The 72089-nt window shown below is 39.4% G+C and overlaps 2 protein-coding genes across 2 annotated transcripts; one reads left to right on the forward strand and one right to left on the reverse strand.

Moving 5' to 3' along the window:
* The first annotated feature begins 7738 nt into the window (after positions 1–7738).
* FAM3C (FAM3 metabolism regulating signaling molecule C) lies at positions 7739–53165 on the forward strand. Its single transcript, XM_031455264.2, has 10 exons — positions 7739–7906; positions 20323–20377; positions 23851–23955; positions 30589–30618; positions 31281–31404; positions 38941–38999; positions 40141–40191; positions 41852–41936; positions 49658–49784; positions 50433–53165. The coding sequence occupies exons 2-10, from the start codon at positions 20365–20367 to the stop codon at positions 50520–50522; spliced, it is 684 nt and encodes a 227-aa protein (XP_031311124.1). The 5' UTR covers positions 7739–7906; positions 20323–20364; the 3' UTR covers positions 50523–53165.
* A 6932-nt stretch (positions 53166–60097) lies between these two features.
* On the reverse strand, positions 60098–71675 carry WNT16 (Wnt family member 16). The gene is made up of 4 exons (XM_010975596.3): positions 71255–71675; positions 70823–71064; positions 68534–68820; positions 60098–61869 (listed from the first exon to the last, which is right to left on the reverse strand). Exons 1-4 carry the CDS (start codon positions 71347–71349, stop codon positions 61405–61407), a joined length of 1089 nt encoding a protein of 362 aa, XP_010973898.2. The 5' UTR covers positions 71350–71675; the 3' UTR covers positions 60098–61404.
* Positions 71676–72089: the final 414 nt, after the last annotated feature.

The raw sequence follows: 72089 nt of genomic DNA on the forward strand, positions 1-72089 counted from the left end.
AAATAAGGATCAGTTGGGGTCTGAGATGGCAGGGTAGTTGCAAAGGGAGACCTTGAGACCATAGGGTTACAGCTGGCACCTGCAAGCAGATATTATTTTGAGAATAGCTGGTGGTGTCCTTGAGTTTGATACAGTTCAGAAGATCCAAGTTCTCAGTAATGTAGGAAAATGTCTGAAACTACACCCACGTGGGCACCTAGCTCCATTTCAAATGCCTAAATTGCAGTTACTCCATTTTGATTTTTAAATGCATTCTTTCCTTTAATGGTTAAAGCAGATGTACAATACATGTTTCACAGACCGTAAGACAGTCTGTTCTAGTTAGCATAAAGTTCAAGCCAAATCATGTGTAAACCAGAATGACTTCCCCATACCTTCATATGTGAAAATTTCTTCCATCAAAACAAAAAATAGAAAAGGATAGGATTGATGGAGAGATACAATGGTGATTCCATAAGAAATAAGTTAAAGTTCTGTCTCCAATAAGGAGCTGTGAGAAACTGTGAAAGAATTTGGCACATGAGTTAAGGATTTGAGAAAGTAAGCAGTTTAGGTTAAAACACAGGTATAGACAGTTAATTAAAAGCCATGGGGTCTCTGGATTCCTGGAAGAGGGTAAATGGACCAGTGGCAAGCCTGATCACCTAGCAGGTCTGCTGTTGGTGATGCAGAGATGACAGCTTTGCTGGGCTGGTGATAGCAAGGGGACGAGGAGCCATGAGATGTCAGCTCCTATGAATCAGACCATGCTGTCTGCCGAAGTGTAGTACAGAATAGCAGAACATGAGAGCCCTAGAAAGATGATTCCTAGGGTTTCAGAGAGAACCAGAGTAAGGGCATGCAAAGTTCCAGGACAACCAGTAGCCTGAACTGGTAAGCAGATATCTCACCAAAGTTTTATGTGCAGATCAGGGGAACAGTGGGTAAAGGCACTGAAAAATTCTCTGAGACCATGTATGGCAAATGAGTTTCATCTCTTTTGCTAAAAACTATACTAAATGTTTTCCATTACTAAAGAAAATAATCCCCCAAACTTTGTCAGGGAATTGTTATTGTTTTCATTTATGGGTGGAAACTGGCTTGAACAGAGGAAGCAACTTGCCTGAAGTCACTCAGCAGCTAGTAATAGATAGAGCCAGGATCTAAATTCACCTGTCTGACTCCAAATCCAACCCAACTGTCCCATCTCAGGCCTCTCAATGTGTTAAACAATGATGGGTTCAGGGAAGGGTGTCCCAGAGTCACAGAAGAGAAGGGGAATTTGGGAAGGTGACACTGTTTTGGAAAATATAGAAACTGAAGGTTAAATTTCCTACTCCTGGCTTTTTAAAGTGAAGTGAGCAATTTCCCTAACTTTTGCTTCATGAATAGAGATGGAAAATTTGACTATTGGATAGAACTCTACAAAATACCAGATGCTATATTTGAGCAGAACTTCTCTGGGTAAATAAATTACACTTAAAAATATGTACCAAACCTCAGTGAGGCCACAGCAGTCCTACAAGAAACATTTCGAAATAAAAGTGCAAAAAAAAAAAAAAATGGCTTAGGGACTCATAAATATCCTTTCATACTTAATCAGGACACAAGTTCAGAATAGCTCAGATGTGGTACCGTTAGGGGGTAGGGAGTGAAGAAACTACAATAGAAATTGATGTAAAGTTAAATGCAAAATGCAGTTAATGAAACAAATTTGGGTATGTAAGCTGATTCCAGTTCCCCATCTAGGTCACAAGTATATCAAGGAAAGGCATTTTGCACATTCAGCTTTGCACAAATCATGCCTGTGGATGTGAAAGTCATCTGGGATTCCAATATTTCCATCTAATTCTTTGGACAGGCGATACTGAAATTAGTAACATTAGGAAAAAGGTTCAACAAATCTAAGAGAATATATAAAACTACAAGAAAAGAACACTCCAAGAGGGCAACAATGCATGGAGTAGGTGTTGTTTGGCTTTGTTGTTTGTTTGTTTTGCCACTTGTGTATTTCTTAGACCTGCTGTAATCATACAGGATTTTGGCCTCCTGGAGTGTTGCTGAATTATCTTTAGTGACCGCTAAATCCGCTAGAGAACAGGTCTTAATGCAATACTAACCAGTGGATGATATTTTGTTACCCATATTCCTGTGGCTTTGCTTTTCAAAGCAAACAGTGCATTTCAATTTAATGTAACTAGAGATCTTAATGTTTAATAAAAAATACCACCGTCACAGTGAATCCTTTTGTGCTTAGTCTAAAAGGTTCCCATATTCAGTTCTGAACCAAAGACTGAAGTTACAGACTGAAGCAATTATGTTTTAGAAAAACACAAAAGTTTGTTCAGTTGCTTCTTCTCAGAGGATTTTCTTGTGGACTTTTTTTTTTTTTAATGAGATGTGGAAAGAAGTGTTTTTAGATGACTTAATGTGAGGCTTATTCATCCATTTACTTAGAATTATATGAATGTCAGGGGTGTAGTCACATCTTGCCACTTGCTCTGCAGCAGTAAAAAAACATGTTTTCTCCTAAGGACTGATAAATATACATTTAAAAATATCTCATAGATTATATGTGTATTATATATATATGCAAGATGTGCATGTGCGTGTGTGCGTGTGTGTCTGTGCATTTAAGCTGATCTCTGGCTTCTGTATCCTTGCTTGGCCTTACAAATAGGTCCCATTGCCATTCAAGACTTCAGAAAAGTATTTTTTTAGATTGTGATGCTGAATCAGAAATTTTTCTAGCCAGTAATAGTTTATAAGACAGAATAATAAAACTATTCTTCTGAAAAAACCACTAGTTATCTTAATAATTGTTTATAATACATACTTGTACACACTTTCAGGGAAAGGGAAGTTAATTTTCAGTCTTGATTCCAATACATATTTTAGATGTGGGTTACCATATTCAGTACGTTATTTAATATGACTTACAACCAACACGAAAGTGCCAAATTTTCCCACACTGAAAGATCTATTAAAAGATCTAATCCAAAGCAGAATTTCCTAGGGAGTAGAATAAGAAAGACATCACTTAAAATTCCGAATTTTTATAATATCTATAATTTTCATGTATGTTGCTAGAAAAGTAGCAATAGATGGAAAACTAGAGTCCTTATTTATGCAGAAATACATTTGTTATAATATGATTTCATTGTAGCTTATGTATGTTTCATAATAAATAAACACTTATTTTGTACAGACTGTGTTACCTATGTATCACATACGGTGTCATGAAATCTGTGGGCATGCTGTTTTTAAACAATATTAATTTGCATATATGAGGTAGCTAAGGTAGTCACCCTCATAGAAACAGAATGTAGAATGGGTGTTGCAATGAACTGGAGGGACAGGAGAATGAGGAGTTACTGTTTTTTGCTTGTTTCTGTTGAAGTATAGTCAGTTTACAATGTTGCATCAGTTTCTGGTGTACAGCATAGTGTTTTAGTCATACATATACATACATATTCCTTTTCATGTTCTTTTTCATTATAGGTTACTACAAGATATGGAATATAGTTCCCTGTGCTATACATAAGAAACGTTGTTTATTTATTTTATATATAGCAGTTAGTATCTGCAAATCTCAAAGTCCCAATTTATCTCTTCCCATTCCCTTTCCCCCAGGAGTTATCATTTAATGGGTACAGTCTCAGTTTTTCCAAGATAAATTCCCCCCAGGAGTTATCATTTAATGGGTACAGTCTCAGTTTTTCCAAGATAAAAAAGGGTTCCACAGGTGAAAGTTAGTGCTGATTGCACAACAATGTGAATGTACTTAATAACACCGGACTGGACACTTTAAACAGTTAAAATGGCAAAATTTATGCTAAAATGGTAAATTTATCAAAGGAAAGGAAAGGAGAGGAATTCAGGGTGAGGCATTTAGGCAGAAGTCCACCTGGCTCAGGAGGCCAACACAGGCTGTGAAGAAGAGAAGCCGGGAAATTTGGAGCCTTTATAGAGACACCTAGGCTTACCCTTGGCCCAGCTGACCAGGCTGGCTTGGCAGAGGAGTTGGTGGGATGAGAGGCGTACTACTCGTGTCCCATGGCTTGTACCAACAGGCTGGAGGGAGTGTGAGAGCTCTGAATGCACATTTTTCTGAAAATTCTGAGCACCACTTTTTAAGCCATGCCCAAATGTGTTATCTAACCCAGTGTAGGTATTAACATTTGACAGTTTTACTCTTGTTTTTATTATTCTACTTCCATTTTTTTCCCTTCGATAGTCTTTAAAAGCTAGGAGAGTTTCTGGCTGTCTGTCTCCAAGTTTGACTGTATACTCCAATATAAGCATGCTTTCATATTTTAATGTAACTCTACTCCTGGGGCTGGTCGGCTTGCATTTATTTATGAATGAATGAATGAATGAGTTTGTTTGTTTATTTATTTTTTACAAACCTTTTCCTCCATGTTTCATTAAACTATTGCCACATAAAAAAACTACCACAAAACTTAGCAAGTGTAAACAGTAGCAAACAACGATTTCTCAAGATTCTGTGGGCTGGCTGGTCTGGACTGGGTGGTTCCCACATAGCATTGTCTGGGGTCACTGGTCTGGTACACTCAAGCAGAACTCAGCTGGGGCTGGAACACGCAGACGAACTCACTCACACGTCTACTGACTCAGCCCACAGAGCTGGATGGTTTGGGCCTAACTAGGCCTCTCTTTCTCTCTCCATGTTGTTTCTTTGCATTCAGTAGATTTGTCTGAGTTTCTTTAATGTGGTGACTAGATCCCAAGACAGTGAAAATGGAAGCTTCAAGGTCCAGAAGTTACACAACCTCCCTTCAGCTGCATTCTGTGCATCAAAACAAGCCCCAGGGTCAGCCTAGGTTCCAGAGTGAGGCGGGAAGCCCCATAAAAAGACCCGCAGGACCCCCAAACAGGGCCACTACTCTCCTGCCAGCACCATCCAGTTCCCTGGCCCAGAGGCTCTATCTCACTTTTTGCCTCTGAAACGGCTTGCTTACTCCTAAAATTCTATTGGTTCCCTGAGCTCACTTCTGATTGGTTATTTCCTTCACTCCTGATTGGTTATTACTCTCACTTCTGATTGGTCCACTTCCCTAACTTCTGATTGGTCCATTTGTAGTACTTCATTTGCATGGAGCTCACTCCTGATTGGTTATTTCTCTCATTCCTGATTGGTCTATTTCTACAAAGCTTGTTCCTGGTTGGTCAACTTCTGTTATACTTTATTTGCATATGATGTTGCAATGTGTAAAACTGGCAGCCTATCAAGGCCTGTGTAAACCTACAGACACTATCCAGAGCTTGGAGTGTTAACTCCTCTGGGCCTGGTGGCATAATAAACCTGAGTTCTCCAACTCTCCCAGTGCTGCTCGTTCTCTCGCTTGGATCCAGGTTGTTGTCACAACTGAGCTGTAACACCGAGCTGTGACACATTTTTCCGCAACAAGAGGAGGAACTATAGATTCTACTAATTGATGGTAAAGGTGACATGAATTTCCAGGAACAGGAGGAATTGATGGTGGCTGTATTTGCAGGTCCTACTCCATTTACAGATAACTGATGCCAAGTGAAATATTCTGCTTGAGAATGGGTCCAATTAATATTCTGAAGCTTTTCATCCAGTTTTACCTTTACCAATATTATGTAATCCTTATGTGGGAAATAGTATAGTATAAGTTATAGTTTTATGTAAAACCCTACACCCACTGAAGAGAGAATGAATTTTTGTTTCAACTATAGACAGGGGTGAGCTTTGAATTTGGGGCATGTGGTTTTGAACTTGGCTCTGCCATGTACTAGCAGAATCTTGGGCACCTTTCCTTTTCTGTCATGCAATTTTCTCCTCTGTATTTATAGGATTATTGTGAGGATTACATGAGTAAATATATGCAAAGCTCTTAGGAAAGAGCCTGGCACACAGCAAATATAAAATAAATATTGGCTTAAAAATGTAAATTATCATTATCTATTATTATGTAACATAGCAACATTAGTTTAGTTTAAGCCTATCCGAGCAGCAAAGTTTTCTGTAGTCTTTTTAAACTTAATCATTAATACTGACTACTTCTCCAGCCTCCCTACCTCTTGCCAAGTAAAAAAGTAGGTGAAAAAACTGGTTGATTAACAAATGTTCTAAAGAACTGATTTACCGACTTTTAAACGCTGCAATCCATATTAAGAAATATAATTTACGTGGTAGCCCAGAACACTGTGTTCCAGACGCTCAACCATACCTAATACTGTACAAATGTTTTATGAAACAACACTTATCCTTAGTTTGTGCTATGAACCCTGATGTTTTTGTTCTAATCTCTTTCAGTGAATCAACAGCAAAATGTTGGTTGTGACCCACTATTATCAATGTAATTACTTACTGAAGGATCCTAAGCTGTATATTATGGTCATTGGATACCAAACACACTTGCAGTTCAGAAATTGTTTCAAGTGTGGTGCTAAAAAAATATGGCACATGTCATTTCTGTACAGGCCAATTTGGTTATGGAGCAAAAAGCTTTTTCACAAATATGGCCTGACCTCCCTACTCTAGAGGCTTCTAAATTCTTTAGTGAGACATGGGGCAGTAGGGAAGGCATGGTGACAGGACATGTGCTTTAGGACCATAAGAAACAAAGTGCCGTGTGTGTTTGCAGCTAGATGGACTAGGCTGGAATTCCAACTTCACAACTTACTGCCTTTTTTTGAACAACTTATTTAAACTCAGCTTTGAAATCCTGGTTTTTTTGTTTTTGTTGTTTTGTTTTGTTTGTTTATTTGATTTGTTAAAGCAAAACCCAGATAATATCTACTGTGGTTGAGTTGTGAGCATTAAATAAGAACACATTCCCAAAGGCCCAGCAAGGCCCAAGCACGAAGGCTCTCAGAATGCATTTATTGTTTCTCCTATCACCATGGAACACAAACTCCCAAATTCATAGCTATTACTTAAGTTCTGGGTTTTATATTTTTGGAGGAAAGTTAAAACTCAGAATACTTACTATGGTCAATGCAATTTAGTTTCTCCAACCATGTATTTTTCCAATATTCTACCTAATATTTAATAATGAGAGTTATAGTTATTAATTATTCTGAAATACGGATCTGAATAACGAAACAATTTTGTGTTCTTAAGTTTTGTATAGTGGGACTCGGACTGACTTCCCAGTTACCAACACAATAGTGAAAAAAGTGTGTACAGGAGGAAAACGTTTCTAACTTCTGTATTCCTAAATAAATTGCATAAACGTGAGGTGCATAATCCAAGCTCTACTTTTCTCCTTGAGTCAAACATTTAAGGTCAACAACGTTCTAGTGCTCCGGATAGGTAGCATTTCACCATAGGTTAGCTAGCTTTTAAGAAGTCAAAAGGAAATTGCCTACGACCTTAGGTTGATATGACCATCTCCTCCTATGTCCCAGCTGGTAGATCTCTGGAACGGGAGTGATTATTTTACAATTTCTGCCTTAACGGTGGGAATTATGGAAGTGCGTGTTAGGCGGGGGAATGAGGGCAGGAGACCGTTGCCCCGTTGCCCCTCTCCAGGGGGGGCTGCTGGGCGCAGCCGCCGCTCTGCGGCTCCCACGTGGCAAGTCCAGGAGGCGCAGCGTGGCCGGGGGCGGGGCCGCAGACCCCTCCCTCCGTTCCCCGGCCCTTCCCTCCGGGCTGCCGGGCGCCGGCTCAGTCCTCCACCGCCAGGGGGCGGGCGCGGCTTCCCGGTGGCGGGGGCCCATTGGTCGCAGCGGGGAAGAGGGGGAGGAGGCCCAGCGGCGAGCTGGCTTCCTCCTGGCCACTCGTGGGGGTGAGGGGAAGCCAGAGGAACCAGGGAGGAAGCGGAGGAGCGAGCGGGAGGTGGCGGCGGCGGCGGCTCCCGTTGGCCTCCGGCAGGACTAACCGCAGGGAGGCCGGAAAGCGGGCACGCGCGGCAGAGAGGCGGGCGGGAGGCCGGTGAGACGGACGGGGATGCGGACGGAACCGTAGCCGAGGACGGGGAGGATGGAGGGAGGCTGCGTGGAGCCGGGCACCCACCTTCACCTTCACCCTCCGCTCTCCCCACGACCGCTGGCCTGGGGCGTGCCCGGTCGTGGCCGGTCGTCGTGGCCGGTCCCGCGGGGGGCAGGGCGCGGCAGGACTGGGGCATCAGAGCGCAGTTGGCCGCGGCTCCGGGCCGCCGCCCCCGCGCGGTCGTCCCTAGCCCGGCGACAGTCCCGGGGCTCCGCGGAGGGCGGGGCGGCGCCTGCACCTGGCGCTCCGGCTTGGGGCTGGTACCTGGGTTGCGGGTCCGGCGCGGGGGCTCCGGCTTGGATCGGAAATGGGGGCTGAGTGCTCTAAAGAGGCGGGGATGGAGTCGAATGTTGCGTTTGAACTCAGTGGAGGGCGGTCTTGGCTCACTTGTAAAGTTTTAGCGTCTCTTTAGCTGGAGGTACTTCTTTTTAAAACCTATCCAGCCCATTGGTGTTCCGTGTCATTGATGAATGTGCTTTTAGTTTAGGTTTTTTCCCTCCATTTGTATGCTGTTAACGTCACAGTCCCTACCATGTGTGACGATTTGTGATCCTAGATCTAAACAATGAGTGATGGACTGATGATTTGAGATTAAGATCTCCAGCTTTGATTTTTTTGTGTTTTCATCATCCTCGACTTTTTGCTTTTTTTTAAAAAAAAAAAAGTCGTATGATAGTAAACTACTGTCTAATTGACAGAACCGTTTCATTTCTTTTTATTTGATCAAAAAGAATATGGATACAATGATACTAGATAATATTAGATTGCTTACTAGGGCACTGTGTCAAGTGCTTTTCATACGCACATTTATTTCTTACAACCCGTAGAGTAGGTCTGTTTGTATATGTTTCCCAATTTTACAAAGAAAATACGAACTCCCCTAGAGGTTACCTAAAGGTTAATACTGACAGTAGATCCCAGATCCCTTGAAGTCTGGACCACCTTGCGGAACTAGTGGTATACGGTCGCATTTTACAAGTTTTGGGAGATTTTAATGTAATTCATACAGTGCATTATTGAGTACAGAGGGCTCTCTTGAAGTTCCTCTCCTTAGAAAATACAAGTTATCAGCTTATGCCATTCAACAGGAGATTGGCAGAATCAGCACCCTGTTTTAGTCCTATCATTAACTGTACCCCTTTCTAAAGGCTGCCAGTCTCTTGAGTTATCTGGCAGTTTACTAATTAAGTCACAGTTTTTTCCAATTTTATACAGGTGTGGGACACCTTGTTTCACTAATTCTGCCTAGTTTCCTCAGCTCATTAAAAACTAGCATTTCTTGATAGTAAGAAATAAAGAGTTTGATGCAGTGATTCTCAATCACCCACAAGTGGGGCTTTTTTAAAAGGACACAGACCAGTTTCCCCCAAACCCCCAATGTAGGGGGTGGGAGTGTCAGTAAGACTGAACACCACGGGTTAAAGTGACTTTTTAAATACACTTAATATATGTTACATTTTTAAAAAGCATTGCTAACTAATCTTTTCATAATTAAAGATGCATTAAAAAGGGAAAGGTAATTGGAGAGAGGGTCAGAGGACCAAGAGGGTGTTGAATGGTGAAAATTAGTCCCATTTTTTTGTGGAGGAACAGAAGAGTTTTTTTTTTAACCACAAATCTTAGGTCTTACATGGCCAGTCTCAGTATTCAAAAACTTATATATTCATTTAGACATATGAGAGGGTCTCCACATGCCAGGAGTTATAGGTATCATGGATGCTATGAATAAGACAGCCTGGGGCCTCACAGAGCTAATTTATCTTTGAGACAGTGAGTCCACTTTTATACCCATTTCTTAAAACTGAAAAATCCATGACCTAAGAAGTAAAAAAACTTGGTCTTAAGTCTCACAGAAATCCATCTAGCTGAGAGTTTGGTACAATAGCAAACATTTGTCTTGCATTTAGTTCAGAAGGATTCCTGAGTTTAGGATCAGAATATCTGATTTTAAGCAGTAGTTTTGCATTTAGTTCATAAATGACATTGACCAAATTACTTAATATCATATATTACCTAATTTCCTTACTCTGATTGGGAAGGTGGAGCATGGTTCCCAAGCTCTTTAAACTTTAAAAGATTTTCTGATTTTTATTCTCCTAAAATAGAGTCAACTGACTTTCTCTCACAGGAGGAAGTGTTCCACTACCTCTGAGTTCCCACAGTTTACCCCATCAGTATTCTTTCACTGTCATCTTCATTGGCCTGTACATTTGATTCAAGCTGTTTTATTACTTACGTCTCCCTTACTTCTAATTAATTTTCATCTGTTCATTATTTTTCTAGGTTCACTCTGGTGAGTTTTTCAATTTCCTTTAAAATTTAAATTTAATCCACATAACATAAAATTTACCATTTTTTAGTGTACAATTCATTGACATTGAATGCATTCATAGCATTGTGCAGTCATCACCTTTGTTTAGTTCTACAACATTTCATCACCCTGGAAGGAAACCTCATATTCCTTAAGCAGTTACTCCGCATTCCATCCCTCTCTCCAACCTCTGGCAACCACTAGTCTGCTCTCTCTCTCTACATATTTACCTATTCTGGGTATTCCATGAAAATGGAGTCATACAATATGTGATCTTTTGTGTGTTGCTTCTTTCACTTAGCATTATGTTTTAGAGTTTGCTTCATGTTATAGCCTGTATCGGTACTTCATTCCTTTTCATGGCTAAGTAATATTCCAATATTCCAAGATACTTAATGCATTTTGTTTAGTCATTCATCCATTGATGGGCCCTGGTTTTTGTGTGCTAGTGAGAAAAGATTATGTGGACATCTGTATCTATGAGTCTGAATTGATTTTCATCATAAATTCTGCAAAGCTTGTCTGGGTAGTATCTTGGTTATCTGGTGTACTACGATACCATTTAGCATATGCAGTTAAGTGATCATTAAATGCGTATGGAAGGACATGTGGTCAACAAAAATGAATTTTTTAATTGGTTCAGAAAATTTTACACTAGAAGCTTCTTCCTGTTCTTTGCAAATGGCTGCTAACTTGCATTCTTTTTGTGCGAGAAATGGTGTGCTCTCCAGGGTCCTTGGGCACATAGAGCCACTCTGCTCCTCCATTTCTTCACGTGAAAAGTTCGGCTGACAAATGACATCTGCCCTGGTGCAGTTAAGTTCTGCAGACTACTTAAAGACAGTAGAAATGGAGTGGATATGTAGGGAAATTCTAAAACATTCATTCAGAATAGAATTCTGTAACTGCTCATCTGATATAATGTAAAATGCTCTACTTACATGAGATGAAGATAGTTATACTGTATGTAAATTTGGGCCTCTCTAGTCTCTTTGTAGCAATTGTTGATCTGGACACTTCTTTATCCTACTTGTGTTCAACTTCTTATAGTTAAACTGTGTTTAGTTTTATTTTTGCCATTGTTAAGTAGTATCTGTTTCTTCCCCCCTTTCTTTCCATCTATCCACCCATCCATCTTTGTCCCCCTGGATGGTGTAGTTTAGAAGTAAGGTAGTTACATTACAGCTGTTTTATCAACAGTTGTGGCGCTCTGAGGGAGCAGGCAGAATGAAGTGTCATTTTGTCTTGTTTTGTGTTTTTGGTGTGTTTGTACTCTGTTACAGAAATCTGATCCCCATTTCATTTCTTCAACTGGATTCTGACTTTTAAAGCAAAATTCTGCTTTGGTAGAGGGGCAGACTGCAAGAAAACATTTGGACGATTTTAAGTTTTACACTCTGTTGTAACCACTGCAGACAGCTCTCTCGCTCTGTTGTTCAACACATTATTTCCAGATTTATTCACTGCCCACCTCTCCCTCTGCACCCCCACAGGAGACCTGGCCCAGAGTCAGGCTAATTTCCATTCACTGTGAAGGAAAGAATGAAGATTCTTGTCTTGCGAGGTTTACCTTTGGGCTTTTTTGGCCTAGATCTGACTCACTCCCTGCCCCTTACCCAAACTACTCTGTGTGTTTGGATCGGTGTACAGTTGAGCTGAAGTTCTGAGTCAGAATAAGGGTCGCCTGGTGAGCTTGTTAACCATGCAGGGGTTTTTATCCTTTCTGGGAGGAATTCTGGACTCAGGAATTTGCATTGTAAAAAACCCACCAGTAATTGTGCCCATGGTGTGGGTCATTTTATAGTCAGGGCTTCTAAGAACCAGATACGATGTTTCATTGAATCTAAGATATCTGCAAAGTACACCATGACTTTGTCACTACTAAGAGGGGGAAAATGTGGTTGTAAGGCACATCCTGATTTAAGATGTTAAAATAAGGGAAGTAGTGTGCACCTTAGACTCAATAAAATAGTGTTGGGTACCTGAGAAAGCACAAGCTCTCTTGTTATGGTAAAGAGTTATTATGAAGCTATGAGATGAAAGGCAACATTCCTTTAGACCTTTTACTTTGTAAAGTTTGTTGATGACAGAGTTTAACATAAGATGTCCACACTTGATACATGTCTGTAGTGAAGATTATACTGATGACTCTGTTTTAAAATGCAAAGTAGCTGTATCACAAGGTGTAACGCACTCCCGTTTGGCACCATAGTATTTTCATCCCACCCATTTCCAGTCTTTTATGTGTTGGTAGTCCAATTCAGGAGTCTTATTTTTCAGCTTCTTTGTACTTTGGTGATTTCCATTTTGTAATCACAGTCCATTAGAATATTGACTTAATGTCACATTGAGATTGGTGTGGCTTGATCATTTGATTTCTGTCTTTTTTTCCCCTTTTTTTTCTGTTAGAAAGTTCACAGCCCTTATTAATGCCAGCTCGCAGGTTACACGCATACACACCAGCCACCTTCTGTCCCCTGTTGAGTGGTTTTAGGATATTGCGGTGATCATCGGTGTCCACACCAAGTCTGGGTCAGAGTGAACCTGAACTTTGGCTGCCAGCTTAAAAAGAAACACCATGGTGACACATTGGGCCTTGAGTGAGAGAATATCTGCAGGTTAGAGTTCTCACCTCACCAGTGAGAGTTCAGCGAAGAGCATCTCCACCCGCTTATGGTGCTTCCTTCAGTGGTGTCATTTTAGCAAATAAAATATCTTTATCAGGAAAAAGCTGCTTAACTCTGTTGGATTTGAGAGGTGGGCGGGGAGCAGAATACCTGTCCCTTTCATTTCTAATCACCTGAAGTATTTACAGGAAACATGGTTAAATGCTTGTTGATCAGCGGAAGTATTTCAGAAATCTAACATCTCAAATTTGTGAAGAGGTAGGAACCAGAGGCCCCTCTAGCTAACTCACACTGGTGGAAGGAGTTGTCCTACGGAATTCTCAGTGTGGTGCGGACAGTGTTGAAATACTTTTGCTCTGACAGGGTGGTGTGCCTGTGGTCTGTCAGGCCCGGGGACTTCTCCCTCCCTGGTCACTGGGGCCAAGTCGGGACAGGCAGGATGCTTGCATGCTTAGCAGGGCTCCTTGCTAACCGGTTCTTAACTGGAGGGACAAGTGAGTATGACAGTTACAGTGTGTCACGTCTCATTCTTCTAAGAATTTTACACAGCTGCTGCAGATCAGATAGAAGTTTTCTCAAGTGTTTCTCCAAGCACAGCCAGGAGAACCAAATAAAAATAAAGGATAGCAACTTATGATGTGTTGACTATGGAGGAGAGCTCAGTGCACCCAGGACACATGGCGGGAGTGGGGGGCGCCTTCCGGTGCATTTGTGCTTTTGCATAGTATGCTTGTAATTCTGTTTCTGTGTCTGAGGCCCAGTTAGCTATTAGTCCTCTTTTTAATGTAATTTCAAGATGCTGCTAGTAAGAAAGTAAGTAAAGCCATGTGGTTCTAGTTCAGACAGCTTACAAACCCAGGATTAGGTCATCCGTATCCCTCTCAAGATTTTTAATAGAGCATTAAAAAAATTTTTTTTTATAAAAGACTTAACCTATTTCTTGATTCTTTTGAGCCATTGTTTAAAATTTTTGGTTTATTGCTTGCAGTCTCACCTTTTTGAAGGCCACTTTGCAGAAGAGTGGATATACTTACATTTTCCTCAGGGATCTTTGGAGAAAGTGAATATATTCTTGGCATTATAGAATTATACAGATCTCCCTCCCTCCCTTCCCAAATACTTTGTTTTCTGCTCCTTTTTTTTTTTTTTTTTCACCTTCTAGTCAAAATATAAGATTAGTTTGGTCATTTAAAACCTGGAATACTTTTCTAATTGTTGGGTAGACATCTAAAAAATTTCTCTTTAATCCTTATCAAGTCATATGCTTAAAAGGTATCTGCCACATGTGTGTGTTAAAATGGTAGATTTTTAAAAACCATTCTGTAGGATTCTATATCAGAATTTCCTACTAGAACTAAAATACTTTCAAGGTAGTAATTATAGTTTTTTTTCTGTTTAGCATTTAGTGTGAATAATACATTCTGTTAAATTCACAATATTTATAGCGCGGTGATAGCAGCTCCCATATCATACTGAGTGTCTGAATGTTAAGATCCTTTTAAATGAATGCAGCCTTCTCACCGTCTTCATTTTGTTATTTCAGAAGCATGTCGCTCCTGGTGAAGATGTATACATAGTGGCATCTGGGTGAAATGGGTACTTGATAGCAGTCTGCACCTACTATGACAGCTTTCTATTACAGCAAAGATTTTTTAAAACTAAATATTTGGAATTTTAAAAGTTGTTCAAATATCAGATGCACAGTTACCCATCCTCCCATGGCCTTTAAGCCCATCACAAAAATAATCACTTTTAAACACTTACAAAAAGAAAATAGTTATGTCATGATCTCCTCACCATCATATTACAGTTAATGAAATAGGAAGTAATAAGATTTTCCTCCATTTTTTAATGTCTCCTGGGATCACTTTGGAAGACATTCCAGAGTCTAGATGTGTTCCCATCTTTGCTGCAGGCGGACAGCTTCATCTGTAGGAAGGGAAGGACTCTTCCTTCCTGTTGAAGAGGATCCATTATGTTGGTTCTCCTGGAATACATGCTTCTTCCTTGGAGAGCAGTTGATTATGAAAACATATGATGAATACGTATGAACACAGGGTTTGGGGCTGTTTGAACTGTCCTACTTCTGTGCTGGGACTTCTGAGAGGATCAGTAGAAGCCTTGTAGAAATTGTATATCCTGCAAATAGCCCAGCAAGAAATGCCGGAATAGTAGAGCACATTCAGGAAAGATTTTTATTCGTCTATTTTAGAATTGTCTTAAATGTAAATTTCATTTTTTATTCCTTCACCTCGGGTTGGCTTATTATGACTTGTGGGTCCATATGGTTCATGAGCCAAGATTGGCTTTTATATATTTAAGTGGTTGGAAAGAAAAAAAAAATCAAAAGAAGAATGTTTTGTAGCATGAAATTTTTATGAAATTCTAATTTCAGTGTCCATAAGTAAAGCTTCATTATAACACAGCTGGGCCCATTTGTTCTCATATTGTTTGTGGCTGCTTTCCAGTTACAGCTGCAGAGCAGAGTGGTTGAGATAAACTGTGTGGGTCACAGAGCCAAAATCATCTACCATCCGGCCCTTGAAGGAAAGCTGGCAGCACTTGCTCTATTTTTACATAAATGCAGTTATTTTTTTGCAAATCGTTTTCTTTAAATACCATACTTTTGTTTGTAAATATTAGAATAACGTGTACTTGTGATTTTTTAGCTGCAGCATCCTTTTGATTACAGTATTATGTTATTTTCCTCTTTCTTTTAATGCTCTGGGACTGAAAATTTGGTCTCTTGCATTCTGATCCTGAGGGGGCCGTGTATTAGTCTGGGTTCTCCAGAGAAACTGAACCCATCGGAGATAAGTGTCTCAGTGAGATAAATGTCACAAAGCATTGGCTGCTGTGACCCTGGAGGATAAGTCCCAGGGTCTGCAGTCAGGAGCCCCAGGAGAGCCAATGGTCCAGTTCCAGTCCAAGTCTGCAGGCCTGAGAACCTGGTGAAGTCCATGGTGTACATTTCAGTCCAGGTCTGAAGGCAGGTGAAGACCGATGTCCCAGCTTAACAACAGTGGGCAGAAAGAGCCATTGCTGCCTGACTCAGCCTTTTTGTTCTGCTCAGGCCTCCCAACACAGTGGACAAGACATACTCACTTGGGGAGGGCAAACTGCTCTACTCAAATGTGACTCTCATCCAGAAAGACTCACAGACGCGCCCAGAATGTGTAACCAAGTCTCTGGGCACTCTGGCCCAGCAGAATTGACATGTATAAATTAACCATCACTGGGCCTAAATATACTTTAGATCCATTTGCTTGCACTTTGATCTTTTTTCCTTAGTCCTCTTGAAAAACCCCAGTTCACATGAATATTAGAATCATCTGTACTTCACTAAGTTGGTTCATTTAAAATTGCTGTCCGGGAGGAGGAAATTTTCCTCTGCCCTTCTGGGTTCTTCTGACTGGTCTAAAATTAAATTAACATGAAACAGATGAACAGAAAATCAAACAAAAGTTCAATAACATGTATACACGGGGGAGACCCAGGAAAACTGAGAAGCTTGCCAAAATGACCAAAACTTTCACCTTAAACGCTGTCTTGAGCTAAAGACAAAAGAGGGCGGATGTTGGGGTGGTGGTTTGGGACTTCAAAGGGGAGGAAAGCAATTCACATGGAGTTGGAAAAGCAGATGTTTGATAAATGTTTGCTGGGTCATGCAGTGACAATGGGACAGTAGGGGAATTCTAACTGCTAGATTCCTCCCTGTCTGCACACCTACTTTATACATAGTTGTCTACAGTGATAGCCCCTTCCTGTCATAGGCCTTTTGTCTAAATTCTGTAGGCAGCGAAGAGGGGAGGTCAGAGAGTCTTCTGGGCCTTGATCGTTACCAACTCGAAATAATCAACATGCCAAAGAGACATTTTGGGGTGGCATATTTTGTTCCCCTGCACCACGTTTTGCCAGCACTGAGTTAAAGCTGGATTGAATTGGTGATAGTTTCTTTATATTTGTGGAGTATAATTTGCAATGTTTAATTCAGCAATTGTTGTTTGTTAATATTAAATATATCAGTGAGTGTATCTGTACACTTCACTTTGCTGTATCGTTTCTGTCTCGGACGAGTGTTCTAGTACACATGCTTAGTCATTCTGACAAACCATCAGAGCCCTAGAGTGGCTAGTTGGCAGGAGAGATTAGCGATTTCCAGAGCAATTTGCAAAAGCCAAATTGATTGGCATGGAATTTTGTCAACAGACTTCTGGGAGCATGTCAGTGAGCTGCTGGGGTGAAAGGGAAGTGGATTTGTTTATAGTATCATCTTCTTACCCTTCATATGACCTTGGACAAATCCCTTGACCTCATCCATAATGTCATAGGGCTGTTGGGAAGATTACATAAAATAAGAATGTATGACTTGCTCTGCAGTTTGCATTATTACCTAGCTTTTATTGACTGACAAAACCTTTCCCTCCTGGTTGAAAAAAAATGTTTTTATAGCTTATTTTGTTGATACAGAATGGTGTTCTTGTAATTCACCTGAAATCACTCGGGTCCACTTCTGAAGGAAAGAATGAAAGTATCACTTGGCCAGTGTTTTTATCTGTTGTCCTGCAGGTGACTGATACTAGGACATGCCTGTTTGTTCAGGCCTGATTTTAGTAAAACTTCACTGAATTAGACCAAAGTAGACAGTTGGGCTAAAGGAAATGTTTAAATTACAAGAAAGTCACAGAAATCTGGTATGTCCATCTGAGAGCCTAACTTAGGCACTGTTCTTCAGGCCGGGTCACTGGCTTGGCATTCACCCAGAACGCTGTCTCACGGGGGTGTCAGGGTGGCCCTCCTTGCACTAGACTCTCAGGTGACTGTGCCCTTGACACATGAGCAACCTGATCTGCTTCAGTCATTTATCTAAAACACTGGGACTTGTTGTTTTGACCTATACTACATTTGGGGGGGGGGGCAGATGTATTTCGTAGATATACTGTCAGTTTATTTTATTTTTTAAATCTTTCATGGAAACACTCTCCTCCCACCACCTGAATTTTTGTTTTGGTAAATGGCTCTAGTTTCTGTGCGTCTACTTTTTAATGAACAAACATAAACTCTTTTCACCTGTTGCCTCTGGGCTAACGAGCTCTGAATCTCCAGTCGAGGCCCCTTTTCCTGCTTTCATTGTTGTGTTCGTTTTTTCTGGACCCGTTCTATCACAGCTTGATTGTCAGAGGTTCATTAAGGTTCATATCAGATGCCATTAAGGTTTATCCCCCGCCCACCCCCACCCCCCAGGATGATTCTGTCTAAAGATTTTTTTCTTTGTGTTTAGTCTCCTCCTAAGGAGACAAGTTTGGGAATGATTTGGAATTAGCACATAGTAAATAGATGCCCCCCCCCTTTAAATATATTTTTATTGAAGTATAGTCAGTTTACAATGTGTCAGTTTCTGGTGTTCAGTCATGTAGGAACATGCATATGTTCATTTTCATATTCTTTTAAACCATAAGTTACAAGGTATTGAATGCAGTTCCCTGTGCTATACAGTATGAACTTGTTCAGATGCTCCTTGATTTGCTCTCAAAATGTATTCAGTACTCTTTCCTTAAGCTGATTTACACTCTTGCATCATTCATTTGCTTCTTAAGCATAGTAATTAAAAGTGTGACGTGGCTGAGATTTTACTAAAATGTTATTCTCTGAGAAACTGAATGGAAAACCCGAATTCAGCTCGACCACTGTAGGTGCTTGTATGGGGGTCTCACGAGTGGTGGGTTTAGAAGCAGGCTTACTAAGCGGTCCAGACAGGGCCGCACGGTGAGGCAGTGTCTGTAACTGCACAGGCGTGGCCTCCTTGGCAGGTCGTGGAAACAGTGAACTAGAGCAGCAGGTGTCTGCCCAGCTGCCCCTCACACTTCCAAAGAAATCATCCTGGGAGATTAGCCGGGAGGAAAGGCGTGTGTGTGTGTTGTGAACGTAGTGTTCAGTCTTGCAGAAAGGCAAAAAAGTATTTATAACCAGCTGGGGTTTCATTAGAAAAGCTGAGGGATTTGCTTTGTTTTGTTTTGTTTGTTTGTTTGTTTATCTGTTTTTTCTGCTTTTATGTGGTGGCTTCAGTAACTCTTGTTTCCTTTTAGTGTTTTCCTAGCCTGTGGCTAAGTTGTTAGTTTAAATAGATACGTGGCATTGACTTTTCATATGGGAAAGTGTTCAGATAACTAACAAAGGAAAGGAAATCAATAATGCTCAGTTCAGTGTTAGTTTAAATGTTGGTATTTTCTTCAGGGTGGATTGGGCAGAAGGAAGGGAGTTTGCATAAGAGCATTGATTCTTCAGAGGCTCACCACCCCCACCCCTGCTAATTCCTTGTTGGTGAATAAGAAAACTGGACTTCTCATTTCTCTCAGTGTCCTTCAGAGGTGTGGCGTTGTTTTTATTTGAAGCATTCAATGAATCTAGCATACTAGATTAGACATCAGCATTGAAACGTCAGTATTAAAATGCAGTCTAAAAGAAATATATTTTTTGATTGATGTGATTCATTAATCAAAAATTTCTTTTGCATTCCTTTCTTGTACAATAGATTGAATAGACCATGGAAGCTGTCTGGCTAAACCTGAGCATGAATTTCCTACCTAACTCATACGGTTGCTTTTCCATTTTCTTTTTTAAAATTTCACCTATCTTGAGTTATTTCTTAGGGACGAAACACGCAAACATGTATACAGATTTTTTTTTCCAGCATCTATTTCTTGTTAGAATAATATCAAAATATGGTTTCTTGATTTGATGGATAGCATACACTGTCAATAATGATCATTGCTGGAATATTTAAAATTGCAGTTCTGTGCCTCTGAATATGTTCTTTCACAAACTTAAGTGGAAAACATGAAGAGGATGAAGACCCTGGTATTAAGATGAGATGCCTTTCCTGTGAGCGTTTATCACAGTGACCCCTGAATCCTAACCCGTGCTGAAGCCGCTGTGGCATCCAGACCCTGGAGTGAGCCCTGGAGGCGGCCGACTGAGGTGTCCGTCCCCGTCCCCCCCCAGGTTCCTACAAGTCATCTGTTCTCTGACTAGATAAGCGGCTTAACCTCTTTAGAGCCCCGCCGAAAACTGAAGGTTTGAAACTAAATACCAGAAGTCTCTTACGGATGCATAATCACCAGGAAGAGTTATCTTCTGTTCACATGCTTTGAGGGCAGGTTTTCCCTCGGTAGTTCCCTCACTTAGGGAGCTCGGGGACAGGGCAGGTTCAGACACACCCTCCTCTCAGGAGCTTTTGTGGTCCGGGCGAGGAGATGGGCCCGATGCTAAAGGCGGCTTCCTTAAATGTTAATATTGGTGGAATACTTAGAAACGTCATGACAGTTACTTAGTTAATGTAATATGTACTCTCCAAACCAGACTCAATCTAGGGAGGAGTGCTCATTCTAGACCTAATAAGTTTGCCTTTCTTTTCATTTTAGGAGCTTATTTAATGAAAAGTGCCACAGACTGAAAAACCAAACATGAGGGTAGCAGGTAAGATACTTAAGTCAGTAGAAATAATTTTGCTTTTTGTGTAACCTGTTTGTTTAGTAATGACTGAATGAGAGAATGAATAATCATTTTCTGTATTGAGCGTGAGCTGAATATGACAGAGTAAATCATTATTTAGTCTTTTTGCTTTTTAATGTAGTTGGACACAAATTGGACACTTAGTGAGTTTTGCATAGGTTTTTTTGGACACTTGTTGAAATTATTTATGCTAAATATTTTGAGTTATGGTTTTTAATGTTTATGTCCTTATACATAATTTATACATTAAGCTTGTTTGCCTAACAATAGATACGTCCATATAAAGAACAATTTGGACAATTTAGAGAGACTGATTTTTGTTTATGCTGAGTTCTAGCTTGTTGAGAAAAATAAGTTTTGAAGTTTAAAAGCCTAAATCTTTCCTATGTGTGCACTCAAATTAAAACTAGTGTATGTAAAGGATTCCGTAAAATGAGTTTTGCTTAAATGACTCTTGTATTTGCTAGTTCAAGTTCAGTTTGTACAAGTGAGGTTACACAAGGACATCTGTTCCTTAGGCAAAAGGCAGATCTTGATCAAAAGGCAGATCCATCAATAACCAGAGAGGCTGAGACCTCTTTCTGTCTATAGTGAAAATAAACGTGGGCCCTCCGTCCACCCCTCCTGCAGCATGGCCATGGCCTAAGAAGAAATGTACACTTTCATGTAGAAATTTCTACTAAGTGTTGTGTGTCTGTCATAGGAGATAACTTGTCATTGCTCAAAATCAAGATAGTCTTTTCTTTTAATTACCATGTTCTCACCAGCAAACAAAATATTCCTAGGGGAACATCTCTAAAAGTATGGTTCTAAAAGGTAAATTAATTAAGCGTGGTGATTTGAAATAATCAAAGCCAAGTTCTTCTTTCTACTACAATTCTACATTTATTCTAGTTGACATTAACTTTGTCATCTAGTCCATTTCTCTGATTCTGACAATTAATTTCAAGGTTAATTGATGGGTAATTATTCACTGAGTGAGCGCTTCTTTTGTATTTGGCACTTTCCTAGTATAGGTCTCAAGGGAACTGCATTTAGTGAAGAAACTGGGAAGACTGGCTATTAGTTTACTGCTTTTGGACTAATGAATCTCTTCTAATTAAAAAAAAAAAGATCCTGCTTGCTCTGGATATCCTTATAGCCATTATTCTCATGGTGAGACATCGGTATCTAGTGTTTGTGCTTATTGGTTTGTGAAAAATGGGGACATACTCAGATTAGTGCAGTCCATGGACGGAGTGGGAACTGTGGTGTGCCGTGGTCAGGCCCCTCCAGTCCGGAAGTGGATGGTGACGGTTCAGGGGAGCCCCTGAAACAGAACTTCCAGAACCCCACCTTATGGAGGCTCTGCCTGCCCCTCTCAGGGACCCTCTGCTTGTCCTGTTACCAATTACTTTCTCCACCTCTAACTTCTCTCTCTCTCTGAGCTTTTATTTCCTCCTCGTTTTGTTTTTGTTTTTGTTTTTGTTTTTGTTTTTTTGATGGTTTCCTAACATTGAATAGGTCTTGGTATAAGACTAAGTTCTGCCACTACCTAGTTTTGTGACCTTAGCCAAGTGATCCAAATTTTTGACTGTGTTCTCCTTATTTGTAAAATGAAAATAGTATCTTGAAAGGCTGGACAAATGAGATTATGCTTATGAAGCAGTTAGCTCCTTAGTAGGCACTGAGTAAACGGTGTGTGTGTGTTTTTATGTTTATGTATGTATTTGTATACATGGTGTATATAGATAGTGTAGTGTAGCCTGAGGTTTAGCTTGCTGTTGAATCTCGTCTACAACTGTCATGTATTATAAACTTGGCATTTTAATCATTTTAATATTTCAGTCTTGAACAACAAAGGTTTCATACGTCTGCTTTAAGGGACAGGGAAAGATGATCACTATTTGCACATGCCCATGATTGCTAGAAAATGAGATTTTTAAGACTATCATGTGATAAATAATCTTCCAACCCTTGATCTTAAATGATCAAGAAGGAATATGCCACCTGTTAACCATTCATCTGTTTAGCAAATACTTGTTAAGAGTATTACTATGTACAGGGCACCCTGCTGGATCCTGTAGGGGAAGAGTTCAAAGCCTAATGGAATTTTACTCTCATGCACTAAAAATGCAGATGACCTGTAGTCATTCTTGAAAACAGGAAGCAGTTTCTGGAGGGTGAGAAGGTAAGACACAGGAAGTGGGGGTGGGGACTGTTTAGTTCATTGTTCAGGCCTCCTCATTGCCATCCCATTTCTACATTCAGAGACTGTTTCTGAGTAGAAATGAGTAGCTGTCAGCATCCTCCACCTCTCTGAGCACCATCAGTTCATTCACTTCCCTCCCTGTAGGATGCAGTCCTGGTCTCTTTAGGTTTATGAATTAGGATGAACACAGTGCATTTTTTTTACTCTTTCTTACCGAGTAAGTTGAGTTTTGGCAGTTTCTTCAGAGACCGTGGTAATTTGGTGTTAGCGGAATACTGTGCAAAGCCTGGGCTGTGTCGGGAATGGCGGTCATCTAGACGAATATTAACAGTGTTCCTGAGTGAAAAGTGAGATGGCTCTGAAATTCTAAGAGTAGGAAGATGATGCTTCTTTCCTGCCGTTTTTCATTTCCTTTCCGATCTTGTATTTTTTTTCTTTCTTTGATTTCCTTAGCTGTAGAGAAAAAAGACACGTGGTGATAGATGTTATAATTTGTTACTAGCAGTGCTGTTTCTAAGGCCCTCAGAGACGGTTAAAGATATAACGTATGGAATGCTAAGAGTCTGTCTTCACAGAGCTTACCATGCAACCAGTTACAAGGCATACGTACGTGATGGATACCAGTTAAGTCCTCCAGGAGTGGAGAAGGCCTGTCTTAAACATAGGTATTAAGTATAAGGGGAGATTCTTTGTGGTTCACCACACCAGGAGCACCTCTGTGCTCCAAGAGATACGTTGATTGGTGAGGACAGTAAACCTGTTACATTGCGCTTGAGAATTCCTTGCTGAGTGGACATCCTGGTCTGTTGCCTTACTGTCTGCAGAAGGTCGAGTGTTTGTGTATCATCTCTGTGTCGTATTGCCCTTCATGTTTGAAAAGGATCGGGAACGCATTATCCCATACACTTGGTGGTGGTGTTCCATTAGCTTACACTCCTGTAGTCAGCCAGCAGTTGATAGCAAGTCCCTTTTTTTCAGATGTGATAACTATAGGCAGGTGATTCACGCACTCCTGTGTCTAGGTTGCTAGCCCATCTGATAATTCACTGATCAGGAAAATCCTTTATCTTGATGGATTGTTGATACAGTTTTTGTTGTAACACAAGTAAAATTAAGATCCCCTAAATAAGAAGTAGAAATTTATTAGTCTTAATAGTTTTTTAAATAAACTTACATTTTTCATGGAAGTGTATAGTTAAAGTTCTGTGGGCTCATAAGCTCATACTGAACTCTTTCTGCCCTTTAGGTGCTGCAAAGTTGGTGGTAGCTGTGGCAGTATTTTTACTGACATTCTATGTTATATCGCAAGTATTTGAAATAAAAATGGATGCAAGTTTAGGAAATCTATTTGGTAAGTTTCATTTTTTTTCCCTTTCTTAAATTTTATTTTTGGTGAGATGGTCTTTGAATTTTTAATAGTTATCAACATTGAGTCACGCTGTTTAGTCTATCTAGAAAAGAAAATTTAATTATATTGGTAAGTATGGCTCATTAGAATATTCTAAAATAAACAACAGAAAACCTTACAGTTAATTCATTATAAAGCATGAATCTTATATTCAGCATTGAGTATATTTAATGGTGCCTATTTTGTGCATGCGTAGGGACACTAATCATGGCATTCTAAATGCACATTGCAGAGGATGTCACACCCTATTTGAGTTGGCTGCTTGAACACTTGGAATCAAATCTAACTCTCAATTAGCAAGTGGTCAGGAGTTATGACAGTGCATTTTAAGTACCAGTCATAGAAATCCATCTTGCTTTCCTACCCTTATTTTCCTTCTGCAACTCTTTTTTTTCACCACTTTATTTAATGCTATGTTGTAAATATACCATTGTAAGCTGCCTTAACTCAGTTTTAAACAAAATTAAGTTTTTAAGTTAATAAAATAAGTCAATGTTTGAAATATTTGAATAGGCTTTGGCTGAGCATTGATTAAAGTACTAAAAAAATTACTTATTGAAAGGTGAGTAACCTAGAAATAGTATTTTGATGCAGGAGGTAGGAATCAGATGAAACAGCTTGGAGATCTCTGGAACAGTGAGTTTTGCTTTCCATAAATTAATATTTGGAAGGGATCCCCAAGACCTAATACACTCCCTCTCGCATCTAGTTTTAAGACTCCCTTCACCAGTGCTTCTCAGTCTCTAAGGTGAAAGGAACCTCCAGGGAATCATGGTAAATGCAGATTCTGAGTTGGTGTCCCTGACGGGGCCTGGGAATCTGCACTCCTAACAGGCCCCCAGGTGGGAAGCTGAGTGTCCTATCTGCTCCATATACTGAGCATCAAGGCTGGAGACGGTTTCGGCGTGTAGCTGTCAATTTCTAAATTTTCATTTCTGTGCATTTCAGGTGACTTTTCTTACAGTGACTACTTACAAGTACTTGTGTCGCACTGAATTCTGCCTTTTATACTCCCAAGTAATTTCAGTCCACTGATCCTGCTTCTACCTGCTGGGGCTTCTTCCACATTAATGATCTCTCAAGTAGTTCAGGAGCTGTCGTACATACTCCCTCAGGGCATCTTTTTATACGTTTTCATCTTACCCAGTTATGAAATCCTCCCTTTGAACCATTCCTCCTAACATACTCGTTATTCTCCTCCTGAGCTATTTTTTGGCACCCAACTTAGAATGAAGAATCCAAGAGAGAGCATAGAGCAGTTACTGCGAAGCGCTGTGAGGCTTCTCTTGACTTCTTCTGGGCTGCATACTTCCGTTACTGCAGAGGGGCCAGCCTGGGGTCCTTGGAGAGCACAGCTGGTTTCAGTGGAATGATGGCGCAGAAAAACCAGGAAAGCATTGAGGACTTGTTCAGTGCTGCTGTGGAAACATCGTGTTGTGACTCTTCTAAGAAAGGTTGATGGTAAGGGAAGAAGGTTATGGGATGTTAGCTTGAGACAGAAGCAAGTGGAACATTTTTTTCTTTTTTGAAGTAATGGCGAGACTTTCACTTGTCTGTAGGCCTTGGGCAAAGAGTCAGTGAATTACAGATCAGTGGGAGGAGAGTGAACAGACAAGAACCAGAGGCTTCTTGAGAGAAGGGAGGCAACAGGACTGTCAGTGCAAACAGGAAAACAACTTTGGAGGAAGGCCCGCTGTTTTCCGAGAGATGTGGCCGGATGAGGCCACGGGGTTCCCCTGGTTTGGATCATCATCTCTAGGCTGGATTGTTTATTCGGACATCACAGGGATGTGCCTGTGTCTGTATGTCACCTTTGACACCTGCCTGTCTCACCACTCTCAAGAGAGATTCTCTGAAAACTCTTGAACCTTTAGCATTTCTAATTACTGGAGAGTAAAATCTAAACTCTCTGCTTGGGATGGCACTCAAAGCCCCCCGCCTGTCTCTGCCTTTCCACCTGTTCTCCGCCCCCCAGCCCACCTCCCTGTGGGTGCACTCGCTCTGCTCGGGTGCACACGGACTACAGACACAAACCCTGTCCTGTCCTTTCATACCTCAGCCTCGACTCCTGCTGATTGCTCTCCCAGCCGAGTCCTGTAGACAGTGAATGCTGACTGAATGGAAAAATGAATGTAGATAATTGAGGACTAGGATTTTTACATGGGGAGGAAGAGTATTTTCAAAGCTTTCATTTAAAGCTGTATTAGTTGACAAGCCATTGGTCTTCAGCAATGAACAAACTCTAAACTACCTTAACTAGGATTGTTGTCTCTTAAATTTCATTCTGATTTTTCCTGATGTTAGGACCCTGCCAGTTTTTATTGTGTGTGTTTTAGCTGTTTAATGTAGGCATCCTTAGGGCAGATGGTTTACTTTGTTGTCATAACTGAAGTCATACTCTATCTGCAAGACCTCATTGGATTCCAGTTTATTGAATTGGTGAAAATTTAATTTGTGTGATTGCTTTTAATTGTTATTTCAGAATAATTGAGCCAAGATGGAGACATGGTTGTCTTTGCCGTTTGTTTAGCATCTAATTTAATTTACCAAAGGGTAACAAGTTTAACTCAACTGATTAACTCTATAATCAGTGTCTTAAGGAGACCCATGAGATTAACTATGGTTCTTTTGGTGATGAATTTTTCCATTTCTTCATCTTTACTTGATAATTTCTGTAAATTTGAATTTGAGTTGATTACATAGTACTGTTTTAGAAAAATAAGACAAACATTTCTAGAAAGGAAGAATGAAAAATTTTGCCTGCAGTTAATAATTGAAATTACCAAACTAGATTGGGATTTTTTAAACAATTTTTTAACAAAACATTTTATTTCAAGATAATTGTAGATTCACATGCATTTGTAACAAAAAAATGATAATAATTTGGAGAGATCCTGCATAACCTTTTCTCAGTTTCTCATATAAGACCATATGCAGTGTCACACCAGTGTATCAGGATGGGTACCAGTCTTAGCTATGACTGTGGTTTAACATTTTGTTAGTTTTCAACATCAATACTTAACAACTGGCAAATGTACTGAAAACAGTCAAATTATTTTTTGCATATATTGTAAGTACTTGATGTTTCCTTTAGTTAATTTTTTTACCTTTCAGATTTAAACCATTGAAATAGTATGTGCATAAATTACTTGAGATAGTATTAAAAACTAAAGTACAAGGTAGTTTACCGATTTCTTTAGCCTGACTTATTGAAAGACATTCATTGATGAAATCAAATCAGAAATGTTTATTATTGTTCCTTGAAGTGAAAAGCTGTATTTTTTGAAAGACATTAAAAACTAAAGCTACCAAGGTATTTTCAGAATGGACGTTACAGAAAAGGAGAGGGTTTTGTGCTTGTATATTGTGCCCGTGCTCCACATGTGGAAAACATCCTGTTTTATTTATGAAAATGTATCTGTTTGGCCTCCAGGTGTTAACATTCTCAGAATTGCAGGCCAAATGGAGGGATTTTGCTTTTGAGGAATATTGGATAAAATTAGTTTTAACCTGAAAAGTTTTCCACAAGATGTTTCTTGTTTTCTTTAAGCATCTTTTCCTCTTACTCTTAGACAAATTAAATGGAGGTGATGTTATTTACTTAAAATTAAAAGCCTGATGACTAAGAAAGTTCACCCAGATGATATCCTAATGAAGGTTTTTGAGTAGCATTTGTTATGTATTAATATATCTTAAGTTTTACAAACAACCCATTTTGACCGTTTCAGAAGGCTCGTCCCTGGCTTTCCTTCTGCCTCCTTTTCCTCAGCCACACCCTCCTCTGAGCAGTACTGATGACTGGTGTCTCAGGTTTCTCTCCCCAGCCCTCTCTTCACTTTAAATCCTCCCTTTGCACGGCCTCTTCGCTTGCCAGTTTTCCAGTCTACATCCTCATCCCGGATCTCACTTACAGCTGGCTTCTAGGTTGTCCACCCAGATCTTCTCCAAGTATCTTAAAATGAACAGGTCCAGCAGAGAACTCATCACTCATCCCACACCTCGTCTCCTCCCTAGATGACAAACCCATTGAGTGCGGAGACAGTGTTTTTGTCGTCTGTCTCGTGTGAATGGATAAATGAACGCTTCCAAAAGCAAATGTCTGAGAGGTAAACTTGATTCCTCCCTTTCCATCACCCCTCCATCTAGTCCATTCCCACGTCCCGCCGGCGTTGCTTCCTTGGTGGTTCTGAGCCTGTCTGCTTCTTTCAGATGCACAGTCATATCTTTGTTCAGGCTACTGCTCTTTTTTAGCAGGATCACTTCTGCAGCATCCTTGCCCTTGTGGCCGTCTTGTCTCGAGTCTTGAACCCTCTGCAGTCTGTTCTCCACTCTGCAGTCAGCAGGGTGGTCCTAAGAGCTCGCTACGCTGGCTTCCTGCTTCTAGCAGGGCTAGTGGTTGTTATACCTGTGATCATGAGACCAGACGTTCCCGTTTTGAGGGTGGTGCATCATGAGTTTCGGTGCTAGAATTAGATGTGGCTTTGAGAACTAGCTCTGCCAGTGGCTGATTATGCATAGAACAAGTCCAGTCAGCAAACCTGTCTGTTCTCAGTTTCTTTCTCTTTAAAACAGAGGTGATGAGCAAATCAACCATATATGCAAAAGTACTTTGAGAGTGCCCAGCATATGTGAATGAGCTGTTAACTTACCCCATTCTGATCTCGCTGTCTTCCCCGCGTTTGCCTAGCGTTTGCCTACCGTAAGTTAGGTATACCAGAATTCCTGATTTGAACGCTGTTCTTCTGTAAGCATCTTAACACCGGAGCCTGATGATACGTGTTTATTTATGTCTAAGCGGTACTGAGACTTTCTAATCTTCATGCTGCTAATCACTGGTTGCTGATCACTCTCCGACTTTAATTTTCTCATTTAGAAAAGTGAGAGCGTTGGGCCAGATGATCCCTGGAATTATTCTTCCCTTGTATGACATAATTAAGGAAATTGAAAGAATGAGCCCCAGTAATCCCAGCACCCTGATTCACTAACTGATCATTTTTTGTTTCCTTCAGGCTTTTGTCTTTACCCATGAATATTTTTTATTACTCACAAAAAGTGTGTTTTCTGTATTATTTCATGCGTTAAACTTTTCCCATGTTACTACATTGCCTTTATGACTTCAATGGTTCGTAATATTCTGAGTGTTCTGTAGAGTTAATAACCTTTATTTACTTAGTGATTTCCCTCTTTTTAAACACGTGCATGTTATTTTCAGCTTTAACATTCTGTTCTCTAGTTTGAGTACTGGTTTTACAGGAAATTCGCAGTTATCTAAAATAGTACAGAACGAAAAGCTAAGTGACTATTTATAGTCAAACAGCTGGCAAACACTTATGACACCACATACTTATTAGCCAAATCAGGAACTGGCTGTCCGCAGTACTATTGATGATCCGAATTGCAATCTCTTGGGCTGGGATCCAATGTTAGAGCTTTTAAATAAGGCTCTAAGAGTAGATGGCCAGGTTGAGATCTACTGCATTCAAGTTAAGATTTGATCAGAAAATTCTGGTTTACTTGAACTGATAAATTATAGAACTCTTAGTAATGACTTTATTTTTTTTAACTACACCCAACACATTTCTATTTTAGAGAAATTAAAGTTCCCTGTCACCACCATCCCTCTTCCCACCCCCAAAATCTCCTAGCCTGACCTCTGAGACGGATTTACATGTGTTCTCCAGGGCTTTGTGTGCATGTGTCACAACACCATACAGCAGCAACAACTTTTAAACACTCTAATAGTCACCAAGTATGTATTTAAAGTCATTTGAAGGGAAGTGGAAATACTGTATGATATCACTTATATATGGAATCTAAAAAGGACAAACTGAGAGAGAAGAACAGAATCATGGTTACTAAGAATTGGAGGGAGTGGAGGTAATGGGGAGACATTGCTTGAATGGTACAAACTCCCAATTATAAGATTAACAAGTTTGGGAATGGAATGTACAATGTGGTGATTATAGCTAATAATACGGTATCATATGCTTGAATGTTACTAAGAGAGTAGATCTGAAATGTTCTCACCAAACAAAAAGGAAATGGTAACGTGTGATGGGATGGAGGTGGTAGCTGGTACTACAGTGGTATGGCATTTTACCACTATATATACCACTGTAGTGGTAATCATTTTGCAGTTTACCAATACATCAAATCAACATGTTGTACACCTAAATGTACACAATGTTATGTGTCAACTGTGTCTCAAGAAAGCTGGGAAAAATTTTTTAAATTAATTTTAAAAAGTTAAGCTTGTAGTGTAACTTTCTGATTGGGATTTACATTTATGATAGCTAAAACTAAAACTGTAAAGGTAAAAATAAAATATTCGATCAATAATAAAATACTGCTCTCCGTAATTCCTCTACATAATTGTTTGTAATGAATTATGTAGCTTAAAGTTACTTTCTCACTTTATCTCCATAGTGATATTCATGTTTTATTTATTGTATAGTAAGCGATAACTTAAACACATTTTTATAGACCTACCTGTTAGCTTCACTTATGTTTAAAAGTGATACTTGCCAGTAGCCTTACTCCTTTTATAACAGAGATAACTTTGTTTTTCCCCCTTAGCAAGGTCTGCATTGGACGCAGCTGCACGTTGTAAGTATTTCATCTCAGTATTTTCCAGGGGGTTTATTCTGTTTTATCGTAGACATAGGAGGGCTTATATTTAAACAACAAATGTAGTTCAACGTGAGCAAAACTGATTTTGGAAATTATTCTTTCAAGTTATAAGGATGCTATTTGATTGGAGAGCTCAGTATTTTGGTATTTATTTATGATGGATATTTTCTCCCATTGATGTGTTTTAGCTTCAGTATTATATGTACAGAAAGCGTGTAAGGAGAATCCCTAGTGAGAACTAGTCCTGAGCAGGTACCCAGTGATGCATCAGGCTTTTTACTGTCCATTTGTTGTGTGTACACACACTGGAAATGCAGAGTAACAGTTCAAAACCTTCCCCATCCTGAATTTTTGAAATAAGCCTAAAAATAATTAGATAAAATATATTTACCCTCATCTAGATCATATTACTTGCTTCATTTATGTTAATTATTAGCTTGTTTCTTAAGAAGTTCTGTTTTGGTTTTGTTTTGAGATTCTTTGAAACCCTCAGGAAAAAGAAAAAAAAAACCTAGCATGTATTTTAAGATACGTGTATCTTGGTGTTTTGCATAATGCCCTTTGTGGTTTGAGATATGAAACAAACTGATTACAGAGTCCATTATTATTTTCTTAAAAGAATATTTTTCTTCCCGAAGCTACAAAACCTCCCAGATATAAATGTGGGATCTCAAAAGCTTGTCCTGAGAAGCATTTTGCTTTTAAAATGGCAAGTGGAGCTGCCAATGTGGTGGGACCCAAAATCTGCCTAGAGGACAATGTGTAAGTATTTATCAGTTTGGAAGTATAAGGTGTGCTATTAAATTTCAGCAAATTGAACCTGAATTCCATGGGTCTTTTGAAAATGTATTGGGCATGCTTTTGCCAAAGAACAGTGATTTCCATTTATGTTGTATAGTTTTCGTCCCCACTCATTTAAGGAGTCTTAAAGTTCTTAAATTTCTTACTAAAGCGACATAAGAACGCAGCATTCATGCAGCTTCCTATAAAGAAGAGAGGTTTCCTCTGAGTGAATTCTCTAGATCCTATCTGGTAGTCACAGACACAGGTGGCTATTGGGTTTTGATTCTTAAGTAATAGGGGAAAAGTTAATTTGTTTAAATTACCTCAGGTTAGAAGTCCAGTTCCTCAGTCACACCAGCCACATCTCAAGTGCTCAGTAGCCGCATGTGGCTCGTACCTGCCCAAGTGAACAGCGCAGAGAGCGTTTCCATCGCTGCGGGAAGTCCCATTGGACAGCACTGCCCTAGATGTGATGAACGCTTCATCTTACAGACCAACGTCTTTCCTTCTAAATGTTTGAATGCTGCTTGTTGAAGTGTGCAATTACCCAGTGGTAACCTGAAGTTCGCTGTGGCACAGAACTGCTTGCCACTAAGCTGAATGATTTCTTATTACTGAGATGCTCTACAAAGTATATCTTTTAGGCTTTTCAATCGCCTCCTTCAGTGTTGACTGTCACTTGAAGTGGACTTCCTGTTTCTGAAGTCGCAAACCCAACTTTTAGTTGGTTACTTTTAATCTGGTTTTGCCTGAAATATTAGATCCATGAGCTTATTTAAACTTCATGTAAAATAGTAAATGTGCCATTAATTGGGTAGAATAAAGAATGAGGTAATTTACAGGAAGGAGGAAGCTAGGCAGTTTCTCCCAGCATTTTGTTTGTCTTGTCTTTTTAATGCAGAAGCTCTTACATTTTTATCCTAGCCCCCTTTTCAGTTAGCTATGGGCAGATTATTTAGCCCCTTAGAATAACAATTTTCTTGAAAAAGTAAGGGCTTGAGCCAGGTGATCTGTAAAGTCTCTACTCATTTCCTTTTTTTCCCTCATACTGATGATGATCCCTTGTCCTCTGATTTCTCATAACCGTCTTGCTTTTCTGAACTAAGCAGTAAAGCACTTAGATTTTAAAGCTTGTAGATATTATATAATACCCTTCCCATTACCTGAGAATGTTCTCATTCCTCTTTTTCACCTTATTTGGCTAAAGAGGCTACAAATTTAATTCTGAGGAATAAGTAGAAAGTCGTCTTAGAATACGTAACTCATAATCGACGGTCTTTGGAGACCTCTGCCCCCTTGGAGCATGTAAGTTTCAATGCACAGAGGAGGAGATCAAACTCATTTTACCAGCAGGTTCTCTATTCACAGATTATATAGGTTGAAAAGAAAAGAGAAGCGTATGTTTGTATGCAGTAGAGTCTGGTAAAGTAAATACAGGCTCAGAGCCAGAGGATTTGGTTCTAGGTTGCAGGGCATGTCGTGTAGAATTCATGTTTGTTTCTTTAACCATAGGATTGAGGCAGGCCACCACCTCTCCACCCCCTTTTCAGGAATGATTCTGCCATTCCCATGAGAGGTTAAATAACGGATGGGATTCTATAGCTATGCCTCCAGCCCTGAAACAGTCCTTGAAGAAGGACTGAATAATTGTCCAGGGTTCCCTAGTGGACAAACAGTAGGGACGATGCTCAGTCCAGTACTTTTTCTAGTCTGTTCTTTTTGTGTATTGAAAGTTTTTCCAACAAAAAGTTTAAAGAGTCTGAATTTTCTTAGCATCATTCATTCACTTACTCAACAAGTATTTACTGAGCACAGTCTCTGTTCTCATGGAGCATGCAGTCTAGTGGGAAGATGGATATAAGAAGTAAGTGCAAATGAATGCAGACCGTGGCATGCACCCTGAAGAGCAGCGCTGTGTGGTGACTGCTGATGGGGGTGAGCCAGGTGAGGTCGAGGGGTCCAGCTTTAGACTGAGTGGGTCAAGGAATAGTCTCTCAAGCGATGTTTAATCTGAGGACTAAAGGATAAGAAGGAAGACAGCCAGATGAAGGGTGGGGCAGAAGCATTCTAGACAGAAGAAAGAGCATCCTCGAAGGCCCTAAGGTGGGAAGGAGCTGGAGAGAAGTGAGTGAGGGCTGGGCCATTGGAACTTACAGGCCACGCAGGTGAAGATGAGCTCTTTTCTGAGTGGACTGAGAAGTTGTTGAACATGACGCATCATGAGGTAATTTACATTGAAGAAGCAGCGATCTGACTGCCGTGTAAAAGTGTTAGAAAAGGAGAGCAGATGCAGCGGTGGAGGACCATCACCTGTAGCTGCCACAGCTCTTTGATTCTCCTCTCCCCCACCCCACCCCGCAGCACTGGCAGGAGACATTTTTGCATGTGTACTCACTAAGTTATATAAATAGATACTAAAAAATACATCAGCAGAAATTTTAATATTTTCCTACACATGCTCTGAGCATATGCAAACTCATTTCGGAGACTAGTTCGGATCATTGCTTCTCAGTGGCGGTAATTTTCTCCCCAGGGACACCTGTCAAGGTCTGGAGACATTTTGGGACGTCACAGCTGTGGATGTGCTACTTGTAGAGGCCAGGGATGCTCTTAAACATCCTGCAGTGCACAGGGCAGCCCTTCCACATGAGTCAAGCCTATAATGTCATCATAGACTGAGATTTACAAACCTCAGTACACGTAAAAGATGGCAGTTTAGAGTTGAGGTCATGGCTTTAAGGACAAGTGGCTACCGGCAAGATATATTATGGAGATTGAGACGGATTTCAAACTTCTCATTGGTTAGAAATAGAAAATCCTGGGTGTAAACATCATGTCACACCGTACAGGAACTGTGGCTTTTTCCTTTCGTATTAGAGAACCCAGAATTTACGTATGTTCAAGATGTAGCTTTTATTTTAGACATACACCCGTGATTTTAGTTTATATGAAGTTGATGTTAGGAATAATATTTCACCTTTTATTACACTCTTAATGTTTGGTATAGAAATGATACAGAATACTACTCTGAGGGATTTTTTTTCTTTTTTCTCTTTTTTCCCCACATTGAAGTGTCAGGTAGTATTTTGGGCTGTCAGAGCCGAAAGGTAAAAATCACAGATATGATGTAGGTACTCACATAATCATTTAAAATGTAACCATTTAAAAATGTAAAATCCATTCTAAGTTTTAAACAAACGAAAAACCAGCCAGCTGGCTAGATTTGGCCCATAGACTGAAGGTGGCTAACCCCTGCTCTGAACTACTTTTAAGATATAATATCTGGAACATATAATAGACATTTGAAACAAAACTATATTCAAGGATGTAGAATCTATATAGACTACATAGGCATTGTCTTTAGAGTTTTGCCTAGAGGTGTGGCGTGGTGGTGGTGGGGGTACCTGCATATTCATGAAGGATAGAAGGAAATATTGCAGTCATGTTAGTAAGAGTGACTAAGCCTTATACATTTAAAATCTTCAGTGGTTTGTCATTTGCTTGCTGTAGGTTTAAAAATTGATAAGCTACTGCCCTCTTGTGGGAAGCTTATGTCATAGTGTTGCTTTGTTGCCTGTATTCTCTGCCTCGTGGTAGATGCACACACACTCCGAGATGACCTCTACTTGGAGGTGACACCGGGACACTTAATTATTACTATGCCAGGCTAATCGTTGCTACGACTGCTTCATATGAATGATTGAGTTCACTTACCCAATACTTTTCTGAAAGGAGCGGAGCAAATGCATTTTGAAACTTCTTTCTTTTGTATAGCAGATTTGTTTGGTTCTTTTATGGCCCTCCTTTCAGGACTGGTCTTACACACACATAAAAAAGGTCTGTACTTTACTACATTGAAATTTTAGAAAATGACAAGTGAAATTTTGAAGGTGGATTTGCAACCAGTACAGGTAAATACTAGTTAAATGCTACTAAGCTTTTACAAATCAAATTTGTATGCTTTTCCTTTTTTAATGGACCTGGGAGTAGAGTGCTTCTTTTTTAACTTATTTTTTAAGTAATTGCAGAAATTGGAGGCAGTTGCAAAGATAGAACAGAGAGGTCCCATGTGCTCTTCACCCAGTTTTCCCCAGGGTTGTGTCTTATATAATTATAGTACAGTATCAGAACAGAAATTGGCATTTGCACGTGTGTGTAGTTCTGTGTCATTTTATCACATGTGTAGATCTCTTTCATACTGCCCTCTTACAGTCACTTCCACCACCGCTGACCTCTGGCAATCACTAGTCTGTTTATCATTTCTGTCATCTTGGTGTTTCAAGAATGTTGTATAAATAGAAAGAATCATACAATATATAACCATTTACAGTGGGATTTTTTTCACTCAGCATAATGCTCTTGAAATATTATTGTGTATTAATAATTTGCTTCTGTTTTATTGCTGAGTAATATTCTATAGTATGGATATACCACAGTTTATCCATCACCTGTTGTCTTCCACCAAACAATTTCAGTGTTTCCAGTTTTTCGTTGTTCCTGATAAGCTGCTATGAAAAATCATTTACAGATTTTTGAATGGATGTACATTTTTATTTCTCTATAATAGAATGCCCAGAAGCTCTGGGTTGTGTGATGTATGTTTAACTTTATAAGAAACTGCCGTACATTTTCCAGAGTGACTGCTCCACTTTATCTTCCTACCAGCAACACGTGAGAGATGCAGTTTCTCTGTATGTCTACCAGCATTTGGCATTGTGACTATTTTTTATTTTTGCTGTTCTAATAGGTGTGTACTGATACCACAGTTTTCTCTTATGACTAGTGCTGTTGAATGTCTTTTAATCTGTCTTTTTGCCACCTGTATATTCTCCTCAGTGAAATATCTATTCAAGTCCCTTGTCCACTTTCTAATTGGATCATTTGGTTTTTTACTGCTGAGTTTTGAGTTTTTTAAATATATTCTAGACATGAGTCCTTTGCCAGATACGTGGTTTGTAACTGTTTCCCCCCAGTCTGTAGCTTGTCTTTTCATTCCTCTTAACCAGGGTCTTTTGCAGAACCAAAGTTACTAATTTTGATAAAGTCCAATTTATCGATTTTTTTTTTCTTTTTCGGACTGTGCTTTGTTGTTTGTTTATGGATTGATGTCATGTCTAAGAACTCTTCAGCAGGCCCTAGAGTCCAAAGGTTTTTCTGTGTATTATCTTCTAAAATTCTTACAGTTTTATGTGTTCCGTATGATCCATTCTACATTAATTTTTGAATATGTATGAGACTTTTGTATGAGATTTTGTATGTAATTTTTATGTGAGATTCAGGTTTGGGTTCAGTTTTTTGGCCTACGGATATCCACTTCCTTCATTACCATTTGTTGAAATGACTCTCCTTTCTCAATTGACTTGCTTCTCCTCCTTTGTCAAAAAACAAGTTGGCCTTGGTTCCGCTGGTACACTTCTGGGTTCTCTGTCTGTTCCCTTGGTCTAGACCCGCCACCAACACATTCACATGCCCTTGATGACACTAGTTATGCAGTAGCTCTTAAATGGGATAGAATGACTCCTCCAACTTAATTCTTCTTTTTTCGAAATTATTTTAGCTTCTCTGGTTTCTTTGCCTTTGTATATGACATTTTAGATTAATCTTGCCTCTATGTACAAAAAAATCTTGGTGGGGTTTTGTTAGGAATTTTGTTAAGCCTGTATATTAATTTGGGGAAAACTGACCATCTTTACAAGGTTCAGTCTTTCAGTGCATGAGTATGACATGTCTCATTTATTTTTGTCTTTCATATCTTTCATCACCACTTTGTGGCTTTCAGCATAAAGTCCCACACATGCTTCATTAGATTTATACCCAAGTATCCTCTACTTTTTTGAGCAATTGTAGATGATGTTGTATTTTCTTTTATTGAAGTATAGATGGCATTGTATTTTTAATTTCAGTTTCTTTGTGTTCATTGTTAGTGCATCGATACACAGTTGATTTTTATATTGATCTTGTATCTTGTAATGTTGCTGAATTAAGTTATTACTTCTGAAACCTCTTGGAAGTTTTTGTAGATTCCTTGAGATTATCCAACTATACAGGTAACACACACACCATCTGCAATTAGGGACCATTTTAGTTTCTTCCTTTCCAATCTGTACGCCTTTATTTCCTTTCCTTGGCAGTTGGTGAGGACCTCCAGTACTGTGTTCAGTAGTCATAGTGCAAGTGGACATGCTTGACTTGTTCCTGGCCTTAGGGGGAACGTGTTGTCCTTCACCATTAAGTATGATGTTAAGCTGTATTTTTTTGTAGACTAAACTGACTTAGTCATGGTTTATGCTAATTTTTAAAAAATATATTGCTGAATTCCATTTACTAATGTTTTGTTAAGGATTTTTGCCTGTATACTAATGGATCTTATTGGTTTGCTGTTTTCTTGTAGATTTGGATATCATTATTAATATAAAATAAGTTGGGAAGTGTTCCTTTCACTTCTGTCTTTTTAGAGTTTGTGTAGAGTTGATGGTAATTCCTTTTAAAAACACCTGGTAGATGTCTCCAGTGAAACTGTCTGAGCTTGGGGATTTTGGGGGTGCGGGGAGTTTATAAACAAATTCAGTATCTTTAAATGACCTCTTTCATGATGGATGAGTTGTGTTGGTTTGTACTCGTTGGGGAGTTGATCCAGCTCATCTGAGTTGTCAGATTTACATGTTTGCATGTGTGGAGTTGTGCAGTGTTCCTTTGTTGTTCTTTCGATGTCTGTGGGGTCTGTAGGGACCTCCCATTTTATTCTTGATATTGGTGATTCGTGTCTTCTCTTTTTTTTTTCCTCTGTCAGTCTTCTTAAAGTTTTGTTAAATTTTATGGACCTTTTCAAAGAGCCTGCCTTTTGTCCCATTGATTTTTTTCCTCTATTTTTCCCTTTTCTGTTTCATTGATTTCTGCTCTTTTTAATTTCTTTCTTTCCACTCGCTTAAGGTTTCTTTCTTTAGATGAGCACTTAGGTTATCAATTTGAGACTTTCTTTCTAAATTTAAGCACTTAGTGCTATAAATTCCTCTCTCAGTACTCTTAGCTATGCCTCACGAGTTTTAATGAATTATATTTTCAGTGTGTTTTTTAAATTTCACTTTGGACTTCCTTGACCCATAGATTATTTGGACGTATACCACTAGGTTTCCAAGTGTGTGGAGATGTTCCTGTTATCTTTCTGTTACTGGCTTCATAGTGGTCGGAGACACATCTGATACGATTTCAATTCTTTTACATTTGTTGAGGTTTACTTTTTGGCCTATGATATCGTCTGTCTTAAATATATGCTCCATGAGGACTTGAAAAGCACGTGTATGCTGCTCTTGTTGGGTGAATGTTCTTTAAATGTCAATTAGATTCGGGTGGTTAAAGCTGCCGTTGAGTTCTTTAGTCTCCACTGTAGTACTAACTGATTGTATGTGTATATAATATCCCTGACTTTTTTTTTTTTTTTTGGCATGGCTTTATTTCTCTGATGTATGTTTATATGCAGTATCTAATTCTAAATTTCTCTTGACTTTCCCCCTTCAGTTTAATGAGTGGTGTTAAGAATAATGTTGGAAGAGGAATCAACGTTGCCTTAGTAAATGGTAAGAATCATTGTTTTAGCTTATGGATGTAGTCAGTGGGTGTTTATATGGCCTTAAGTAAAATACACTCTGATCTCAAGAGATCAGGTCAGAAAGAGCTGCACTTGATATTAAAGCCCTCCCTCCCACCCTCCCAAAAAGCCAACTGCACATGGAGACTTGGCATCTCAGTAGTTACAGCATGCTTTCTTGGGAGCATCCAGCTTGCTTTGCAAGGTGTAAGAGCCTCCCATGAGGTTGCCAGGATACAACCACTCTTAACATTAAATTAATGAATTCTTGTTGCACATTTTGGAATCCTAACATAATATGAAGATAGACTGACATGAATGAGGGTGTGTAAAACGACAAAAGGGTGGGGGATGGTTGGATGGGGTGTGGGGACGAATGGAGAGTAGGAGTCAGTTGTAATTTTTCAGTGTCATCCACATTGAGTCCTGAACATCTCAAGCGTTCTTGCAAAATCAAATCCAAAAATATGAGCCCATGAAGAGAGGCCTGCCTAACTGCATGCTCACCTCTCTTCCTGGTACAGTAACCCTGTAAAGCTGTAAGGGCAATGAGAAACCACAGCCACCCTACCCAGTTCATGGTGGAGGAAAATATTTTTTATTTCTTTCATATGAGATACATTTTTGCGTTTCTACCTTATTCATTTTCTTAAGTATAAAACGTTCTATACATATTTGTCTATTCAATTGATAGCAAAAAGAAAATTCATTTTAAAAGGGAATCAAATATAAAAATTTTTGAAAGATGGCTTCAATGACAAATAGCATGGTTCCATTCATTTTTTTTAAAGGTTTATGTATTGGGGGTAATTTTTAAATAAGAGAAGATGGTTAACACTGAAAGGCTGAAATAAGGCTGAAAAATATCTACCTTTGAATTTGAGTGGTCTGCAGTTAGCGTGAACTTACGTTTGCTACTCTTTGGCTTACAAGATTAGTGAGAAAGTCCTTTCCAAAAATTACCCTGTTAGAAAAAATTTTAAGATGCATACAGTTCATATTTTAAGTCTTTCTCAAAATAATTCTTTCTCTGCTAATGAATTCACACTTACCATTGGACAAGATCATTTCTTATACAATGTAGAGTATATTTCAGTTGCCTTATTTGCCATGAATTCAATCTCTTTCAGGAAAAACAGGAGACGTATTAGACACTAGATATTTTGACATGTGGGGAGGAGGTAAGTGTGAATGACATGTAACTGTTCTGTCACCAGCACTGAATCACATCAGTATAATGTAGCCCATTAGTGAGAAAATAATGGTACTATTTTGTGTTAGTTTACTTTGTTTCTCTTACTTTCTGTTTATTAAATGTCCAACTGTATTTAAGTGATCAGTCATACTGCACACATTTTGCTTTTTCATAAAAATTGCTGGTGATGTACGATTAAGAGCAATAATATCACAATTAAGACTTTTAAAAATCTGAGTCCTGTTTTCTGCAGAACAACTAATTCAGAGGTTTGGACTCCTAGGTTTCTGTCTGAAATTTTAGAAAAGAATAAGTAATTTGTAGAAAGGCATAACCAATGTAAGCACATTTAACTGACTGAATTGCTTTTTTTACAAATGATTTTTCAGTCTCAAAAATAAATCATGACCAGGATTATTATTCAAGTAGATGAATATTTGAGAGAAGAAGTAGAATTTTCTTTCTGGTCCATTGGACTTAGAGCAATGCACAGATACCTTCCTAATTTGGAAGTTACTCAGGCAGCAGGTGAAATTAGTCACCAGCATCCAGAGAAGGGCCTGGCACCTCGAAGAAGAATGTGCCCAAAAGAAGGTGCTTTCTTCCTCAAGTGTGAGGGAAGCCAGCACTGATTCATCTTTGATTCTTCTCTAAGCTGTTGGTTTGGGAAATTCATCAGCAGGAGGCTGTCTTCTGCACCTCGCCATCCTCATCCCCTTTCTGTGGTCCCTGGAAGCCCGGAGTTGTTAGGCTTCCTGAAATTTGTGCTGTTTTTTGACTACTCAGCTTTTCTGATATTTCTTTAGCTTGTAATGAGATGCCGGGTATTATTTTTTAAATGAGATAGAAGAACTTTTCATAGCTGTCCAAACTGTGTTAACTTAAAATGTGCCATCAGTTTTAGATTCTGACGGCATAATTGGTTCTACCAAAATGTACCACACAGAAACACACTTACAAAACTGTTGTCAAAAATCAGTCATGTGACCAGAAGCTCTGGTCTTTCATCTCAGGCAGGTTGACTACTGCTGAAAATACTCCTTGGGTTAAGACATTATTACAGTTTACTGCCATCTTTACATTTAAATGGAAGTGATTTGTTAGCTGCTCTGTTATATTTTTTCTAAACTGAAAATGCTGTTATTTTAAAATAGAGTTCATTTAGAGAAAATCATTAGAATCTTTGCCGTGGAACAAAACTGAGTAAATTTGAAGTAACCCAGTTTTGAAGGAGTATTAGACTCGGGGGCAGTAAGGACCCTGACGTTATAAAGAGTTCAAGGTGGAACATGTAGTACCTGATCGGACTGACCTCTTTAACATCACCAGTTTATAGTCACAGAAGTGATTTCAGTCCCTGTGAATCTTGGTATCCTCTTCTTCAGAAAAGTATCTATGCAAACAGTTTTACATAAACTCAGGGAGTCCATGAGTCTTTCTCCTGCCCCCCTCCATTTCTTGCTTTAAATCATAAGTCATGCTTTAATGTGATTTTGCTATATATTTTTTTTTCATTTAGCCCCTGGGATGTCAGTACTAAAGACAACACAGGATGAATCAGGATTAGGAAATTTTAAGTTGTTGGGAAAGTTAGTTTTTAACCTGTTCATAAGAAATTAAACCCTCAACCCTTTCTTTTTCTTCAGATGTGGCCCCATTTATTGAGTTTCTGAAGTCCATACAAGATGGAACAATAGTCTTAATGGGAACATACGATGATGGAGCAACCAAGTATGTAAACTTAAAAATTTATTCAACTTTTTTGAGCTACAATTTATAATAGTATAAGCAATATATTTTCAATGAAAAAATGTATAAAATAGAACAAAGTAATCCAACTTTCAGATAAACACTATTAACATTTCTCTAAATTTTGCTTTCTTCTCTTTGTGTATTGATCATGCATATCTTGTGAAATTAGGCTCACGTTGTAAAGTTAGTTATACTCTTTTATATTCTGTTTTTAACAACTGTAGTTGTGTTTTCTGATGATAATAATACTCCAGTAGAATTTTTGTATGGCTCTCCAACAGTTGATCATACAGCCCCACTTTTATTTAAAAGTTCCCTAGTATTGCCAATTTTTTTTGTTTATTATAAATAACATGATAAACCTCATTTTACATTTTTTGCACCTCTCATTATGTTCTTAGGGTGAATTCCTAGAAGTGGAATTAGTTGGGAAAGGATAAATGTGATAGAGTTTTCATAAAGTTTAGTAGATGGTAGTTTGTAACTTTTTTCTTAAAATTGTCTATGATGTAAAATTTGGAGAAAAAAGAAGGGCACAAAAGAGCTCAAGCACAAGTTACTGTTCATCTCACCTACTCAAAGATAACCATTGATAATACTTTAGTTTCTGTCTCCATACTTCTTAATACACATGTTTTCTTCACGTTAAACTTTTGGAATGGTAGTATTTAGAGCATATCTTTTCAGCTATGCATGTGGTGAGAATTTTCCCATATCATTACATATTTTTCATAGCAAAATTTTTCCTGTCTACTTAGTATAGTTTTTAAATACAAAAATTTATTTGACAAAATACCTACTGCTAGAGTCTTACGCTATTTCTAATTTTTCATACTTAGCAAAAATGTACTGTCTTAAAAATTTTTTTAATAATCATCTCTGTTTTCCTAAGATAAAATATTTTGAAGTTGAAGTTGTTGAATTAAATGATGTGTATTTTTTTAAAGGATTTTTAAAAGTTCGTACCAATTTTACATGTCTCTCAGAAGTTCCATGACACTGATTGTTCATTTTTTTAAAGTTTCCAATTCTAAATGTTTTGGAAAGGCATCTTGTGTTAACATGCCTTTCTTTGGTTGTTGGGGAGCCTGGATCTTTTTTTCACAAGTGTTTTTGGCTCCTCCTCTTGTACATTGTCTTTTGACTTAGATTGACTCATATGGATTTGTAAGAGCCCTTTCTATGTTGAGGATATTAACCATTTTTCATGTTAAAATCTATTATTTTTTTAAAATTTTGTTAATTTATGGGGCTTTTTGACTTTTGGAAGTTTAGACTAATTCTTATGTAATTAAGTATATGGATTTTCCTTTTCGGTCTTTTCCACTTTATACCTGAGAAGTACTTTTCCATCTCCAAATTAAATATTTTGTAGATTTTTCCTTTTCCAGTGATTTCACTGTTTTCATTCATTTTTAAAAATCCACTTGTAATTTTCCAGTGACTTACAATGCCTGTCGCTAAGTGGACTGGACTTTGATTCTAGAAGTTCTGTGCTGTTCATCTATTTATCCCTGCTCCAATAAGATACTATTTCAGTTTTTAATTATTTTATTAAATGAGCATACTTAATACCTTGCTGATGGGGCTAAGTCCCCTGTAATAGTCTTCTTTCTCAAAAACATTCTCTTCTATGATACTTTATCCAAATGATTTTTATCAAGACTAAAAAATATTTCTTACAGATTTTAGTTGAAAGGCTTTAAAACTATAAGTTCCATGAAGGAATATGGCATGTCTTCTGTTTACTGATTTTTGTGTACTTGTATTTAATGCATAACTACAACACTGTAGATTTGCACTAAGAAAATAGTGCCACTTTATGAACGTTTCTAAGCTGCAGCAGGTTCATTTATTGACATTGTACATTTTATCTGGTTCAGCTAAGGATGTGTTAAATCCATAGACTGAAGGTTAAATAAAACTGGCATATTCATCCATTGCCTTTTAGCTAGACAGAACTAAACACAACATAATTAGGCTTTTCTTATCAAAAACAAGTAACTTGCTGAAATATTAGGACATTACATGGATAATTTGAAGTTTAAAATTTTTTTTAAAAGCCCTACTTTTTAAAATAGACACATACAACCTCTCTTTTTCATCAGGTTATTTCATCATTACACCTGATGGTCGTAAGACCTATTCCCCTTCTTAGCCGTATCTTAGCCATACCTAAGAACTAAGGCAAGGATGATGGTTACTCTTTAGCTACTATTTCTTGATGCTTATCAGATGCACCTAATGCAGCCGCAAAAGACCATTTAACTTACAAAGCAAGAGTAGAAAATCTAACCTTTTGATCTAACCAAGTCTTTACACTTGGTAAATATACAATTCAACTTCTGTGCATTTAAATTAATTCAGTTGTATACATTTTCAGTTTGGAGCAAATGAATTTATATTTTGAATACTTCCCTCTTCCAGCATGCTTAAATTGTAAGCATCTTGTCCTTTATACAGAAATGGACAAACAATCTTTATGAAGGGCTATCTACATCTACTAACTCTAACCAAGTATAAACCTGTATTTTGGCGGATGTCTGATTTTCAAACATCTGAAATGTCCATCAGTTGTGGTATATCCAGGCTTATGTGGGAACAGAAGCTCCATCTACTTCTACTGATGTGTTATGGCTTCTCCTTACATATGGCCACTGGGTTTTACCTCATAAGGAATGGTTGTTTCTCCTACTTACTCCCAAGAGAGTTTAGAATATGAAATGGGGCATAGCTTAAGTGGTAGAGTGCATGCTTAGCATGCATGAGGTCCTGGGTTCAATCCCCAGTACCTCCTCTAAAAAAAAATTACCTCCCCACCAAAAAATAAAATAAAACTAAGTTATTAAAAAAAAAACCAAAAAAAACAGACTAAGAGCCACAAAAAAAAAAAAAAAAAAAAGATTTAAAGAAAAAAAAAGAATATGAAATGGATGTGCCTGCTCTCTCCAGGCTAGAGAGTTGGTGTCCACTGCACGGTGATCAGGGAGAGCAGGACTCAGTTCTCTGTGGCTGCTGCTCTCTGGGCCTAGTCACTGCTGTACATAATGAGCTCCTCGCCTGTACCATGAACTTCAGCAGGGTGGTTGGCGTTGGTCTCCATCACACATTTCCCAAAGTTTGTTCGGTAAAACCTCAGTCCTTTAAACCTGTAATGATCAAATAAGTTTGGGGGTAGCATCATGGATTTGGCCCCTTTTAAGGATTTACAATGAAAGACTTTCAAGTTCTCTCCTAAAGAAACCTCTTTACCTTTGTTAATCCCAGTACTTCTTTAATTTTAACTAGGAAATCCGTTTTAAAAACAAAACAGGAAATAAAACCTGTATCTAAGAAAGCTTACGCTCTCTGGAGTGAAGTCAGTGTTGATGCCTACATTCCACCTCAAACCCCCTAAAATAAGTTGGTTTCTGTTTTTTTAATAAAGAGTGTAATGGTTTGAATGAGCAAGCTGTGTTTTGTTATTCTGCTCCTCCTTTTGGGGAGAACACTCTGTGACGTGTTAACTTCATGCCTAAGTGAAGGGTTTAACTGTGGATATCTTGAAAGGATCTTAGCGGTCATCTGAAACTATTCTTAAGTGAACGTTACGTCCTCAGAGTGGTCTCCCTCCCAATTCCACCTGGTCGGCTCAGCTTACATAAAAATGGAACAACGAAACATACCCCCCAAATCACTTGATATTTCAAGTTTTAGAACTAATTGCATTTCTCTTTCATTTTTCTCTTCTCCAGGCTCAGTATACATGACTCTTAACTTTTTATCGTGTTACGTTTCTAGGTCATTTCACCCTCCTGGCTGCATTTCTTGGGTATTCTCTAAGTGATTATTGTCTCTCTTAGAATGAGTGCCCCAGTCAGGCACAGTGCTCCAGATGTGGTCTGGCCACTGCAGGGTACAATGGAGATACTAGCTCACCATGTTTGAGAAATTACATTTCTTTGAATATTTATGGAAACTAATATTGTGTTCATTTTCTTGAAGCAGTCACATCACATTTTGGTTTATGAATTTTTGGTCAAGTTAAATTCTCAGATTCTTTTCATTTGATCTCAGACTTTTTTTTTTTTTTTTAAACCACTGTCAAGTCAAGTCATTGTCCCCATTCAGAACTTGCTTTCGTTTCATCTCAGTGAAGGACATTATAGTCATTTATCTTTGTTAAATTTAGTTTTGCTGTTATTGGCCCACTTGGTCTTGATTCTGACATTTGTCCTGTGAGGTTTCCATGATCCAGGCTTTGTACTCTTTCCAGAGTCATTCCAGTGTCTGAATCTAAGTCATCGATAAACATGTTCACCAAGGGCAGCGTGCCACCCAGCTAGAGGCCTGCTCCAGGAGAGTCATCTATTAATCAGCTGCAGAAACTACTTTTCAGAGAGTTTCCAACATACTCCAATAGTACCATCCAGTTGCTGTTCCATCGTTTTATTCATAGAGGTTCTTTTCTGAGACCGTCAGATGCCCACTTGAAATTCATGAACGATGCTAATTATAATACCCTGATGACTGCTGAGAAATCTCTTAAAGCTATGTGAGATGGACATTAACTTGGCTTTATTCCTGCCTCCTTCCCACTACGCCCTCTCTTTTCTTCTGTTTTAATACTCACAGGACCTCCTTGTTGTAATCCATTCTAGAATTTCGCTAGGAATTAGAGTTAGTTTTATTGGACCGTTGCTTCCAACAGTTTCCTTGTCTTTTTTGAAAACGAGTATATTTAACTAATTTTTAATGTCTTAGCATCTTCATTTTCCATGATGCTTCTTTAAAAATAACTGACATTATTACCTTGAAGATTGTATTAACAAGTGCCTTGAAAATTTAAGTGTGTGACGAGTGTGAGCCTGGAGGCTTAAATTATTTTAAAGCACTTACTATGGACATTCCTGAACTACTGTCCCCTTTTTATATTGATCAAAGAGTGTCTGCCTCCCCGGAAAAGACAGTTGTGCTTTGATCTTGATGTTAATATCATTCTTGTGAAACAGGGAGGTCCCTTCGTGACGTTAATTTGTCCTTAGTAGCAGCAGTCCTTTCTGTGGCCTTTAGCAGTCTTATGAGTCTCATCTCATTTTGAGCACTCTGAGTCTTTCTGGTAGAAGTATTTAAAGTTTTGTCATTAGTAATATGACTTGCCTTGTGTTTTTTGCACACTTCCTTTCCAGAGTGTGAACCCATCACAGAACACTCCTGTAGTAGCACTAACGCAAAAACTGTCCTTCCCCGCCCCAGATTGTTAGCAATTACGTGGTGAAAATTGTTGGATTTTTTTTGGTTTGTTTTTAAATAGTCATATTCCCATTAGAGTTTCTACTCTGAACTTTTTATAATATGCTCTCTTTAGAATCTAGGCTGTGTGGTCACCGCTGCCTAGCATTTCTTATTCTTCCAGCTCCTAAGGTAATGTGATTTTCTTCCAAAGTTCTCAACACTTCCCAACTGGTTCTTCCCTGTTAATCAGAGTTGAGCCCAGAGTATCAGTTCCCCTGTTTGCTTTCTGTACATTTCAAGAAAGGTGGTGTTGGCTTGGTGGGGCGGTGGGACTGAAGACCTATCAGCTGTTCCTCCTTCCTCAGCAGAGATGGAGGCAGGTCTCGGAGGCAGCCCGTCTCCAGGCCCCTCTTCCCCCTCCTCCTCCACGCTGCCTCTGTGCAGCTTTGGAATCTCTTCTAGGGAAGCTCAGTCCCTGTCTCTGTCTCCCTTCTGGCTTGTCAGAGGATAATTTTCTATTCATTTTAAAGAAAATTCTCAACTAAAATAATTTATTCCATATACATTTTTTAAAATTTTTTCAGCTAGTTAAGGCCATTAGCAAAGATTAAAATAATATGTAACAAACTCCTGGTGTTCCTACATAGAAAACAGTTGACCCTCGAACAATGTGGAGGTTAATCTAAGTATTATTTATAGTCAGCCCTACGCATGCGTGCTTCCTCTGCATTCACGGACTCAACCAACCACAGACTGTGTAGTATTGTATTTACTGTTGAAAAACATCTGCATGTAAGTGGAGCCAGGCAGTCTTCAGATCCAGGACATCCTAATACTGTTTAGAAACAAGAAAACAGTGTTCAGACAATACTTTCAAGGAGTGTCCCTCTACTGCAGAAGCTGCTTATCAAGGGAACAAGCAGACAAAGGCCATGAGAGTTAATTGACATAAGGATGGGTACAGGAAACACCGCTAGATGACCTTTGGGGGAAAGCCGGAAGTGTGTACGCATGGTTCTCTGTGCAGGTCTCAGAACTTTCAGAGGCCGAGACGTCCCTGGTCCTTTTGCACAGCCATTTCATTTGTTTTTATTTCCCTTGGTTATAAATGCATCACTTTAAATATTAGCTATGAGTCTGCAAGGCTCCATATTCCAGGGCTACACCTGGTTTTCTTAACCAAATTCGAGTGAGCTTCCCCCAGGAGGACAGCAGTGCCCAAGCTGTGGCTAAGACAGCTCTACGGCCCCAGGATGTGCTTGTATACATTGGAGAAGCTAATGATATATGTAGTTCTTTCCTGTTTTAGGAAGCTTTTTAACATAAATTATCCCATGTGTCTTCAAGTTACTTAAATGAGAACTGTTGTGTAGTGTTCCTTTCATTCGTGCAGTAAAGGCTTAGCTCACTGATGTTAGCATGGGATGCTTCCAAGAACGCTGTGGGATAAACAGGGGCCTTCCTCACTGACCCTCCTGCTATTTGCAGCGAATGATCCTCCAGCTGTTTGCAAATATAAAACTTGCCTTGCCTCAGATTTTAGGGGTCAATCAGAGAGGTTTGTTCTGCTCAGAGCCATCTCTTGGGTGATATAAAGGACTTAAAGTACCTGAACAGGTGTCCCTTAGTTGTCTTTTTGTTCTTTTTTCCAGCTCTACAGCTAGCATGTGTTCCCTAAATTCCCTTCTCCCTTTCCAGTCAGAGGGGAGATGGAGAGGCACTCGACATCAGGATGATAACCTACACACAGTTCCTTTGTGGCATCTTTCACTTAGCTGGTTCCCTAGCAGTTGCCTTTTGTCACTGCCCTCTCTCCGCTGGCAGGTCCTTAGCTGCCATGTGGTTAATATTTTCATTTTTATTAAATAACCACTTGGCAGTTGTCATTGAAGTAGAGTTTATATCCCTTTTCTCAAAATGCATTTTCTTTTAAATAAAACATAGTGTTAGAAACAGCCAGATTCCTGTCAGCATTTACCTTTGCTCTATTCAGATGTAATTTACAAAGGATTTAGTGGAGAGTCAAAGTGATTTTTAATTTTACAGAGATATTGGTTGCTTAAGATCTTGGGTTAGGGGGTGGTGGTAAGCTTGCTTGGCATGCAGGAAGTCCTGGGTTCAACCCCCAGTGCCTCTGTTAAGGGAGAGGGAAAAAGATCTTGGGTTAACCCGGGTAGGCAAAACTGCTAACTACAGTGTCCCTTATTTATTTGAAGGATGTAGATGAAAATGTTGTTAAATAAAGACATTTAAAAGGTACTTCTAAATAGCATAAACTTAAAATTAATTGCTAGGTTTCATTTCTTTCATAACTGAAGAATTCAAGTGGTAGGATTGTTACTCTGAAAAAATCTGTTTATTCCTTTCGTGTGCTCTTCTTTAAGCCATCGTTTTCTCATTGTATGTTAAATACCCTGGATGTGTCAGTATTAGATAACATACGGTGCACCACATTTATTGTATTACTCTTTTGTTCCCTTTTTAAGGCTCAATGATGAGGCGCGGCGGCTCATCGCTGAGTTGGGGAGCACGTCTATTACTAATCTTGGTTTTAGAGACAACTGGGTCTTCTGTGGTGGGAAAGGCATTAAAACAAAAAGCCCTTTTGAACAGGTTAGTGTCTCAGACTTTCATAATTAATGGACAAAAGCAAATTGTGTGAAACCATACGGTACGTACTCCTATCCCAGCTATTTGATGCTTAAAGTAGACACTGAAATATGTTTTTATATTTTTCATAAGTTCTTGGTAGTCAATTATTTGAAATAGCCATGGCACTATTTTAATTTTAAAACTTAAAGTTAGTCAGATTTCTGCATGGAAATTTTTTTTTCCTACATGACAGTACATTGGGCAAGTGATTACTTTTATCTTAATCCTTTTAGGAAGTTGGTTATTAAAGATTTTAATTGAGCTTTTGATATAATAATCAATCGAGTTTAGAAATACTTTAGAACTTAGTAGAATGTAAACTCTACTCTTTGACTCAGAAGATCCTTTAAAAACCATCTGCCATGTTTTGTTCATTCAGCTGTGATCTGAAGGTCTGCCGCTACATGCCAGACCCCAGGGGTGGCTCATTTACTATCTTGAACAATAATTTGTATGATTGTTGATGTGAGTGTTCCTGAAGTGAGTGCGCGTGAGTATGTTATTGTTGATGTGAGTGTTCCTGAAGTGAGTGTGCGTGAGTATGTTATTGCAGATACACAGTTCACTAAAGTCTTAAAAACTGTATATACCATGATTGTGTTCCAACAGCACATAAAGAATAACAAGGACACAAACAAGTATGAAGGCTGGCCCGAGGTGGTAGAAATGGAAGGATGCATCCCCCAGAAGCAAGACTGACGTGCGGAGAACTGAGGGGGGCACACACTCACTGTTGGTGGGGAAAGCTGTAACAGAACAAGGACATGTAAATATTTTAAGAGCATGCAGCCCTGTCGGTGTGTGCATGACCATTATCTCTTTTGATATCAGGATTATTTATTGCTAACGTAAATAGACATCTTTGTACATAGTCATCATAATGAGCAAGTCACTGAACCATTTCTGAGCACATCTCCCTAACGGTACAATGTTTAGACGGCGATGATAATGGCATCTTTTAGTTCTAAAAGCGTACCCAATGGATAACAGGACTGATTTGCAAAATATATTGATATATATACTATTGCTGTGAAAATCTATCATGGAATAATACGGATATTAGGGAGACTTTGTTTTCTTTTATATATATATAAATATATAGGCTTTTGATGATAGTATCTTTTAAATTAAAAAGATATTTGGCTAGTTGTGTGTGTAATGTTACTTTACAGTCTGGCTCTCCTGCTGTATGTCTTTTCTTAGTCTTTCTCTTCCTTTCCCAAGAAACCTAGAAATAAAATACAAAAATTTACATCAAATATGTGAAAAGCACAACAGAATTCTCTTTTTTTTTTTTTTTTAAATGTACACAGTAAAAAGTAAATATATTCATGTAGATGGCATTCAGGACCGTAGCTGGATGGGTTTTGTGTTGGTAATGTGAGTAACTTGATTTTGTATAAGCTATTTAAGACCAGAGGTGGCAACTCCACAGAACTGAGAAAGCAGGCTGGGTCCCTGCCTCAGCCCCATCAGGTCTTTTGAGACAGCCATGTCAGTATATTTAGAGTGAGACTGGCGTACGTGTTCCTTACTTAATTGTAATTGGCATTGATCAAGCGGTTTGGAAACAGGCATGCGCTACTATCATAATAATTTTGATATGTAAACCAAGAAATTCCAGTTTTACTGTCCTCTAACTTCTTAATAGCAATTTTTTGCCTGAAAAGATAACTACGTACTTAGAAAAGTCCTAATTACTGATTGGGACTGATAACATTAAAAAAATAATTTTATTTGACACACAATGACATTATACCCAATTCTACATAAAAATATAAGAGAGCTAACTTTTGTTAACTTCAGATGTTCGCAAAATGCCTCAAGTTTTAAAATATTTTTAGGGGATTAAATATCAATTGTGTATGAAGTATCAAACTAGAGCATAAACAAACGTAATGATCAGACTGCCATTCACCATAAAAGGCAGCACTTAAATTTTAGATGACATAAAAAAACTAAAAAGCAGTATTTTTGATTTTGCTGTAAACCAAGTTGGAAGGTATTTGGCTTTTTCTAAATATCAGTGAGTTTGGGGGTACTGTTTCTTCCCTCAAACTGAATGTAATTCATGAATAAAATGTACCTTACACATTTAGACGATTTTTGTAAACTTTTCAGATTTTCGGTGCTTATATGGTAAATCACATTCAGCACATGTATTTTGACATTTAAAATACTTCCCTCGATTCTGTAAATTAAAAGAATAGCTATTTTACAGTTCCAGGGATGGTGAAATAAATGTTCCTTTTTTTAAATAATGAGAATAAATACTCTTGGTTTTTGCATTGTGAACTTTTTTGTATTATCTGGCAAAGTGTGATACCAACAGATCCTCACACGAAGGTTTGTCAAGCGTTTTTTGTTCTGCTTAATGTGCAAGATCTGTCATTCTTGTTCAACATGCTAATATGAGGATATATCTTAACACGGATGGAATTTGAGTATCTAGATGGCAGGATATCCCTTTCAAGATAAAGACTATAATAGCTTTGTAGAGGTGGATAAAACATAACGGATAAAGATGGGTTATGTAACTGCTTTCATGCAGTTTGCTTCTGTTAGAATTCTGTCTTTTATAGATTATGCCAACTTTTAACTTTGGAAGCAATAACCTTACTGTATTTCATTTTCAGATAGCTTTAAAAAAATCAACATTGGAAATGCGGCAACACTCATTTAATTTTCAGAATTTTCATTAAAATCAGAAATTTGGCCTTGACACTTTGATATTTTAAATGATGTTTAAGGACTTACAGATGTGTTTTGTATTTGTAATCATAGATGCTTTCCCTTGAACAAGTGTATTATAATATGCCTGTTAAAATTAAGCGAAGACAGTAGAAAAATTAGTGATATTTGAGAACTTAAAGAAAAATTGGGTCAGAATCTTTATATTCCTGACTTTAATTTGATTAAAGTAAAATTTATCGTTGTTCTTTCTATATTGTATTTGTTTTGAAGTGAATTAGCTAATATTTTATAATTTTTACCACATGAAGCTCAGTGCATTTAGCCTGTATTATGTTTTATAAACTTAAAGTTTATACAAATTATAAATAAGTTGACCCCCCAAAAAAAGACGTTAGTTTCATTCAATTTGGTTGGCACTCCTCATTTTTGAATAAAAGAATGAGAAACATGCTGTGTTCAGTTAGTAGAGCAGTTGAAAATGGAAATGCCTTCAGAATACTTTTTAAAATGAATATGAAAGGAAAGAATTGCTTGTGTTGATCAGGGAAAAGATTTGCCACTGAACCTCTTCACCTGGGCCTTGAACAGCAATGCGTGCATGTGAGTTAGGGGTTGTAGAATAAAGTACCAGATTCTTCACTATCTAAAGCAGTCCTCAGAGGCGTTCTTTTGCTGTCTTTTCCCAGGGTGATTTTTCTGTCCTCTGCCTAGTTTTTGATTGTCACAAGCCAGTGGCTGGTTAATGTCCCTTCCCCTCAAAGCTCCCTAGTTTAACCTGTCCCTGCCCCTCTTACTGCTGTCTCCCCCCCTCCTCCATCCCCTTTCTTGAGGTTCCAGTGAAATCAAGGGTGGGACAGAGTGAGGAGCAGCCAGGCCGGGCTGGGGAGTATCAGGGAGCGGCAGAGGATGTGCCAAAAGCCCTTCAGGGATCTGTGAGACTTCCTGCACCAGAACCTCCCCCCTGCGAGTGAGGGGAGGGGCTGCTGGACTGAGGCAACACTTTCAACACGAGGATGTCTCCTCCTAGGAGGGCTGGGAAAGGAAGAGGGACTGACCAGCCCTTTGGTTAGAGACAAGAAGAGAGGTTTCTCCTGGGTTTGTTCCACGGGTAGTTTATAAGCAAACTTAACACAGCAAAGACCATCTTCCCAGTCCAGCTAGCTCACAGGGACATCACTAAACTGCCATCACTAAACTCCCTCTCCAGCTCTGCAGAAACCGTGCCAACCACTGGGGTGCCCTGAATATCGAAAGAACAAGTTGAAGCTAAGATGGTAAGAGATGCTCCTTTTTTATCAGGGAAAATTGATCTTTGAACCTGCAGTCTCCTAATGTTCCGTATAATCAGCCCATATTGTTTCACTGGATAGCCAGGGAGGAGCGGGACTAAAATCGTGAAGTGGAGAGAATTCTGTAATGAGGAGACAGGGGTCGCTACTGGCCGAGCGTACACAGACCCGCCTGCGTGTCTCTGTCCCGCTGTCGGCCACACGAGGACCTTGGGAGAGTCACCTGGAAAACCGGGACAGCACCACGTGTCTGCCATGTCCGCCGGGGGCCTGGCGCAAGCTGCTCCCTAACGCAGCTGCTGGCGCCTCTATCGTTGCTGACTCTTGTCTTCTGCCTGCTGGTGCTGTTCTAGCCAGACAGGAAGGTTCAGCCGGCCTCTTTAGCTTTCCAATTCCGTCATACCAACTGTTAGGGTCTGAATATTTGCGTCCCCTCAAAATTCATATGTTGAAACCTAATCCCCAGTGTGGGGGTATTTGGAGGTGGGGCCTTTGGGGTTGATTAAGTCATGAGGGCGGAGCCCCCACGAATGGGGTTAGCGCTGTGTGAAGGGGAGCTCCCTGGCCAGGCCCTCCTGCCGCACAGGGCTCTCCTTGACCTCCAAGCCCCTGACCATACACAATCCCCTTCCACTCTACCCACCCTGACACCAAACTCTCTTTCACCTGCAGAATTCAAGCTTTTGTGTACCTCCACGCAGCTAGCATTTCAGATGGTCACGTGATACAGTTCCCCTTGCTGGCGCCCCACGAGCATGCGGGATTATGTGACTTCAGCCAGAGGCAGGGAGGGTTTTCTGATTCCTTCCTGGGGCAGCAGCTGGTTGAGGGGCCTCACAGGAGAGTCCAGCCCAGGAGCACAGAAACCTCCAAACTCTCCACCCAACTCCCGCCTCAGTGGGGGTTGGGGGTGGGGACGGCCATCAGGTCAGAGGAGATGCTGGGACTTGGCTGAACCCCTTGCACACCAGCATTTGCTTCTTGTTCAGACAGCCTGTGAGGGCCCTTACCCACCAGCAGGGGTGCCTGGGCAAGAGAGGAACCTGGAATGAGAACTTTAAAACCTCCTTTTGGTTTCTGGGATAGCACTTCCCTTACAAGTCTGTCATTTGAAATGTATTCATTTGACTTACAAACACATTTGCAGCAGGGCATTCATTCTGTGTTCAGATGCAGTCCTGCTTGTCTACCTACCACGCAGATGCTGTTGCTACTGCTGGGATGTCACCTGGTCAGATGAGCGAGCTCAGTGCTGGGGCCAGGAGTTCCCGGCCAGGTCTGAGCCTTCTGCCTCGCCAGTGGAGTAGGATAACTGATTTGAAAACTGGCTTCTGCAGACCCCCGAGTATTAGGAACGTGATTAGAGAAGCACTGTTTCATTTGACAAAAACAGAAATGAATTTCAAAGAATATGCCTCTAATTCCAACCTCTGAGCAGAGGAGGGATTTGAAAGCAAACGATGCTGAGAAATTGAGCCAGAAATATGTTCAGTGTGGGGAAGGCCATCATCCCTAAGGGTTTTGGGTTTCTCGGTAGGTTCTGGGTGGAAGAGGAAGAGTCGATGGTGAGGATTTCCTGAGGTGTGAGGAATGAGCCTGTGTGCCCCTTACCAAGGGGCGTGCACCAGCCCCAGATGACTTTCCGTTCTCCCTCAGGGAGGGGACCTGAGGGTTAAGATCAGTACATGAGCTGGTACCTCACCTCCTACAGAAATCTGAAACTTTTGGCCTGGGAAGGGGGTTGAAAGCCAATTCTTGTGAAACTGTTAACACCTGGCAAGGAAGTGTTAAAATCCCTTTATGAAAATACCGTGGAGACAGTTCCCCCTAACCCCACAGCCCTGGGAGTGTGGGATGTGGGCGTAGTTACAGGAGCTGCGGCCATGGAAATTTTGAGATTATACTCCCTATATTTAGTCAACAAATTTTGAAGTGTCGTTTCTCAAGAAATGATCAATTGAGCATTTGGGGGAAGAAAAAGCGTTTGAGCCAGCAGAGGAGAGAATTTTTTCCTCAGAAATGTATCTTTCAGCTTGTAAAAGTGTTCAGCCTGTATCCATTAAACAGGGGACATGTTAAAGAGGATTTATCACACTGACTTTTCCAGTTTTTCCATTTTGCTGTTGTACCACATGATATTTCTTGCCTGCTTGCCATAGACCCTTGTGAGGATCAAAAATGAGTTGTTTGCCAGGGAGTTGGAGATCAAGCAATTAAAATGCAACATTTTATGTCAATTATACCTCAGTAGAGCTGGGGAAAAAAATCAATACAACTGAAAAAAAATTTTTTTAATTCTTGAAAGTAGAGAGTATGTGCTAGTAAGAAATAGGTAATGTTGGCTTATATCTTGTATATTTACACCCTTCCTTGGTTTATGAAGAGTTCGAGCTGTGTTTAAATATGCACTTAAATTTAGCGGTATTCTTCTTTTATCAAAGAGTAATTAGGGGCTGCCAGGGGCCCCCCTTCCTTTTTCTTGGCTAAACATGGCCGGGTGGATATGGGCCATGGTCACGGACGGCTGTTCGTTACTGACGCGCAGAAGGGAAGGCTTCTTGGCCTCTTTGGAGGTGAATCGCTCCGGAAGGCAGCAGGCAGCCCTGAATCTCCCACTCTCCCCTGCTCTTCCAGTTCTTACACACGAATCACATGCTTTCATTTATTCAGCAAATTTAGAAGTCACATATGAAACTTCAGTTTGTGTTGTTGGTCTACACTGCACTCCCTTTACAACCAGTGGGAGAGGCTGCCTTTTTCTAGCATGATGTTGTTTCAAGAGATTTTAATCGTGCAAGCCGTGTCTTGTGGTTTTTCTCTAGATGTGAGTGTAAACCATTACCAATGGTAAATTTCACCCATCTATTAAAAATAACACCTTATGGAACAGTTGGCTGTAAGTACAACAATCGAAAGGATGTAAGTGTTTATTTAATGTCACACTAAGTCAGTTTGATCCTCACCCCTAGTTATTTCCTTTTGGACTGGACGGTGAGGCTCTTGAAGCATAATCCAGCTGTTAGCCATGCTGGGATCTCAGGTGGCAGGCCGTTTAAATCACTTTGAGCTTAGAAACCAAGGGGCAGTGGATTTTAATTACCTTTCATGGTGAATTCTGAGACTTCAGTTCTCCCATCACCTCTGCCCTGCTTCTCAGCTGAGTTTATATAATCGAACCCTGAAGGAACATCCTGCAATTGTCATTATATTTACAAATCCCCAAACCCTTCAAATGGGATACTGTAAACTCTGTGCTGACTGTTTTGATGCTGTGAGAGGCACAATAATGAGATGATGGTTAAGGGCACGGTCTCTGAAGCCAGTCTGTTCCATGTGGCCTGGGCCAGCTACTGACCTCACTATTACTCTATCTGTTTCTATAAAAGGAGGACCACGATAGTAGTACCTACTTTATGAGGTTATCTTGAGGATTAAGTGTTTTAATATATGTAGTTTACTTAGAACAATACCTGGTACATGGTTAGTGCTATGTAAGTGTTTATTAATATTGTTTCCTTTTTCAGAGGAATTGAGTTTTGGGCATACCACCATGTTCCCTGTCATGCTGTGCCACCATTTGTCCTTCTCAGCTTACCTCATCATTCAAATGCAAGAAATGGATTGTCACATCTATAGTGAAAATTGAAATTAAAAAAATTTAAAAATTAAGGCGTCTTAGCCAACCTTCCTTAGGAAAGTGTTTTCTTGAGGAGTATTCCTGATGCCTGGAGATATAATTTGAAATTTTCTCCCCTCAAGTCAGCTAAGTGGATTATAGTGTTCTGGACAACTAACTGTCTTCTCCAAATAATGGGTTCATTTCTTTGGTATTGATGGCCTTTAAGAGGTAATGCAAAAAGTCTCTCACCAAATTGACAATAAATAACTATTTTGATGGAAGGCTTTTCTGGTTCCACATCTTTAGTAAAAACAAACATATCAGTACTGACAGTACTTCAGAAAATTAAAGTGTTAAATATTAAAATATTTACTGTATCGGATGGTTACAAAGCTGCAAAATAGGGTCATAGCATCTAACTTACATAGTTCAATTATATTGTTATTCTTAATATAACTATCATATTCTTAAAAAAACAAACAAAAAACCCAACAACAACAAAAAACTATCATCCAGATCATGAATAAGGGAAATAATGCTGTTACTTATATTCAAACAAATTGAAGTGTTTTTGTGTTGTGTAAAGTATAACTATCAAGGAAATGCTTTAATTAGTCAACTTCTTATCCAGAGATTACAGATAACGCCATTGGATATGTTTTCTTGATCTCATTTCAGGATAATCATCATTGCTACTAACCATTGCCTCTATCAGGCAGTTCCAAGCTTACAAAAAAGTTGAACTCCTAAACTGAAAATTAATACACTAGAGTGTAACCCCCCTCCCCTTCTAACATCGTAAAGGACATTTAAACAAATCAAGGCACTTTGTACCCACAATGATTGTCTGGCTGTGAGCCTGACCCATGTGATGCCAGAAAGCTGTTTCCTAAACACATCTCTGGAACTAAGGACTGTCTGGCACAGAGGACCCTTTAGTGGTACCATAACACCCTGGTTTTTCTCAATGGACTCACCTCTTTCTTGTTCCCAAACTATGGGAGTTTGGTTGGAATGAACTCCAGTACCATTTCCCAGCATGACTCTTGATTGCTTTAAAATGATCACTGTATTTATCATCCAAGTCCAAACCCCAGTGGCCATGGTGATTGGCTCCAGGATAGGCACAGTGACCAATCAGAGCCAGTGATGACCTTTGCCGGGCGTTCTGAGAAATAAAAGTTTTCCCTCTCGCCTGTGCAAACAATTAAAAAACAAATTTAAAAGGAGAAGAAGGAGGAGGAGAAGGGGGAAGGGGAGATGGTAGGGGGTAGGCAGGGGGAGGAGAAGGAGGAGAGGGACCTCTCCCTTTCCTTAGAATGAGCGGTAGGAGAATGTTAGATCTAGAGGAGATTGTGGCAGCCATGCTGCTGAGAAAAGCCAAGAGACTGGAGCTGGGAGTGGGGTGCTGGGGGTTAGCACAGAGACCCGTGGAGCCTGCAACAGAAGACAGCGTGGCAGAGGCCAGGAGATGGAGAGACCTGAGCCCTGGGAACATAGTGTGAGCTTTTGGATCAAGCTTCACCTGAATCAGTCATAACTCTAGACTTTTCAGTTACTGAGTCAATACATTTCTTCTAATGTTTGTCAGTTGGGGTTGCATTTTTTGTTGCCTGCAACGTAAGAAGCCCTAAACAATGCAGGCAAATAGCCTAGACTAGAAAGAAACGTTTGGGCCCCGGAACATGTATTTCCAGGAGCACCATGGTGGGACCTGTACCAGATGGTACAGTGGGAAGGAAATGGGCAGAAGCTGGGTTGTCGGCCAATAAAACAGTTGAGAAATTCAAGGATAGCTTCCACAGTGATGCCAGGGAGAAGGCAAAGAAGAACCCAGAGACACAGCAGCTTGGGAGCTGGGATTTCCTGCCCGGGCATGTCAGAGAGGAGGCTGAATATTAATCAGGTATTTGTGATTTAGAGGCTGCCTGATTCTCACAATTGGTTGGTAAGATAATCATGGAAAGTTTTCTAGTTGTTAGAAAAACAAATTGCTCATTAATGGAAACTACACTCTTCATCTTTTAAAAAAGAGTGCTTATTTTCAATGCAGCTAGAATAGATATGCTTTTCAAAAAATAGCATAAGAGTAAGTGTCTATCTTTCCGGTTGTTCTAATCAGTGAATGCTAAAGAATGGTAAATCTCTCTTTTAAATAAGCACACTATGTGTTCATTTGTCATTTTGGAATCTCTCGTTCAGTAAGGAATGATTTTGTTAAATGTTAAGGGTCACAGTTAAATGCTTAGCCTTGATTTTAATACTAGATCAGAGTCATTTTCCATGGTTAGCTCTTTTTCACAAATTATTGCTCTGCCTTGGTAAATAAAATTGAAAGGAAATAGAATGAGACCTGGGGGTCAGGTAAACATTTCTTTACCTTATGTTAAGGAAAAGAATATTCTTTCTTTGTCCATCCTGAACTTAGAAAATCTATTTTTTCTATAGAATACTGAAATATTTAACAATTCTTAGAAAAACATAGCATTTACACTAAAATACAGCCCTGTAATTTTTGCCAGGAATCTTGTAAAATATGATGAGTATACAAGCATGAATACTAAAACAAGAAAGACCATTCAACATTCATGTGGAAATGCAGCATTGCACAAAACATAATAAATATCCAGCCTCTCACATCCACAAATGAATAATTATTTTAGTTTAGATTCTTTTTTTTTCCAGTTAAGACTTTTACTGTATAATTTATTACAATAACCTTATAAGTGAAACATAACTAATTAAAAACAGAATCCAACTAATCTTCTGAAATCACATAGTTATCAATATTCTGCAGCATAGTTTAATCTATAACATATAAAATTGCCACTTTGGCAAGAAATACACATCCATATAAGTAACTGTTCAGTGAACATCTTTCCCAATGTATAAAAAAAGTCAGCGTTAATAGTATAAAAGGAAACAGAAGCTAATATTATTTCTGAGATAATGTTATTGCCTTAGCCCTTGGGCTTTGGCAATAAATATCTTAAGTTTCAAGATGTATCATATAACTTAAATACTGTATTTACAAAATATAAAAAAAAAATTTAGCAAAATAGCATACAAAACACTGTCTTTACACATGTAAAGGGTGCTTTTCCTTACAATGTATGAAAGCCTTTTATATTTTTACCACCAATTTCCTCATAAGCTTTCAGGATCCCTTCCTTCCCAAATACTTCAGAGCTGAGTTTTTAATAGTGGAAACTGGTCTCTGATGAAAGTGTGAAACCAAAGATCAAAGATTGCTATATATCTTACTGATATTTTTCTAGATAAATACTCCTGGTTGAAAGTCACTTAAAATCCAAATCATACGTTTACTTTTTACACTTCGCGTCTTTCATTTTGTCACTAAACATCTCTAGCAAACAATTTTTATGGGCATCTTATCACCTTTGAAGGTTCGTTTTAATTGCCTTTCTTCTGAAATGAATGAAAGGATAATAGACACTCACCGCTTCTGTTAAACTTGTCAACATCTTCTGTTTCTATGAGCAAACACTTAGTATGATTTCTTTGTAAAAAATACTGAGAGAATAAATGAGATTCATGTTTACTGCTCCTTGCTGCTATAAGAGATGTCTTTTAAAAATGACTAATATCTACCCACCGCTACTGAGTTCCATAACTGAGTTCCATGGCCAAGGATCTTATCCTGAGAATGGACCAGGTCTCTCGACATGAAGGCTCTTTCCTGGTCTTTCTTGCTTAGGAGACAGATTATCCTCCTGTCAGTAAATTCCCCAAACCACCAAAAGATGAACCTAAATGTTTTGAACTTTAGAATCCCAAGAATGCTCAGTGTGTGATTGATTGGACAACCATCAGGTAAAGGGACCACAGAGAGAGGCTGGAGGATCTGGGAATTCCAAGGGGGGAGTCAAATCCCCCAGCCCTGCACAGGGGAGGCACCGTCTCGGGGTTCTCCTGTTGTTCGTCACTGAGGACGCTCGCCCACGGCTGGATGGAGTGGTCACTTGCAAGTGTGGACATCAGTCATGCTTTCACACCTCCTGCAGCGGACGTAGCAGCACCAGATAAACTTGCACTCGCATCTCTCCACGTGCCTGACCACGTGGGTGTTGTAGCCGCGGCCACAGCAGAGGAGGTTGCAGCCGTCTGCACCCTCTGACGTGCGGTTGCACTCTCTGCCTTGAGTCCCTGGGATCCCTAGTTTCTTATCCTCTACACAGTAATTGGGAGACTTATTAACGTAGAGCAGATCATCCTTATGGATCGGTATTTTCTTCTGATCTTTTTCTCTTCTGTGCATTTTCCTCTTTATTTTGTCTGAGATTTGGATACTGTTTTCATATTTATCCTTCAACAGATGGCCAATTTTTTCAAAAGAAGACATGGTTTTCCAGCATGTTTTCACAGCACAGGAGCCAGAAACTCCATGACACCGGCAGTCTAAAGACATCAACTTGGCGACAGCCTGAAACCAACAGGAATCGCGTTAAACATCATTAACAAATTGTTTTACTCAACAACAGAAGCACAACCAACCTAATCACTTAACTCTGCGTCTGTTTCCTCCTGTAGAAAAACAATGGTTATTGACTTCAATAAAAATAAAATAAAATAAGTTTTTGTTAAAAAAACGATGGTTTTGGTCATAAAGGATCTTTTAGATTGCTTAGGGTTCAAATGTTTTGTCCTTCTGTTGACACTGCAGAGCCATTTTGAGTCTATTTTAAAGTAGCATTCCAGACTAACATTGTTATTAGAGATTATCTGCGGTAACAAAAGGGAACTACTTTTTTTCCTAATCGCTTGTTTAATTTTGGGTGTGAGAGGATGTTCATGCATGCCTCCATGTTCGCGATATCATTTGTTTAAGTACCTTGCTACTCAGAGTGTGGTTCAGGGACCAGCAGAACCAGCATCACTTGTGAGAAATGCAGAATCTCAGGGTCCCCGCTCCAAACCTACCGGATCAGAATCTGCATTTTAATAAGATCCTCAGGTGACTTGTATGAATGTAGAAATGACCTGTGGAACTTTACAAATATCTGATGCTCAAACCCCTGAGATTCTGATTTAATTGGTCTGGGTTGGGTCGAGGCAATGATACTTCCACAAAACTGCTCGGATGATTTGGAAGGGCATCCAAGGATGAAATTGCTGAACTGAGGGTTCCCAGGTTTGATCACTGTAAAAGTCAGTTACATTCACTGGGGGTTGGGGAGACAGGCTACCCCGGGTCATAGACCATATGAGAAATCCCGACTGATCAAAAAAAGAGGGTGCTGCAGAGTGTGATTGCTCCCACCAAATTCTTTCTCATTTCTAGAAAATTAATTCAAAACATATGTCCTATTCTGTATGGATCAGTAGCACCATACTAACATAGAAAAGGGATAATATTTCTATGATTTTTCAATTCTAAGGGCGGAGTTAGTCTATCCAGACTGAGGAATTAAATGAGATTACATACATCTATCTGTAAGAGTCCACTGCCTGACACACATTTAAGGTCTAAATAAATGCCCCCCCCCCCCTTTCTCTGAAGAAGAAAGAGTTAAGATAAAATTTCAGATGGGGCAAAACCAATACAGAGATTTCAAGTTTTAGAGTTCTAATTTCTTACACACCAGGCTAGTCAGCATAACTTCCTTCAGTCCCCAGAGGATGGCAGAACAGATTAATATATTGTCAGGACTAACTGTAGAGTTGATGTCCTGTCAATATGTTGGGTAAAATGAAAAAAGGATCTACCCATTCCATAGCTTGGAAATCATGTGTGTAATCTCACCAAAGAAAGGAAAACCCTACAGCTTAAATTCCACTTACAGTTCTTATCAAAACTCTAAAATGACAAGGGGTTTATACTTTGCTATTTTGTACCAAACCTGACATGTCAATGTTTGTGGAATGTTATGTTTCCTAACAAATTAAAGTTTCTGGACTATCTAAATGAGACAGAATATTTCAAACAATTTATTATATGCGCAGTCTTGAATGAGAGCATATGGTATTGATTTGTGTAATATTCAATACTTTTTATTTGTGTTTAAAATAATAAATGGAATAACATTTAAACACTGTCCTTTACAGAATACAGCACATGTGCTGTTTTTGAATTCATGGAAATAAGAAGCGAGTAGCTATGTCTATTTCTTATTATCTCAGGCAAAAGTTATCTTTCAATGACATGAAAACAATTTATAAAGTATGGCACACAAGCTTATTTGGTTAGATTTATGGCATTTGACAGTCACAGCCTTCAATTCTTTAAAATGTCACCAGGCAAATAAATGCTCAAATTAATGAAAACTACCTACTTTTGTTCAGATTTTAAGTACCTGAAAGACGTAAGAAGAAGAGAGCTCAACCAACGCTAGGTAACAACGAAACAAATTGTCCAAAGAGAGCCAAAAATCGAAGAATGTATGTTTACGTGTTTAAACTGCATCTACGTTCATTACAGTCATCACTTAGTGACTTAAAGCTGCATCTCACTCAGATTTTTGACTTAGAAGGTTTTTGTTTTATTAACTAGTTCAGACATCATGTATGATGTTACCAATTTGCAAAGTGTGGAGGAAAGAATAGATGCTCACCGAACACTCATTAGTTTGTCCTGCTGACTTGAACAGTTTTAACTCATCCTCTGTAGGTATTATCTGAATCAGGAGGACATGATAAAAAAAATACCATCTTAAACAAAAGAGTTCCTGCCTGGAAGTCGATGGTATTGGGAGATCGTGATGTGGCTGGGTTTTCCTCTAATTCCTCAGCCCACAACAGTATTAGTCCATAAGAGTGACACACTACTGCACAGGTTTGAAGGATAACAGAGAAGACTGATGTTATATCCAGGAATATCACCTGCTGAATTCGTATCAGAATGTTGGGAAGATTTTCCTGCCATAGAAAACTAAAAACTTTTAAATACCTGGAGTTAACAAAACTTTCTAGAGAAGATATTAAGAAATTTTATTCTATTATCTTTCAATTTCATTACATTTCTGTCTTTAACAATAAGAAAAGGATTATTTTTATTATATATGTTAATACTATTCACATATATATATTCTAGGATAGAAAGACAAGTGGATTCCTCCAAGGAGAAGAATCCCATTAACTTGACATGCAAGTTAAATGATTATACCCGTGCTACACTCAAGGAAGAAACTTGGACAAATAGGCATAAAATAAAACAATGCAATCACCACTAGGAGAATTTGGTGAGATGCACAATTCAAGGGGAGATAACATGCAGACACACACACACACACACAAAGTTTGATTCTGCAAAGCTTAGTGCTTCTCAGAGCACATTTTCATAAATTATTTTACTTAATTTAGTTTTGAAGGAAGAAATGCCTTGCATATCGTAGGTAGTCAATGAATACGTACTTGCTTATTATTCCAATTTTACAGAAAAATAAATAGCCTGGTTAAGACATTCGTCTTGCATAAGGAGAGTTGGTGATATATGATATAAATAAAGTCTTTTTATGTAGCAGAATAATTTTGGTAGAAAGGAGAAAAATGAAAGTGGAAAATACAAGTATATTAAAGAAAACTGCATGAACACTCCAAAATAATATATCCTGGAGTTTTTCAGCTAGGATTCTTAATGAATGTCAAGTAGCCATTTTGAGCCGCAGTGATAGCACAATTTCTAACGAGAAAAGTAAGAGAATAGCAAGCGAGTGAGTTGTGTGTGGTTATGAGAAAATTCCTTTCTCTACTTAGTTGAGTTGTTAAGGTTTATAACGATATTAACAGAGGAATGTTTTGTTAACTATTGCAAACAGATGTGCACATTTGGGTTTAATATTTTAAACTATGGGAGAGCAATTAGGAGCCTAGCATTTAATCTACTGGGCTCCTTGTGCTAAGTTTTGGTTTGATAAATTTGGAAGGAGTGAAATTGAAAAGATTTATCATTAATACTTAATGTGAAAATAGAAACTGCTTGAGAAGTGGTCTAAGGAGCGATTGGTTCTGCAGTTTTGACTCAGAGGTAACAGAACAGGCAGTGATTGTTTTCCAGTATATTGCTTTATCCAAACTTTACAGAAATGACCAAAAAAAAAAAAAAAAAAGTTGTTATTGGAACATTTTGTGACATTTCATTTTGTCAACTATCAGATGATCTATTTAAGTTTTTATGAAAATGGTGACATAGGTTGGATGGCTGTATATAGAATTTCTATTCCTCAGATTCATTTTGCCCCTTTTGATCCAAAAATATATTTGAACCTGCTGAAAAGCAAAACACTGATGTGTTGTTCAAGTACTTATAAATATTCTTGAAACAGGTCAATGAAATTTTGGGGTTGGGCCCATCCCACTTTTTTGAGTTACTCATCATAAAACAAATTATGGGGTAGGGAGACTTAAAAGTTTATGAGGTGGACATGGGAAGAATGGAAATATTTTAAGCACACCAAAAGAAATAGCCATAAATATTCCAAGTCATATTATTCCCAGAAGTACTGCCCCTGGAAGACATCACATCACTCTGTTAACCAATCACCATTCGGCAACATTATTCTTGGAGTCATAACTTTAGGAATGGTGTCAGAAACCAAGTGGGAATTAGAGTATTTAAGGTCAGCGGTTTGAAAATCATCTGTCCTGCTCACAGCACTACTAAGCGCCAGTACCCACATTTCTCTGAACACGTTCCTACATTTTGAGTTTGGGATTTTGAGACGAGGAAAATCGACTCAATTGAATGCAGACCTTGAACCTTACTCGGAAGAATATGCCTATTTGCTTAAAATCCTAATTGCCAATATTGAAAATGCAGTTGATCGTTCTTCCATGTTAGATAATACCTTGGAAACCTGATTGATCTTTGTTGTTGTTGCGGTGGTGGTAGTGGGTTTTTTTTTTTTTTTTTTTTTTTAGCCACTAGTGGAAAGAAAAATATTAAAATGTTTTGGATTGTAATACTTCATGAGAAAAGACCAACAAAAACATCAGTTTAGTACCCTCAAAATATCCAGGTAATATTTTGTAATATTTTAAGTTTCCATCTAGACCAATGTGAATAAAAAAAGACTCAAGTAGAGAAAATGCTGAAATTTACATAGTGTGTATATGCCTACAGGCTGAATTATTTTCTGCATAATCAGAATAATAGCAAAAACCTCAGTAATGTGAGGAGATTGTTTTATTGCCAACAGACAGTGTATGAAGATTGATGCTCAATAGTTCTGTTTTTAATAAATCAGAATATAAGTAATAGTTGAAGATCAAAGTTAATAGTTTACAGAGGCAAATATTGCTACTTAATTGGAAAAAACACACAAGACATAATAAAACTAAATAGCTGCCTAAAATTACTAATAAAAATACATTTTACAACACTGCAGGGCTTTTCATAAGTTTGTGGATAACTTGATTCAAAAGAATAAATCATAACGTGAATTTCAAATTTTGTTTTCTGGTTCAGGTCTTTTTAATCTCTACCAAATTACTTAAAGAATGACTAAAGGAGATTTAAGGTCTAAACTGATAATAAACACTTATTTAATTGCTTTCTTGTTTTTTAAATATGTTAATTTGACTTGATGTTTTTCTTCAGTTTATCTTTAGAGTTGTGAAGAATATGTTAATTACATTTAATTTATTTTACATTACTATATGAGAAATAACAAAAATTCCTTTACTAGATTTTATGTAAATTGAAGCAAAAACTTACTCGTTTAATTTCTTTCATATAAAACTTCAAGGAGAAGAGACATGCGCATAACTGTGGTGTTAGCAAGAATTACTTCAGTAACTTTTAAAATTTCTAAGCAAAAATGTGAAAAAGTTTACATGGCTCTTGACTTTCCTATTTTCTAATTTTCAATTTTGAATCGATACTCAAATTTGAATTTGAAGTGTTACGGTCGGTGATATATTCATTGAATTTTCGCTCTTTGTATTTTAAACAGTGATTAAGTAAAGAAAACCAGCTGAAACCTGCAACTATTCTGAGTGGGTTCCATTTATTCACTGTCCAAAAATGTAAAACAAATGCAACATATACTTTAGATATTCCTGAGAGATACCGCAACTCGTTTTAATTTACTGCAGGAGAATGTGGTAGATTGCAATGACTACTTTGGGACCATTTGAAGTTACTGGATAGTTACAGTAATATAGGATATGTGGTGATATTCTCATCCTGAAAAGATTATTACAAAATAGAACAAATATATTCCTAAGAAAGGTTTTGACTGTTTTTGGAAAGTCACTATGAATTACCAAGTAATTCAACTATACTGTAGAACTCAAACCTTACTGCCTTCAATATTCATTAAGGGAAACATATAAAAGTTAAATGAAGCTATAAATCTCCTCTGTTTTAAGAAAATTCAGTATAAAGAAGTGGAGTAAATTCATAAGAGGTTAACTAGATGGTGATTCTTCAAATCTTCCTCTCCCTAATTCTTTAATATACCTATATTTTAAAATATCTATATATTTAATATATCTCTAGCCTCTTTACATTTATCTGTATTTGTCAGTTTTTACAGTGAGTCTTCATTGCTTTATAATAAAATAACTACTTCCCTTAAATAAATTGTTTTACAAAAAATATTGAGTTGTGTGTTATCTAATGTATTCAAGAATGTCCACTAGAGAAACTGAGGACAAAACTGATAACTCCTTTAGCTGCCACTGCCAGCTAAAAATAGATTTTTAAACAATACTGAAAACTCAAATTTGAGGAAATGAAATTTGACTCAATCCCATTATAAAGGCAGATACTGTAGATCTTGTTCTGACTCTGCAACTAAGCAGCTAAGCGGGTGGAACCAAATGACCCAACAGGCACTTATACATCCAATTTTATAACTGGTGTTTCAGGCACATGAAATATACAACCACAGATACATCTATGATTCAACTTCCATCAGTTGAAAATTTAAACTAAATCAATGTGGTTAGCACAGGCTTATGAAAGAATATATATGTATATTTGCACTTATATAATAAGCACACACATATACAACTTCACATATACATTTCCAGACTGCCAGTGTTTGTTTTTTAAACCGTTTGGCCTCACAGATTGATCCGGAAGTGTAATCCTAGTGCTATTTACTTAAAGAAACTGGATTTCTATTCCGTTTTCTAATACATACCTGCCTTCCAGCTTCATTGTTATGTAGGTTCATTGCTAATAGTACTTTGCTTTCTTTTCCGGTGGTGTTTCTGATGGGGAAATCTAGGAACTTTCTGCTGAACCACATGCCATACTGGACATCATCAGAGCAGCCCCCCCAGTGCCAGCCTTCACTCGCCGAGCCGCCGTTCTGCAAGGTGGTGTCACAGGAACACTCGGTCATGTTGCCTGCACTGCATGACCTGGTCACAGAATGAACCAGGCCTGCGGCCATCACGGCATAAATAAATGCAGTCTCCTTGGTGCCTAGAACAAAACATAAGTTGCTAAATGGAAGAGCCATACCATTCTCTGTTTATGTAGAGCCATACCATTCTCTGTTTATGTTCATAACAGAGCCTCCTACTTGTCCTCTTATCAGGGAAGCAATTTTTCAGTTGCCTACAACGGATGCTTTAATGAGTACATATTTTGAAAGGACAATTTCATATTGTTCTTACCTTTTAAAAAAAAGCAACTTTGATTTTCAGTATGCTTTTCCTATGTCATAAGTTTTCCTCATACCTTAAAATCACACGTTCATTTTTAAAATTTGAAGTGTATGTTAGCACCCAGCTCAGCACTTAATAGACAACAGAAGTCTGGTAAATGCACATTGAATTTAAAATCCCTTGCATGGATACCAATGCCCAACTGCCTTACCTTTCTCTTTAAATTTAAAATATGTTGTCGCAAAACACAAGCTGAAAAACTTGATGTGACTTTTGTTTGTATAAATAATACATGTCAGAATGCAAGTTAAAATTATGCCAAGACCAAAGCAATTAGGAGATAATTGTTACAGTTTACTTTCACATCAAAGATGGGTTGTTTTAGGATAATGTGAATAACAATATTAATATGCAAATTAAATACTATATATATTCCTATATACCGTATTATATCCTGACAGTATTAAAGACAATGAAAGATAATTGAAATGTCATCAGAGAAAAAAGAATTGTTACAGAAAACTATTGAATATGGATTTAGCACACCTGCAAGAGTTTGAGCTAGAATCTTTGAAAATTAAAGCCCCATTAAAACATTAATAAAATGAACTAGAAGGCACTCAGCGGCATCTTTTTTTTCCTTTGGAGATGCTTAAATTGGAGTAGAAACCTTATTAGGCCGTTATCCAATAGAGCTTTTCAACAGCTGATGCCTTTGCATTTCAGCAACTGTGAACAACACATCCTCTTTTTCTCTTTCTTTCTTTCTTTCTTTCTTTCTTTCTTTCTTTCTTTCTTTCTTTCTTTCTTTCTTTCTTTCTTTCTTTCTTTCTCTTTCTCTCTTTCTTTCTCCCTTCCTTCCTTCCTTCCTTCCTTCCTTCCTTCCTTCCTTCCTTCCTTCCTTCCTTCCTTCCTTCCTTCCTTCCTTCCTTCCTTTCTTTTTTCTGTCCTGCAGGGAGTCAGGACTCTTTCGGAAGGGTGTGCCGGCCAAAGCGCAGCGGGGCAAAAGCGATGCCTTGGCGGCGGTGAGTGGACGGACCCCGTGGGGAAGGGTCAAAGGTGGAGGGTGTACGGAAATGAACGTGAGAAACAACAACGAATCTTTCAACGCCAAGGTCCTGAAATTCTTTGAATCTGCTGATCTCTCTCTACCTTCATCCTCACCGAGTCGCTAGGCACGTGGAGGTGGAACTTTGTTTTACAGCAGCTTCCCGCGCCGCGAGTATGCGCACAGGAGAGACAAGACAGAAGCACAAGAACAGAGGGGAGAAGCAAAGCAGTCGTGCTCGAGTCAGCCTCACGTGAGGCTGTTCAGGACAATCCCTTTAAAATCGCCATTATTCCGTCAACCCGGTGCTCCGAGGAGCCAACCAACGTGGGGCTTCACTGCAATTAGCCACTTGTCCAGGGCTCGGTGCGCAGCAGAACTGCTTAAATCAAAGCAGATGCAGCAGCGGCATTCCCTGCTGCCGACATCATGTTTCTCCAGCTGGTCACCCACGTGGGGGGGCGCTACGGGGTCCTAGGGGTCGGCGGGGTGGAGTGTCAGAGTTTTTCTCCAACTCCAGCCCGGCGCCGCGGGAAGGAGGGGAGGAAGAGCTACAGCTCCACGCTCCTTGCTCTGGACCTGGGGAGTCACCCCTCCAGGAGCGCACCTGCACCCGGGTCTGACTTCCGTCCTCCCTAATTCCCTTCCACTAAAGGACCTCTTTGGGGACGTAGAGAAAGACGGGACCTCGCAAGCACTCTTTCTTCACAAGAATTGAAGGACTTGTCCCCCTTCGTCCTGCGCCAGCCCCCACGGTCCCGGGACTCACCGCTGCTCAGCTCGTAGCCAAAGAGAGGGCTGGTGCCAGGCTGGGCGGTGACGGTCACCAGGCAGTTCCATCTCTCGTGTTTGAACTGGCTCCTGCACTCCTGAATACCCAGCCGGGCGCCCTCGCGGATGCTCGGCAGCAGGTACGGTTTCTTCTTGCACAGCTCCTTCTGGCGGCTGTTCAGCGGCAAGTTGGCGCAACCCAGCTTCTCCGGGACCCCAAAGGAGGCAATGCCCAACCACCTGTAAGACACGGCCTCCCCTAGCGTAAGCCGCTGCCCTGCCCTCTTCCCCAGTCCCAGATGTTTACCCGAAAATTAGGTCACGGCCCTAGGGTCCCCGCCTCTCCTTCTCTGCTTCAGCTGAAAGTTCTCTGAGGCTGGGCACCCCTTTTGCCACAAACCCCGTGCGCCCCTGCTGCCGCTATACTCACATCCAGTTTCCCTGGGCTCCGCAAGGGAACAGCGCGAGCAGGGCTGCCCACAGCGCGCACAGGCGGGACAGTCCCAGGAGCGCGGCTCTGTCCATGGCCCCCGCATGGAGTCCCCCAGCCACAGCCACTCCTCTTCGGCCCTCCCCAGCCAGAAGCCCACCAGACCAGAGGTCAGTTCCCCAGCACCAAGCTGTTCCTTGCACCCTTTCTCCCCGCAGACAACGTGAAAAGAAGGCCAGCCGTGGTAGGGGCTCTCAGCTGCCTTCTCCTCGCTTGCAGGGAGTAGGGTGAGGAGGTGGAGAAAGTAGTTTGGGGCCCTCCTACAACGCCGAGTTGGAGAGGTGCAGGGGATGCGGGAGCGTCCCTCGCATTCCAAGGTGAGAAACTTCTGTTGATGTAGCTCTGTCTCCATCGCCCCTGGACTCTCCTCCCATCTCCTCCCCTTGGCCGCGCCTGGAGCCTGATTGGCCCAGCGGCGGCCCCGCATCTCATCATCCCGGGACCTCGGGCTCCCATTGGCTGAGAGCGGGCTCTGCGGGGGGCGCTAGGGCCAGCTGCACCCGGACTGCGCGCCCGGATCCTGCCCCTGACCTTTCCTCCTGTCACTGGCTTCTGAGAGCGGGTCTCTGCCAGAGGGGTATTGATTCAACCCAGAGAATGATAGGGGTGCTTCTCCCTTAGCAGCCCTGAGTGAAGGCGTGGGTTGAATGGGCGATGTTTGAGTTCCACCCACTCTGGTCGCATCTGGAGTAATCTGGGTGGAGTGGCTGGAAAATCTCGCTGCCTGTTTCTTTCCTCTCCGTCTCCTCACAGGAGAATAATCTTTTTGAGTCAG

This window comes from Camelus dromedarius, chromosome 7 (assembly GCF_036321535.1).
Source record: "Camelus dromedarius isolate mCamDro1 chromosome 7, mCamDro1.pat, whole genome shotgun sequence".
Lineage (NCBI taxonomy): Eukaryota > Metazoa > Chordata > Mammalia > Artiodactyla > Camelidae > Camelus > Camelus dromedarius.

Coding starts and splice junctions, on each gene's coding strand:
- WNT16 (XM_010975596.3), bottom strand. CDS start 71,349: ATGGACAGAGCCGCGCTCCTGGGACTGTCCCGCCTGTGCGCGCTGTGG. Junction 71,065..71,254: donor GGAGCCCAGGGAAACTGGAT/GTGAGTATAGCG, acceptor CGTGTCTTACAG/GTGGTTGGGCATTGCCTCCT. Junction 61,870..68,533: donor ACAATGAAGCTGGAAGGCAG/GTATGTATTAGA, acceptor TGTTGGTTTCAG/GCTGTCGCCAAGTTGATGTC.
- FAM3C (XM_031455264.2), top strand. Junction 40,192..41,851: donor TTTTGACATGTGGGGAGGAG/GTAAGTGTGAAT, acceptor CTTTTTCTTCAG/ATGTGGCCCCATTTATTGAG. Junction 49,785..50,432: donor CAAAAAGCCCTTTTGAACAG/GTTAGTGTCTCA, acceptor GTGTTCCAACAG/CACATAAAGAATAACAAGGA.